The sequence below is a fragment of the Rhinolophus sinicus genome, chromosome 5 (assembly GCF_057876585.1).
Source record: "Rhinolophus sinicus isolate RSI-liver-muscle chromosome 5, RSI-T2T, whole genome shotgun sequence".
Taxonomy (NCBI): domain Eukaryota; kingdom Metazoa; phylum Chordata; class Mammalia; order Chiroptera; family Rhinolophidae; genus Rhinolophus; species Rhinolophus sinicus.
In genome coordinates this window covers 97,867,385-97,932,730 of record NC_142505.1, presented here as the reverse complement: position 1 = coordinate 97,932,730, position 65,346 = coordinate 97,867,385, and the positions used below count along the sequence as shown (strand labels likewise).

General features: G+C 35.7%; 1 protein-coding gene across 1 annotated transcript; it reads right to left on the bottom strand.

Annotated features, from left to right (window-relative positions):
- Positions 1 to 38,997: 38,997 nt before the first annotated feature.
- GABRA6 (gamma-aminobutyric acid type A receptor subunit alpha6) lies at positions 38,998 to 55,466 on the bottom strand. The gene is made up of 9 exons (XM_019740780.3): positions 55,056 to 55,466; positions 54,735 to 54,853; positions 54,066 to 54,133; positions 51,973 to 52,193; positions 51,806 to 51,888; positions 51,370 to 51,513; positions 50,805 to 50,957; positions 49,290 to 49,549; positions 38,998 to 40,558 (listed from the first exon to the last, which is right to left on the bottom strand). Exons 1-9 carry the CDS (start codon positions 55,091 to 55,093, stop codon positions 40,283 to 40,285), a joined length of 1,362 nt encoding a protein of 453 aa, XP_019596339.3. The 5' UTR covers positions 55,094 to 55,466; the 3' UTR covers positions 38,998 to 40,282.
- Between the last annotated feature and the right edge of the window lie 9,880 nt (positions 55,467 to 65,346).

The following is a 65,346-nucleotide window of genomic DNA, read 5'->3' as shown; positions in this document are numbered from 1 at the left end:
GTTCATTTGTTTAGCACTTTAACAGTGTGTAGCAAATCCTTCAACCCTTTTCTTTCCAGTATGGCCATTTCCTGTCATTGTTTTAATGAGATTTATGTATTATGATTCTGTGTTATTGCTTTTCTAAAATCCATTTCATTTAACCAGCTGGCTTTTAAGAGTCTATGTCATTTTTTGTCTTCTTCCACTGTGTTGTGATGTCTGCAGATTGCGTAAGCATGTCTCCCTGCCTTGGATAGTAGTCTTAAAGATGGAAGATCTGTCAGTCCTACCCCAGTCGTTAGCTGCGCGATCTAATTTGTCACTTTCCTTTCTAAGTCTCAGTTTCATCCTGTGTACTAAGTTTCATGAAGATCACAAAATACGTGAGAGTCATTTGCACATACAAGATGTTATTTTTATGTCATCTTATAATACATTTTTTGTATTCATGTTTTGGTTAACGGGAAACTGTTACTAGTTAAGTCTGGCAAGTGAAACAGGAGGTAGTAAAAAGCATAGCGGAACCTTCTATGTTATACCTCTCTGTGCTTTTAGAAATTGTATTATTTTATTCTAAAAAGCATTTTCCAAAAGTATATAAAGAAGTAATACCAAACCAAGCACCGTGATAATATCTGTTTATTTCAAATGACACAAGCCTAAAACCATAATTTAAACAAATGTGGGACTTTCAAGGGCAGGACAAAATATTGATAAAAAATGTTAATAGCCTGTTCAGTTGTTTTCAACTCAAGACTAAAAAGAGCGAGCTAGTGCCATATCCAAAGGGAGTGCTCAAATGTCTGCCAAGGCGTAGTTCTCCTCCTGGTACATCTCTGATGGGGAAAGGTAGTGTCCCCTCCATTTTCTTTTATGGATTTGACAAAAACATTAATCATGGCTTTTGTTTGTACTATAAGAGCATCATTTTTTAAAGGAACCTTTCTCTTGTTTCTCACATTCAGATGCTAATCAATTATGTCCTCCTTTGCCTTTGGATAAAAATCAAACAAAACATCCATTAGCAAATTATCTTCATTAGACTCTGGGGACACTTTTAATAACACTTTCAGAGACATGTGGAGTCCCCAGGGGAGAAAGCTGCTAACGGAGCTGATCATAGAGTTAGTAGTAGTAACAATTTTCTCTTACTGTTGAAGGGTTTATGACAAGTGGTGTTTTAGTTTACTACGAGACATAGTTTTCTTTTCTCAGATTAAAGTAGATTTTTTCTGCATGTCTTAAAAATACTTTTAGAGAACTGTGGAAATAAATCTGGCTTATTGCTTATGTCAAAAAACAAAACTGGGTTATATTTTGTCGATGTCAATAGGAAAAAAATTAACAAATGGATTTTTTTCTCAAAGTATAAGTGTGTGTGTGTGTGTGTGTGTGTGTGTGTGTAGTTGATGGAAATATCTGTAGCTTAGGGCGAACTTCAGTGAATATTCTTTTGCAGCACCAGAATCAGGTCTATCACTAAGTCTACAGTCTTATACTTACTGTATTTCAATAATAGTTGACTTCTCCAAATGCCTTTGACCTTTAACTACCCTCACCTTTGTCATCTCTGAGTTTCACAAGATGTTTGGTATTAAAGTGATGTGAGCTTTATTAGAATTTGGGATGCTGGTTTTTTTTTCCAATATAAATAAAGTTATACTCTTATAAGAGTTTCTCCTTGCTGGGGCCTTCAGAAATCTTGACGTTTCAAAGAAGAGCTATACACTTCTTACCATTTAAAGAAAGTCCTCCCCATCTTAGTTCAGGCTCATTACTGGACAATCACACTATCATTTTTAACAACTGCCTTTAATTTTTGACTTTTCTCTATTTTATCCTCCCTTATTCCCCCTTTTCTGCATCCCAAACCCATTCTGTATCCAATACAAAAGCTTCTTTGCTTATGTCATGAGTATTGCCCCCACATTTTTCATGCTCCACCACCCCCATCCTATTGCTGGGTGAAGCTGAGATTTAAAATTTTTAAGGCTCCTTCAGAGTTTGGCCTTTCTGACCTCATTAGCATTTCCTCCTGTTCCTGCTCTTCTCAAGGATTGTCAGATAAACTTAGACTTTTCTAATTTCATCCGTCTGCTCCCATTTGCCCTTTATCCTGCCCCTTCAATCTCTGCCTTTCCGCATGTGCCCATTGTTTCTGAGCCAGGTCAGTCATTCCTCCTCTGTGAAGGCGTATCCTGACAGACCCTTTACCTTCTTCACTTCCTCAACCAGATCAGTCCTCTTTATTGCCTGTTTTCATAAAACATTGAGGTTTCTTCGTAAAATTTTTCATATTAAGTTCATTAATTATAAATTCAAAATGGATTAAAGAATTAAATGTAAGACCCCAAACCATAAAACTCCTAGGAGAAAATATAGGCAGTCAACTCTCTGACATTGCTGTTAGTAACATTTTTTTTTTTCTGATATGTTTCCTTGGGCAAGGGAAACAAAAGAAAAAATAAACAAATGGGACTACATCAAACTAAAATTTTTTGCACAGCAAAGGAAACAATCAACCAAACAAAACCACAACCTACTGAATGAGAGAAGATATACGCTAATGATACATCTGATAAGAGGTTAATATCCAAAATTTATAAAGAACTCAACACAAGAAAAACAAACAATCCAATTAAAAAATGGGCAGAGGACCGGAATGGACACTTTTCCAAAGAAAACATACAGATGGCCAACAGACATATAGTAAGATTCTCAACCTCACTAATCATCAGAGCAATGCAAATTAAAACCACATTGAGATATCACCTCACCCCTGTTAGAATGGCTATCATCAATAAATCAACAAACAACAAGTACTGGTGAAGATGTGGAGAAAATGGAACCCTTGTGCACTGTCAGTGGTATTGCATATTTGTGCAGCCAATATGGAAAGCAGTTTGGAGGTTCCTCAAAAAATTAAAAATAGAACTACCTTATGACCCAGCAATTCCACTGCTGGGTATTTATCTGAACACTAATTTGAAAAGATATATGTACCCTTATGTTCACTGCAGTGCTATTTGCAATAGCCAAGACATGGAAGCAACTTAAATGCCCATCAATAGATGATTGGCTAAAGAAGATATGGTACATATACACAATGGACTATTACTCAGCCATAAAAAGAATGAAATCTAATCATTTGCAACAACATGAATGGACCTAGAGGGTTTTATGCTAAGTGAAATAAGTCAGACAGAGAAAGACAAATATCATACAATCTCACTTATATGTGGAATCTAAAGAACAAAACAAACAAAATGGAAACCGACTCATAGATATAGAGAACAAACTGATGGCTGCCAGATGGGAGGGGAGTTCCGAGTGGGGGAGAATCGGTGAAAATAGTGAAGGGATTAAGAAGCACAAATTGATAGTTACAAAATAGTCATGGAGATATAGAGTGCAGCATAGGAAATGTAGTCAATAATATTGTAATAATTAAGTGTAGTGGCTGGTGGATACTAGACTAATTGGGGGTATCACATCGTAAGTTAATATAAATGTCTAATTGCCATGCTGCTCACCTGAAACTAATATAAAATAACATTGAATGTCAGCTGTAATTGAAAAAAAATAATAAAGGAACAAAAAGTAAACTGATAATTGTAATGAGAATTTTCTTTCAGTGTCTTCTCTATAGAATGAGTGAATTTTGAGGCTGAAAGGGAACACTAAAACTAATTAAATTATATATGATTTTTAAAGATTTATTTATTTACCCTCAAAGTTTTATTATATCAATGGATACATAAAAACTCATTTTTTAACCGAAAATAAATTGTTCTACAAGTTTACAATAGTTTGTGTCAATGAACATTAAAGCAAAATTAAAACCTTTATAATTGAGACTAACATAGGCAGAATCATAGTTATTACAGATATTTTTGTATGTGAATGAGTATTTTAGCTCTACTGTTTCTAATATTGTGATTCACAAGCCATTGTATGGTAGGACATTGGAAGAAAACATTTGAATTCATGACTGAATTCTTCTCAGACAAACATAAATCAGTTCCATCTGAAATGCATAGCAGTAATTACAGACTTTTAAAAAAAAATAACGGAAAAACTTATTTTAAGGCATTTCCTTGAACAAGAGGGCTTCTGTAAAATGTGAATTTAAAAGACATGTACAGTATAGCACATTTGATAACAAAACAAATTATGACTTTAGCTAGCTACCACAGAAAATTCCCAGGGTTCCTTTTTGAAATTGTAACAAAAAAAAAGGCCTATATTGCAAAATACAGTGAAATGTATCAGGTAGATATAAGTTTAGATAAAATAAATCTGTTAGATAACCTGCATTTTATTGTTGTTTTACTATACAAATGGTATTTGAAAATTCTGTTTCATATATGATACTATAAAATTTTAAGCTTTTTGTCTGACTGCATTAATTATTAGTTATATAAACTGAAGGCATAGTCCGATCTCAAAATTTGATAGACTGTACTAAAGTATTATAGCAATAAACTCTGCTTTAGTCTGACTACCAGTGTAATCTCATCTCTTCCTTTTCCTTTTCCTTACCAAGTGAAAGGAGAAAATTTGTGAGAGATGATGGTGGAGGGCAAGTAGGCACCAGATTATACAGGACATTGTAAGTAATAGTAGAGACTAAACTTCTTATTTAAAACAACGGGGAGCGATTAAAGGGATTTAAATACGTTTACATGGATCAAATTTATGTTTTACACAGACTATTGTAGCTACAGGTTGGGGAATGGATTATAGAAGCACAAGACTGAGTCAAGTAGACCAGTTGGACACATTTATAGCTGGTGGAGAGTTAACAAACTTGGTGATGGAATTGTGTGTTGTAGGGCACAGGGAATGAAAGCACTAAGTTAAGGATGACTCCTATGTTTGGATAACTGACCATATGGAAAGAGGTGCCATGCACTGTTAGGTTATTAGAAGAACAAACAATTAGTAATGCCTCCTTTATCATCTTGATCAATTGATGAATTGTGAATATTGTCTATTACATAACACCCCTTATATCATCATTCTTTATATTATGATGTAAATATTTATGTCACATAAATTATAAGGAAAAGGATATTTAAAATACCTAAAATATGTTTAAATGCCATTCACAGGTCTTACATAATAGAATAAGACTACATTGTATATTGTCATGAAAGTCATGTAAGTTTTGGACATCAGTTTACCAATTGAGTATAGACTCTTCAAGTTCTCTATGCTTTTTTCTCAAATGTCCAAACTATCTTTAATCCCTCTCAGTGAATTTTACACTTTCAATACTGAATGTTTTAGTTTCAGAAATTCCTTTAGGTTTTACATAATTGATGACTTTCACCCATCTCCTCATTCTGTTCATCTTTTATATCTGTAGGTATTAGAAATTCCTTGTTTGCTAGTTCCACAATCTCTGTCACTTCTGAGTCTTTTCTACTGACTACTTTTTTCTTCTGGCTATAGCTCATATCCCCTCCCCCCCTCCCCTCACACACACTTTCTCACATAACAATTTTACAAGCGATTTTGAGTATCACATTGTTGAGAGTTGTATTTGTTTTCTTACATTAATGCACTTTATTCTGTCTGGCAGTAAGTTTCTTGCAGAACATCTGAATCCTTTCAAAACTCATTCTGATGTTTTGTTAGAGCAGACCTATTGTAGCCTTTACACCTCTCTATTTACTTTACACTATGGCAAATTTGGCCTTCCTACAAAGTCATGGTCTTCTGTGCTCTTTGCTTAATGGCCTGAGTGTTCAACAAAGAATTCCTTTCCTGGCTTACTTAGAACTTAAGATCCCCCAGATCCAAGCGAACTATAAGAATGTTTTAGTTCTCAGGACCCCAGTTACATTTTGCCCTGCCTTGTAGAGTTTCATTCAAGGTGTGAATGGTTTAGTATTCAACAACAGACACACGGGGCCCCTTTGTAGATTTATGATGCTTTACCTCTGCATGTCTCTTTTCTCTGGTACTTTGACCAGAAATATCAGTTGCCTCAGGCTCTTCAAAGCCCAGTCTCTTGTCTACTCAACTGAATAATCTGCTGTGTTCTACTTGGTTTTCTTATTCCTGAGCTGTGGTCCATAAGGTGCCTCTAGGAAGCCAAGGTAATTGTAGGGCTCACCTCACTTTTTATTCTCTCTCCTGAGGGCTCATAGTCCTATGTAGTGTATTGATCAATGTCTGCAAGCAGTTGATTCATACATTTCTCTACTTTTTCATTTCCCATTATGGGACATCAAGTCTGGCTCCACTTCATCATGGCTAGAAATATCTCATCTATATTTAAGTAACACACAGAGTCTCAATTACTTATTTGGTTTGGGAAGGTGATATAATTCCTTAATTCTTATTGTATTGATTGATAAATGTGAATATGGCAGAGACTCTTGTGTGTTCATACACACACAAAAAAATGTCACTTTCCTCCTGCTCTACTTGCAGTAAGAAGTGGCCATGTGACTGTCCAGTAGACTGTGAATGAAAGTGATGATGGTGTGTCCACTTTCTGGCTTGTGCATAGAATACCACTCAGTGGTCCACCCTTTCTCTGTCCCGGTTCGTTGAGTGAATGAAGAATGATCCAAGGATGGGTTTGCAAAACAGAAGGCTGACTGTGCAGAGAGCATTTACATTGCATGAGCGCAAATGAACGTTGAGTGTGGAGGCCTCTGAACTCTTAGGGCTGTCACTGTCAGCAGGCAGCATATCTTGACTGAATTAGTTAATGAGAATAATACCTAGATAGCACATTGTTTTATCATGCTAATGAAGTTAAATAAAATTAGAAACATATTTAAATAGATACGCTAGTTAAGTGCCTGTTAATGACAATTCTTGTTGTTACTATTCTTATTAATCCTATCACATGCTTTACTATTTTTAGTAAAAATAATCATTGGTATTTTAAATCAATATTAACATGCTAGATAATATTTTATAGAGTAAATGCAGAAACACTACAATTTTGTATCTCCACATGTGCAACAAATTTATGTAAATTTTAAGGTCTTGAGTTATAACATTTTAAATTGCTTTTGAATGGAAAATTTACTAAATGGAAATTTATCAAAAATAGGAGCTTTCAAGGCTGGCACTGATAGGTTCGTCAAAACCATCCTGTCCTTCGCTGTGCTAATCTAAGATATATTCTGCCTTTAGAAACTTGGTTCTCAAAGCCTCTCAGACGTAATATTGTGTACTCAATATGGCCAGAACAGTCATCTAGAAACCAAAGTAGAGAATTTCATGCTGATGAAGAAACTATTGAAAGTAACTATGAATCAACTCAGATGGTGTGTGAGCAGAGAGGAATAATTATTCCTTCTTGTAACTCCAGGCTTTCTCCTTCAGGTGTATTTTCTATTATTAGCAGTTAAATAGACTTTAGAATGTCACTCGAATTCTCCATCTCAGCACTGTACTTTGATGATTAAGCAGCCACAAGAGGTAGTAATGATCTGAAGTTGCTTTTAATAACAGCTGTGTTTAAGTCAAATCAGGGTGAGGTGGGTGTTTAAGAAGGTGGCAGTTACCTTAACCTGCAGACTAAACAGGTTGCAAAATGTGGTCTGTGCAGGGTGCAGGGGGGTGCCATTGCATATTATGGTATGTTTCCAAGTCCTCTCTGATTCCTGACAGTTACCCCAACAACTGAACATCTCTAACACACTGTAAAAAGCCCAGCTGGTAAAATCACCAGCCGCTTATAATATGGTAAAAACCATACATTTTGCAGCCTTATTGTCAAAGTAATTGGTTGTTAGTGATGTTTCCAATCTTGACACTTTATTTACACTTTATTAAATAAACACTTAATTTAAGCAAAAAAAAATTTAAATTGTCAGAAAAATATTTGTTTGTCTTAGAAAAATCTGTTCATGTTAATAAGTTTGGATAACAAGTTTTTATTCTTCATATCATAAGAGAAAAACAAAGCATTTTGCTTTTGACTGAAAGTTTTCCAACTTTAGTGCCCCCTGGTAAATGGCTGGAAAACCATCATGTCTCTTAGGAACCACTGAAATGGAAATGTGGGAAGAGCAGATCACAGCATAATCACTTTGAGATAACGGTATAACACTTTATTTCACAGGGTGCTTAGAACATACACATAAAAATAATGATGCACTGAAGATAATGTGTCTTTACATTTACATAAAACAATGAAATATGTGTAGCTATGTAATATATGTATATTTTGTATATATATGTAATATATGTATATGTATATTTGTGTGTATGCATAATAGTAAAGTATATGACTGTTACAATGGATCTCTTTTTAAGGGTTCATCAAATTACCTAGCCTAAAATGTCCTGCAGCTGTCCTGAGTCTGACTGTCTGTCTGTCTGTCTCTCAAATGCTCTAAAAACTGAGCAAATTAATGGCATAGCAGCTGGAAGGCCATTGTTGCCCAGGACGTTAAGTGCCATTCTTCTCCACCAGAGAACTATGCCTGTTTTTGTTTTTGTTTTTCTCATAGTCAAGAAGCTTTCAATTTGGTAAGATTTCATTATTCTTTAATAAATATTTAGCAGCTTCCTACCATGTGTAGTCATTCTTCTACGTGCTAGGAAAAGAATGGTGAAGAAAAACAGAGCCCCTGCTCCCATAGAAGATCCAGGCCCCTGGGAAAACTTATCAGTTAAAGAAATTCATACAAATACATAAAACTGCATCTATGATAAGTGTTATGAAGGACTGGTACTTGGTCATGTGAGAATATATAATAAGCAAACTTGGCTGAATAAGGACAGTCAGGAGATACTGTTCCCAGAAACTAATAACTGATTTGAAATCTACATAAAGTAATGAATTAGGCAAAGAGTGGACAAAAAGTTTTCCAAGTCCAGTGAACATACATATGCAGGTTATTTGAATAAGTTGGAAATCTGTGTCCTTCACATGGATTGAAAACTATTTCTATGAAGAGCTACATTTCTGTTGCTCTCATTTATATAGAGCTTAAATAAATCTAATTAGGGAAAGCAAAATGAAAATTAAACCTCAATTTAGCTCCTAACTACATGTTTTTGTTTGTTTTTGAGAAGTCAATGTTGTTTGTTTTAAAGATGAGGTTACATTTTTGGGTGACTTTTTTTTCCCCTGACAATATGCATTTCATTTTTTACATCCATCTGATTTTAATTGCCCTTCTTTATGACAACAATGATAAAAATGCTAGTTCACAAAGGTAGGAAATAAAATAAAAGGTGGAAAAACTTTCATTGTTGGACATTGATACTCATGCATTAATGATTAACAGGATTCTGCCGGACTCGTTGACCGAACTGGACTTGAAGCATTTTCTTTACTCACAAGATTGTTTTTGGCAAATTTCAGGTCATCCGTAATCTGAGAGGTGATAAAGGAAGAGAAGTCCACAGATCAGCTTTAATGTCATTTAAGAACAATGAACCTTCAGAAAAGTTGGATGCTGCTCCCATGTGCCATTTTCACCTGAAGAGAAGTCAACAGGATTCACCACTAAGAAGAACCTCCTTCAGCACAGGTAAGTCCACTTGATGGCCATTGATAATTCATTGTATTGGTTTAGTGGACATGTTAGGTAGTACTCTGAGGTGGCTGAACGGATGCTGTTGAGTAATAACGTTTATTTTATTCATATGGGTTAAGTAGTTTACTAATTAATCCAAGCAATTTATAAAGTCCTTATTGTCAAACTATTCAAGTTGAACATTTTTCTTCTCAAAGAAGTGAAATGTATGTTTGAATTTCATTCAAATATCTCTTAAGATTTTTTGCTATTAAGCTATAGGTTGTATAGTGTATAGTAGAAAATTCTCTTGACAAAACTTTAATCAGTAACTTTCAAGCCAGTGAGCAAGCATTATTTGAGGATTGCTGACAGCATCTTTTATATCAGTCAATGCCCATGGGTTACAATGATAGAAGACTTTCTTATTCCAAGAGTAGCAATCCAGACTTGTTACCAAGCTCCCAGATGGCCCATACTTTTCTTACAGGTAAAACTTTGCTTGGCAAAGATACTTTTGATCATTTCAAAGATCTCAGTTGCCTTTGCAGTTTCTGAAAGTAGTTTACAAAAGAAGCAAAAAACAAAAACAAAAAAACACACACACAAAAACGGATTTATTTTGATGTTGTTAGCATGCATACATAAAAGAAAAATCAAGAGTTGATAGCACTGAGTGAAATCAGTAGTTTCTTTGTTGAATGATGGAAGAAAATGGTGTCACTGCAGTTACACTATGTCCTGTGTCAAAGTCTTAGAATGTCAGCAGACATGTAATGGATGCCATCATTTCTTTTTGCTTTATTTTCTTCCTCTGCTCTAAGCCACACACAAGATTAATTTATACACCTTAGTCCACTAGGGTTCCACCAGTCAGAGGTCCTATTTTAAGAAAGCAATAAGCAGTGAAGTGTAATTAAAGTCAAAGCTTTTTTGTTGGGGCAGACCCAGACTTTAGTATATTTTCAGCAATTGCAGAGACTTTATCTCTTCAGAAATGGTTCACATTATCTAAAGTATGTCTCAGCATGGGACAAGATAAAGTGGTTCTTCAGTTTTCATTACTTCATGCTCCTATTGTCAGTAGGACTTGCAATGGAGTAAGCGCCATATTGTATGTGTTATATTAGTTAGGGTTCTCCAGAAAAGCAGACCCCAAAGGAGATATGTACATATACATGAAATTTATTATAAGGAACCAACTCATGTGACTATGGACGCTGAGGAGCCCCAAGATCTTCCCTCTCAAAGCTGGTTATCCAGGAAAGCTGGTGGTGCAATTCGAAGGCCTCAGAGCCAGAGCCAGTGATATAGATTCCAGTCCATGTCTGAAGCCCTGAGAACAGGGATTGCTGAAGGAAGAAGATTAATGTCTCCACTCAGCAGTCAGGTAGACAGCAAATTCAGTCTTCTTCCACTTTTTTGTTCTATTCAGACTCTCCACGGATTGGATAATGACCACCCACATTCCAGAGAGCGACTCACTTTCCTCAGTCTACCAATTCAAATGCTACTCTCTTTCAAAAGCATCCTCACAGACAAACCCCAAAATAATATTTAACTAGGTATCTGGGCATCCTGTGATCCAGTCAAGTTCACATGTAAAATTAACTGTAACAGCAGCCCTGTACATTCAGAAGGCAAAGTAAAAAGCAAGCATATGCAATTTATCAAACTTTGTCTTCTTAAGAAGACCCAAAGCAAATAATGATAATGATAATAAGAACAAGATATCATAGTCATAATGCCAAACTGTCTCATTTTAAATTCCCATCAAAGTGTAACTGTGTGGGTGCCAATATCATGTAAATAATGACAAGTATGTGTTATGTGAGTCTTCCTTCAATGAGCCTGTCACAGGTTTGGCAAGAAACAAAACCATAATGATGTAAGTTTATATAATAATTAGTTTCTCACAAAGAAGGAGAAAATTGTCCCTGCATCAGTACTCCATAAAATCCATTTATGTTGACATAATTGAGGAGATGCTAAGATCTAACTACCATTCTGGCAGACAAACAGATATCATCAACTTGAAATTAAAATAAGTCCCTGAAGATGAATTAATGAGATAAATGATATTTTCTGGATGTAGTAGTTGTTTCCCCATGGTGTTTATAGCTGTGTCTCCTCCGGACACTGCTGACTTTTCAACCTTAATTGGCTAAACATGTTTGTGAAGTGCCTTATTATCAAACTCATTATTATCGTTGTCAAGAATGTGCCAAACATTGTACTAATTGCTTTGTCAATCTCTCTATATATTTTGTGGCCACATAAGTATTCACCGAGCGAGAGAGAGAATAGATATTACTGTCTTCACTTGGAAGTGTGAGAACTACGGCTCCACCACTCAAAGTCCATAGGGCCTCCTACTCTCAAATAATGTGTATATTATCCGAAAAATGTGTATATTATGATTCATAATTGAATTTATGTTTTCCCACTGACATCATGATTTCAGAGATTATAAATTTTTCTTTCCAAATACTCTTTCATTTCCTAGAGTATCTATTATTTTAAACCTATTTTCATATTTATGCTGGAATCCTTTACATCAGTTCATCAATACTTTGTGACTAAATTAGAAAAAAATATTTATTAAGTAACCTAGATAACCAGAAAATTCACTGACTTTTTTTTATTGATGGAGAATTGTAAAACTTTATTTAGCAGAACAGAAAAACTACTTTAATTTTTAAATTTTTGATAAAATTTCCAATAAACATATTAGCAAATTGAAATGTTTATCACATTAATCGCAGCTACCATTTATTGTTCATCGTGTTCTAATTACCGTACATATATTTTACATATATATGATTTCATTTCGTCTTTTCAACTATACTACAAGGTAAGATGCTCATTTCCATTTTACATGTGAGAGGATAAGAGAATTGAGACTCTCAATAGTTGTATAAATACATATATATGTAATTTACCCAAGATTACAGAGGTAGTGAACAAGTGGGTATTTAAAGCCAAATGAGACTGATTTGAAATAAAATATTTTAATCATAATGCTACACTTTTGTCCATGAAAAATATCTCTATTAATTTAAGCTCGTATTCCCATCATAGAAAGTATAGCCTACTGTTCCTTAATGAACACTACTTCAAAATTTAAGTATTTGATGGTGTCTCATTCTCAACAGACTTAAAGATTAATGCCACCTAAGTGGTCATTATAGCAACTCAATGGATCAAAAGCAATTTTAAAATGAAATAGAATAAAAATAAAAGAAAATATGTGGGTGCAGCAAACATAGTAAAGGCAAATATATATGTTCATGTATATGTATATAAAATACTCGTTTTTATAGTGCACACAATGGAAAATGTGCACCACAATGGATACCTTACAAAATTATTTTGTATGTCTCGCTTGCTTCTAAGTTTTTTATAGTTCTGATAGGGACCTAGGTTATCCTCTGTAGTTTCAAAGTCAAGACAACTTGGAAAATAAAAGAACAAGATGCTGAGATGATCAGCAAACATCTGGGGATACTCTCTTGAATATTCTGAAGTATATGTAACTCAGGAAAATATAAATCCCATAATCCTTCCTTCCTCCTATTTCCTGAAGTAAAGCCTTCTCTGGAAAGCCTCATAAATCTGGTTTAAAATGTACCCCTGTGAGATCAGTATAAGACATCACATTTGATCACTCCTGCACAGTATTGACCTAATGAGAATAATACATTCATCCAAATTCCCAACAAACTCTTTCCCTTGGTTTCTTCAGGGGTATTCACTCTGGGGTCTACCAGCAACCTCTCCTCTTAGAAGGAGGGCCCTGTGAACATAACAGTTTCATTTAAGAATCAGAATGTTGACTTCGTTTGGAAACAAAAACCCTCATTACGGTCATAGGCTGCTTTTCTGCACTTTGAATTTGCCCTTTTCTGGCATTTACTTTTATGTGGAATCTATTTGTAAATTTAGCACAAGTGCTTTATTATGACTTGATGAAGAAATGACATCACCCCACACCAAGTGACACGAGAGTATAGTTGTTCCTACTCTACAGGCCAATATATTTCACGTATCATCACATTTTGGAATGTTAGAGTTTAACACAACACCCGACCCTAGAGCAGTTTCTTCAGAAAGTGGCAAGTGAGGAAGAAAGGGCAAAACCATGACCCTTTCTTACTAAAAGCCTAACTACTAGATTTTCAAATGAAAATAGATAATAGAGCTTGTATACTCACATCAGGATATATGATTACTTTCCCTATGTAGTGGGCATTTCACATACAACAGACCTATATACCCTGGGGTCCTTTGTATTTGTTAGTCCTTTCTCTTGCAAAATCTGATGTCCTAGAGAGACACACTCCATTTGGAAATTTGGATCCAGCAGTAAAAGTCTCTGCTTTTCAGAGTATCACACATCTTATTTTTAGTACGAGAGGCTAATCTGTGTGACTGTTTCCTTCCTCCTTTTTTCCCTCCCTCCTCCCTCATCCGCATTCCCAACCTTGGAATCTCTATCACTTTCCAGTGTGTTAAGATGCTTCTCACATTTGAAGAGCTGTTATGAGCTGCAGAAAGGAAAGAAATAGCAGGTGTAGACTGGGAGAATGCAGTGTGAAGATTCTGTAGCAAAGATGACGCTTACAGAAAACTTAGAAATAATGAAGCTGATGAACTGTACCTGGTTCCCTGTACATAAGTCAGTATTGGGAAAAGTCCAGTGTAGAAAAATCTCATATACACCACATTTTCATACCATGAGCTCCCAGTGAGTAACAGGCTAAAATTAGTCCCCCTCGAAGTGTCTGTTAACTATCTGAGAGGTCTAGGGTTGATGCTGACTTGTCTTCAGGATCAGGTCATTCTCCCGCTTCTGTCCCCATGCTGCTGCTGTGATGACACTCGTGAATGCACGGTTCTGCAGCATTTCGTGACCACCCCACTGTGTCCCTCCATGAGCTCAGTGGAAGAACTCTGTTTCCACTTTTCTATTCCATCCCAAATGTGGAGAAAGACCATACTGCTGAAAAACCTCAAGATTCTCCTTTCTCATGAGAATTGACTGAAAGCTTGAGGTAATGGCAGGGAAATGTAACACAGACTAAGTTATAGCTTCTCTCTGAGAGCTCTGCCTTCCTGAACTGTTTCCCTGAAGCTCCGAGCTGTGTCCACACACCCAGAGGAAGATCACCGCTCTCCCCCTCCATAGGCCATGCTCTGAGATCAGCCCTGCTCTGGAGTGTAACTTAGGTCTCACTCAGAGAGGAGAACATTTTCTTCGCTACGATTGAGGCTTGCCTCCTGGATTGTCATTTTTCTGCCACAAGTCTGACCTCTTCTCAAGATATTTGACAGTGAAACATTTCATTCCTTTCAGGAGAAACTCATTTCTACCCATAATCATTCACATAATTTTATGACATCAATACTTCTAATCAGGTTTAAATAAAATTACTTAGGGAATGTTGTGAGTACAATTTAGGGGGGCCAAAACAAGCCAATGCCAGTTCCTTTCAGTGTCACTTCATCAACCTTGCAAATATTTGGGGGCTCTTGACTTACTGAAGTTCACCCAACAAGTATCCACTAATATAAAATTTATAAGTTTTGCAGGGTTTAGTTAGCCTGGTATTTTCCTTTTATGAAGCCACTAAAAAAGGATTTTTGAATCCAAATATTAGAAATGTGTTGCAAGAGAAGTATAGTCTGATAATTAAAAACTTTTTTATCAGTCCATGTTCAAAGAAACAACTCATACTCCTATTGTATAATATTTTTATCTAGTTGTTCAGGCAGATTTTTAAGGATTGGACTCTTGACAACATTTTTAAATAAGTCTGAGTTTACTTACTGACAAATGTCAAACTTTTAATATTAAATAGTTGTTAATTGAAATAATGTCCAGGCAATATTTCTAAAATGAAATATTCTGGAATCTCATTTTATTTTTCTCAACCCAGTAAATCAGTGAAATAACTCGTAGGATTTACAAAGACCTTGTAGATTTTAATTATCTATGAATTACCTCTGTTGTGAAGAATCAAAGAAATAGCATGGATTAATGGAACCCCCAGGAAATCTAACAGCCACATTTTATCCAATAAATTCATATGAACTGTTAAGATTTAGTTAGAATGATTAATTTCATATTGATTTACTTTACCTTATTCTAAAAAAAGTATAGGAAATGCTTGAGAACATCTAAACAAAAAAGGACTTTCACTGACTGCATTCACATATATGCACACAATGCAACTCACACAATACATACATTATGGGAGAGTGTTTTGGCCTTTAAATTGGCTAGTGTATATAAATTAGTACAAACTAATGAAAATTTGGCAACAGTATGTGAGCGTGTTTCACACTTTTTTCAACCAGGAAATCTATGTCTAGAATATATCTTAAGGAAATCATTGTGGTCATGGACAATAATCTAGCAACAAGAATTACAGCATCTTTAATTTTCCTGAGAACAGAGTATGTATCAGTTTTGTTTGCCATTAAATCTCCAATGCCTCACATGGTACCTAACGCACACTCAGCTGGCAGTCAACATATATTTAATATATGTATAAATGGATAAATAAATGCATGCCCTCAGAGAACTAAGATTTATCTAGAATCAATGGTATTAAGTGTTAAGGATATTAGTGAATAAAAAAGCCAAAGTAAAGAAAATAATGGGCAAAATATAATACGTTTTTCAAATACAAGTGAAATATTGCAATGCATATCTAACAGAATTTCTAAAAGGTGAGAACAGACATAATGAGCTAAATCCAATAACCAAGGAGATAATAGTTATAATTATTAAAAATTGATGAAAACCAAAAAAGAATTAATAGCAATACATCCGTACAAATACACAATATAGTGAAACTTTAGGACCACAAACAACAAATGTATAAGCATCACGCAGAGAAAATATGCATAATTTCATTAGTGTTAAAAAAATGGAAAGAAAGAGATATATACAAAAATCCTATGTAATTTTACATATAATACATTTAAAAACTTTAATAGACAACAAATACTCACCAAAACTCTCTAAAGAAGGGAAAAATCTGAATAAGCTTCTAACTATCAAACAATATGAATCCATAGCTGAAATACAACCTATGATGTTAATAATACCAGATCTAGATAGATTTATAGAAAATTCTTCCAAACTCCAAAAGATAGATAATTTGTATCTCAAAGAAAATATTAAGAGAGTAGAAAATTGGGAAATATTCCCAAATATTCTTATAAGTATAAAATTGATGCCAAAGCAAGGCAAGAATGGTATGAAGAATAAAGTTATAGTCCAATCATACTTGCAAACATAGACCCCAAATTCTTCTAAAATTAAAAAAAAATAGAAAACTCTGATTATCTCATAGATGCAGAAGAAATAATTTTATGAAATTTAAACCAGTCATTATAAGAATTCCTGTAAAACTAGAAATCGATATTTTTAATTTGATAGTGTATCAGATATTTCTTATTTCTACCCCATAACATCTCAGTATCCTTAAATTTTGTCAATTGCTGTGACACCTATGTTTCTGAAGATGTAACCTCATAACAACTCTTCTCATCTTCAATAAATATTTCTCATTTTCTGCCCCAAAGTCTCTCTGATGTAATGGGTTAACCATCTACAGGAACCTACCTGGTACTAACATATACACGTCTAGGATTGCCGAATCATATGGTAGATCAATTTTTAATGTTTTGAAAAAACTTCCTGTTTTCCATATTAGCTGTATACCAATTTACATTCCCTACAGTCATTGAGGCAGAAGACTCATATTTTCAACATTTAGTCACCAGTGGTCATCTTGTGCAAAAACATGACTCCTTCAGAGTTGGTATATTATCTTTAAACTCTATCAGTCCTAGCATAGAGTCCGGTGTTTAGTAGATTCTCAAATAGAATATGTTATCCAAATGAAAGAAAACAAACAGAAAACCCTGTACCTAAAGAGAGACTTTAAAGAGCTCAAATGGCTTAAATGGCTAGACGAGAGATTTCTGCATCTTGTGCAAAAAATTTTTTAAAAATTAAAAAATAATTGGATTTTGGATTGGATTGAGTTAATATTCCCAGAACAGAGAAGGCTTAAAGTATTTAAAAACATCTTAATTAGAAATCCCTGAAAATATCTAAAATGAGATTTTTTTTTTTTTTTTTTTTTGTAATAAACAGTCCTCGTGTAACCTTAGTGACCATACCATCTGTTAAGCATTTTCGTAACATCAGTTAGAGTGAATTGCATTTTCTAAGTTTGGCCCATCACTCATCTGTTCTGTGTGGTAAATGGCATGGCATTTTTAGCATGTTCAAATTGCAAGTAATTTAGCATTTCTGAAAGTCCCTTGGTGATTTGAGTCATATTCAAATGGTAATTATGATTTGTTTGAAAATGGACCATAATGCGTGATTATTGTATCATATACATTGAAATGCATTTATTGACTTTCTAAGTTTTGAATACAGTAATTACTCTGAAATGAAGGAAAGCCAATTCTACTTGTTTTTATCAACTTCAAAATGTGCAAGTTAATGAGATTTATATACTGACAGTCTTTATTGTTTTACTTGCTCTGACTGTTCCAAACGTTAGCAGCCCAAATCAATACGTTATCCCTTTGAACTGGTGAGCATCAGAGGGATAAGTTAGGTTTTGTCTCATTTTTTGCACATAGGTAACACTTAAAATCTTGAGAACTAGTCAGAATGGAAAGGGTTTACCCCCCTGATCATATATTTTACGATTGCTCAGCAGTAGTGCCCTTCCCATACCCACCTCCCATCAGTCCCACGTAGATTAATGGCAGACTTAGAACCAATGGTGCAATGAAACTAGAACATTTACATTCCTAATACCTCACTAAAAATATAACGGGCAGTCTTTAATTTATTCACTTGTTCTTTCATGTGTATGTATTTAGCAATAACATTATAGAGTACACACCATTGCAGGGATGAAAGAATTCTCAATAGAAATGAAAGACGTGCTGTCTGCCCACACAGAGCTTATCATGTATATGGAGGAAATACAAGTAAAATAGATAATAGGCAGTGAAGTAGTTCCTCTTATCCATTTCAGTTACCCACAGTCAACCTTAGTCTGAAAATATCAAATGGAAAATTCCAGAAATAAACAATCGGTGAATTTTAAATCACATGCTGTTCTGAGTAGCACAATGAAATCTTGCGAGCCCACTTCATCTGGCCCAAGATTCACAAATCATTCCTTTGTCCAATGTCTCCACACTGTGTATGTTCCTTGTCCGTTAGTCACTTTAGTGGCCATCAGATAGACGGGTTATCAGATAGACTGTTGTGGCATCACAGTGTTTGTGTTTAAGTAACGTTTATACCATGTTTCCTCGAAAAGAAGACCTAGCCGGACAATCAGCTCTAATGGGTCTTTTGGAGCAAAAGTTAATATAAAACTCGGTCTTGTCTTACTATAATATACGGACAGGTCTTATATAACATAACATAGTAATATAAGACCCAGTCTTATTTTACTATAATATAATACCGGGTCTTATATTAATTTTTGCTCCAAAAAATGCATTAAAGCTGACTGTCCGGCTAGGTCTTATTTTCAGGGAAATACGGTAACATGTAACATGTAGCCTAATGTTACATTATTACACCTGTGTCATTCACCTCACTCCATATTGTCACATGGGCATTGTATCATCTCATCATCACAAGAAGAGTGAGTACTGTACAATAAGATACTTTGAGAGAGAGACCATGTTCACATAACTTTTATTACAGTATATTATAACCATTCTATGATATTATTGTTGTTAATCTTCTTACCATAACTAATTTATAAATTAAGCTTCACATAAGTATGTTTGTATAGGAGACTCCTCAGGGTTTCAGGCATCCGCTACGGGCCTTGGAACCGTATCCCCCACAGATAAGGCAGGACTTTTGTACACCAGTGTGTGCTGTTACCCAGGAAATACAAAAAATATAAGAGAATGTTTAGGAAAGACACAAGACTCAGTTTGGAGAAAAGGACAAACTTCCGGTTTGAAGTGACAACTCAGTTGAGAGCTGAAGGACAAATAGGAGGCACCTCCTCACTTGAGTGATACAAGCAGAGATTGATATTAGGTTGGTGCAAAAGTAATTGCGGTTTTTGCAGTTGTTTTTAACCTTTGAAATTGCAGTTACTTTTGCACCAACCTAGTATTTACAGACTTAATATACTCGTATAAGATCATCCCTGAATCTGAGAGGAGAAGCAGTCTGGATCATGTGGTCCACAGAGGGTCCAAACTGTCATCACTGTTCCTAAACATCACTATGTCCCACCTTCGTTGGAAATTGCTGCATTCATTGTTAAATGAGTCAGGAGCAGGTCTTATCTAGAAGGGATAACCTTGTTGTACTTTGGTTCTCCTTTAAGACAAATGCAGAGTTCTGCAGCCTTTCCCTGTTTAATCATGTGTTGAATCTTAAGAGCTCTTTTTAGGACACTTTCTTTAAATGAGTTCCTTAGCAAATCTAGATGTTAAAAATCACACATCCTCACCTGAGTACACTTCAGAAGGCTTGGTGCTGTGCACGAGTCCTCATTAGGAAAGTGGCAGAATCTTGACTGTTATTTAATTTAGAGAAAATGATGCCTCAAGTCTGGGCATGCCAGCTCGTGGATTTAAAAATAAATGTGAGCTCTCAGATCAGGTGGACTTAGATAGCTTAGGCTGTGGAATTCTGAATAGGGAAAATGATTCTGTGATTAGGACAACTTAGGGGGACTATTTTTATTCATTCTTTAGTTTTGCATTTTTAAAGGAGCTTCATATTATTTGCATATTCACCGCAAGGCATGTTTAGTATATGAGTGAGACTTTTCAAGGCATATATCTTTTTGTATACCAAATTAGAACTGAATATAATTGATCTGTAATTAGAACTGTGTATGATCTTTGGGAGTAAATCTCTTCCGTTCAGAGGGCTTCCGTTTTGTCATCAGTAAAATAAGAGAGTTGATTTAGAGAATAAATGGCAAACACCTGACAGAAACCATAATTTTCACATTTTGCACCCACGGCAGGCAGCACTAGTCCATCACAGTACTCTTCTCTACTGAAGTCAAGTGCAGCTTCAGAATCATTCTTACTACAGTGCCCTAGGCAACTGTGAATCAATTAAAGGTTGACCAGAAGATAAAATATATTTATCATCCTTCAGCCATATCTCTTAGGTATCTGATACCACTAACAGTTGTTAAATAGAATAATTCTATAGAGTACTATATCAGTTTTAGTTTTTAATGTTACTTGTATGCAAGGTATAGATATCCATTAAAAAAAAACACACCCTCAGATATGAGTGAATTCACATGGTTCTTGACCCTTTCAAGAACCATCCATGTTGTTGCAAATTGCAGTATTTCATCTTTCGTTATGGTCGAGTAATATTCCATTGTGTATGTATACCACATCTCCTTTATGCGGTCATCTATTGAAGGACACTTTGGTTGTTTCCATAGCTTAGCCACTGTGAATAATGCTGCAGAGAACATTGTGGTATACATACCTTTACGAATACATGTTTTCAGATTTGTGGGATAGGTACCCAGGAGAGGGATTCCTGGGTTATATAGTAATTCTACTCTGAATTTTTGAGGAACCTCCAAACTGTTTTCCATAGTGGCTGTACCAATTTACATTTCCACCAGCAATATATGAGAGTTCCTTTGTCTCCATAGCTTCTCCAGCAGTTGTTATTATTTGTCTTGTTGATGACAGCCATTCTAACAGGTGGAATATAAAACTGAAGCAACAAAGGAACAAGACAATCAAGTAAAGAAACAAAAACTTATAGACACAGACAACAGGTTAGTGGTTACCAGAAGGTAAAGGTGGAAAGTGGGAGGTAGAAGAGGGAAAAGGGAGTCAAGTATATGGTGATGCTAGAAGAACTGACTCTGGGTGGTGCACATACGATGCAATATATAGAGAATGTATTATAGTAATGTCCACTTGAAACCTATATAATTTTTACTAACCAGTGTCACCCCAATAAATTTAATAAGAAAATAAAACCCTCAGGCCATCTAAGACTAGAAGAATAACAATCACTGCATATCCCATACCTAGCGATAGCTACTATTAATATTTTGAGAATTTTTATGTTTTTAATTTGGATACAGTACTGCCCATATGAGCAAGATTTCTTTATTTTGAACATCAGTAGATTCACATGATACATTCTCAAGTCATTTTGATGATTTTTTTTTTCTTTTCTTTAAATGTGAGTTCTCATTTTTACTGGCCAATTCTTGTTTTTCTTTGGGAAAGTAAATACTAATCTGACCACTTAGGGTCTTAATAACTAGATCCCAAAACGGTTTTGTAATGGGAAGGACCTTTATTGCACTGGCCTTAGAAGGCCTCAGATCCCCGTACAGAGGGTCGGTCTGCTGAATCCTATGGCTAGAAGGTACCTGTGGCATGTTTCACCTTCATGATCCAAACTGTGGTAATCTCTTTGGAACTTAGGCCAAACTTTCTACTCGTTGTTGGTTAGTACCTTCTTTTTTATCTTGCTTACAGCAGGAGAGTAATCTGTCTAAAGCTCTCATTGTATCCTATCACTCTCTGGCATAAAATACCTCTGTGGGCCTCCATTTTTCTCAGAATGAGCTACAAATACTGCAGTGTTACATGCTACATTGTTTTCGATCTTTGGTGACTTCTTTGTCTTTGTCCCTTGCAGGGTCTATCCCTAACCTGCACTGCAGGCCCACGAAACTACTTTCAGTGATCAAAGGGACCATGCCCTCTTTAGACCTTTCAGCATGATGTTCCCTCTTTATCTGGCAAACTCCCAACTTCCAGAAGTTTGTCTTCCAAATGTTATACATCGATCATCCTTTCTTTGGAAAGTTTTACCCTCAGGGACAAATTTGGTGACTCTTGTTTATTCTCCTACATGATTTCAGTAATAATGATTACAACCATTGCAGAGTATAGAAGACATTGTGGGTACTTGGATTCACCTCAAGAACAAAAGGCTTTTTACTGTGAACATAAATAATTCTTCACCTGAAGACTTTTGGGGTAAGATGCAGGTGCAATGAACCCGTGTTTAGGACCAGTCAGAAGAGAATTACTGTCCTGGGAATCTGTTTTCTCCCAATGGCAGCCTGTGAGTTGGATAAATACCATCAGTTTCCTCACCTCATGGAGTAGACTGGGGACAACTCTGAGGCGTGACCTTGTGATGTGTACAATCTCCTTGAGTTTCCCTGCGGGTCTGAGCTCACAGTGGGAATATAAGTGCTGTAGCCTCGGAATGTAAGTGCTGTGGGGTCACCTACTGCATAAACTATTTACTCTCAAATCCTTGTCTTAGAATCTGTTTCTGGAGAACCCAAACCAAGACAAAGACCAATGAGACAGCAATTCCTTGCACTGCCATTTAATGAACATTACCTTACTTCAGGTACTATATGAAGCAGATTTCATGCATTATCTCACTTGATCCTAGCAACCACATCGAGAGACTATTCTTTCAGAACAAATGGAAACTGTTGTTTTTCCTTTGTAGCTTGGATCTTATTTCATCTTATTTTCTGATATTTATTTATTGTCTTTCTACAAGACTGAGCAACTTAAAGGCAGGAGTCATGTCAGTAGATGTCAGCTAACTATGCATGTATTTTGAAAGAATTTTTCTGATTTCTTTAGAAATTTCTTGAAAGCCAAGAATCTTTTGTTTTTTATTTCTGTCTGAGAATAGAAATGTCAGAATAATTAGGCTCATACAAGAAAATGGGTTATTTAAATTGTAATTTTGGCAAGAAGACCTTTTCCTTAATTAAACACTTTTACAGGAAATCTTAATACATTTTTCAAAGATGGTATTGCTTTTGAACAATTTCACTAAGCAAAATCATCTAGGAATGCTCAATTATTTGTTTTTATAACTAAAACCTAGTGTTATAAAGGACATGAAAATAGTCTGAAACACTAAATAAAAGATGTAAAAATAGAAGAATGCTAAAGAGTAGAAAAATTAAGAGGACTGAAAGAAAAGACAATGATAAAAAAAATTGCATCCAAATAAGTTCATTTAGCCCATTTATAACAATAGTGCACTATAGTGAAATAATTTAATCCTGTAATTTGGTCTAATATAGAAATAATTATAATTTATAAATTTTAAAAAGTAAACTCAATTCCTTTTCACTACCTTCTCTCTTGTAAGAAATGCAAGCCTGTAAGTTACATGCCTATATGTTAAGTCAGAGGGAATGTAGTGAAAGGAAATATAGAGAAAAGAGAATCTCTCACTAATATATTTTTAAAATGAAGATACTAGATGATTTGCAGTTTTAAAAACATGATAGTACTTTAAAATGTGCAAATTTTAGGGAAATGAAGTACTCTCTTACAATCTCTCTGTCGAACACCCATGTGATTTACCTCCCAATTAAGTTTCTAGGTTTCTCATAATGTATTTTAGAACATATACATTAGAATATATACATTGTTTTATGTAACAATATGTTATTTTTGTGTGTTATATAATGGTTTGTTTTCTTATTTTTGAGTTTTAAGAGGTCTTTGTATATTTTGAGTAATATTCTTTTATCAGATATGTCTTTTGTAAATATTTCTCCTGTCTGGGACTTGTTTTTTTATTCCCTTGTCAGTGTGTTCACAGACCAGAAATTTTCAATTTTAGTGAAGTCTAGCTTATTTTTTCTTTCTTTTGTTATTGTGTCTTTGGCATTGTATCTAAAAAATTATCGCCAAACCCTAGGCTATCTAGATTTTCTTCTGTGTTAGCTTCTAGTAGTTGTATAGTTCTAATAACTTCTAAGATAGTTCCTTTGGGTTTTATATTCATAAAATCATGTTATGTATTTTTTATCCTCTATTGCTTGTACTTAATATTTTTCCTATATTTGATTGTATTGGCTGATTCTTCCAAAACAACTGTATGCTATTAATGTTGACTTTAGTCCTTTATTTCCTTCCTGTCTTTAATAGGAATGCCTCTGGTGTTTTGACAGTGGTGATGCTGATTTAGCAGTGTTTTTATTATATATATTTTATATTAGATTGGTGCAAAAATAATTGCAGATTTTGCAATTATTTTTAACCTTTTAAACTGCAGTTACTTTTGTAACAATCGAATAGATACTCTAAAGCTAAGTTTTAAATTTGCTCTTTGGTCCAAGAGTTGTTAAGCAGGGAAAAGTTTTCTTTCTCTGCTCAGATATACTTATTTCTATTTTTCCAATTAGTTTCTGACTAGATTCCACTTTGAACAGTGAACGATTTCTATAAAATGTCTACTTTCTAGAATCTACAAAAGTATTTTTTTCGAAGCCTACTGTGTTTCCCCCAAAATAAGACAGGGTCTTATATTAATTTTTGCTCCGAAAGATACATTCGGGCATATTTTCAGGAGACATCTTATTTTTTCATGTACAACAATCTACATTTATTCAAATACAGTCATGTCCTCTTTTTCTGGAACATAATCATAATGTACTAAATGCGTCCGTCTGGCTGACGATCTTAACTGGGGCTTATTTTTGGGTTAGGCCTTATTTTCAGGGAAACATATGCGTAATATGTGGTCAACTTTTGTAAATGGCCCACAGTTCCTTGAAAATAAAGTATACTCACTATTCACATAGTTATTATTTATGTTAACTGACATATTATTTATTTTCTTGTTTTTGTCAGGTTGCAATATCGTGGGCTGAGAGAAATGTTAGTTATACTGCTGATTTATTTCAGTGAATAAGTCTTTGCTTTTCCTATTGATTTTATACTCTGGATTTTGTTCCTATAACTTTTGATCCATAAAGATTCATCACATAGAGATTGTAAATCCCTTAAAATAGGACTCTTGAAAATCATTAGTTATTCTGATTCTTTGAATAGGATATAAGAAAATACTTATTTTTATATCAAATTTCAGTGTGTGTATGTGTGTGTATATGTGTGTGTGTGTGTGTATTTGCACACCTCTATTTTCAGAATAAAGATCATACTTTCTCTTATCCTGTATATGTTAATGTACTTTTGAGGAGTTGGGAAAGAGCTACCCTTGTTTGTAGGTAAAAAATTTTGATTTTTTTCTACAAAGGTGTTATTTGTACAATTATTACCCTAATGATATTGATCTCAGAGCATGAATTGCCATTGTATTTATCGTAGAAGGAATAATTTTACCTTCATACAACCTCGTTCTTTCAACCAAGTCCTTCATTATGAACATGAATTTCAAAATTATAAGATAGCCATCACAGGTTAGAGGTTTAATCTAAAGTCCATGGAAGAGGATGATTTAACACATGGAAGATTGATCTGTACACTCATCTTACAGAAATATAGGTAGCGATTTTCAATAATTTGTGTCTTGTCCCATAAATATTTGAATGTTTTATTGGTAGTTTATATTAAATATTTTAAAGAAAGGAAAACCAAATTTTGGTAAACACTTGATAATCTTTGCCCTTAATTCTTGAAGAGTCTTATGACATATTACAAAATTTTCTTTCCTAATCTGTGTACGAAACAACCCAAAGAGAGTCAAAACGTGCCTCTATGTATCCCACTGAGATGAGCAAATGAGATCCTTTATAGATGACAGCATTGAGGTTCTGTTACCAGTGCAGAAGTTTATACTACACTTATGATAAATTTTGAACTCCTGACACACTAAGTAAATTTATTAAATTTATGAGTTTTATCTTGCCTGCACATATCCCATGTTAAAAAGATTTCACAGATACATTTGGAATAAATAATTCAGCACAGCAAGTGATATTATATATCTTAAGTTCAGGAATAGAACTGTCACTTGTGTTTTATGACAGTAAAACGTAGCTGTATTGCTAGACTGTGTTTTAACTCCAGCACTTGTATCATTCACACACAACCACACTTAAACTCATTAGTAGGTGAATTTGTTGAGGAAAATAACATTTTAGTGATTATAGATACCGGTGACTATAGCAGTGACACAGATTCTGCAGAGGTCATAACTCAAATTACCAAAGAAATTCTGCTGATGGCAGTTACAGAAAACGCCTTTACATAATAGAGATCCTGTTCTATGTTTAAGATCAAAGCAACAAATATTATTGACCATTATATCATTGACCATTATATCTTGTACAGTACTTTGTATAGTAGATTCTTGATTCATGCTTGTTGATTGATGGATATATCAGGTTGCTATATACCCAAGCTATTAAAAAGGCATCTCTTTATTATGGATTATCCATTAGCTACTACTTCAATGTGCTATTCTTGGGGAACTATACACACAAAATTTAATAAAACCCTTTCTCTTGGATAGAAAGTTTGTATGTAGAGGAATAATACTTTTCCCTTCTCACTGCAGCGAAATCCTCCATCGATTTTGAGTAAATGAATAATGACTTAATAAAAGTGCACACACACACACACACACACACACACACACACCACACAATATTTAAAAATGAGGGGTTGGTTTACAATAAGAACACTACAAGTCAACCTTGTCCTATGGCCACCATGTCACCTTAGACTTAATTAATAGGATAAGAAATGAGATAGTAAACCTTTATATTGGATCAAAATTGGTTGACCAGTTATTTTAAATTCTGAGCCCACACTTAAAAAAAATAAATACATAAAGGCACCTGTCAGCTGGAACTAGGTGGAGGGAGCTAGCAAAGGTGCCCATCCCTGGATACCACTCCAGCAGGCTCCCCAAATGTGTGTCAAATCGGATGCCTGCCCCTCAGACAAGCACTGGCCTCTTCCATACAAAATCCCAGAGCCCCTCCATCTTTACTTCCATGCTAGGCCCTGAGAAGCTCTGAGTTTTGAATCCCATCCCGACTGTGAGTTACCATGCCAGGGCTTGGGTTTAGGGAGAGTTTGTGTCCCAGACTGTCATATCAGCATTCATGTGGACTCTCTCTCATTCGTCCACGCTTAGAAGTTGTTCAGCTGATTTTTAGGTATTTTTGAGAGGAAGTTGTTCCATATGTAGCTGTGGATTCAGTGTGTTCCTATGCAAAGTGAGTTCAGGAGTCACCATCTTGAATCAGAACCTGAGTCCATACTTTTTATTTTGTAGTTTATTTTTTTAAACTAAACTTATTGGAGTAACACTGGATAATAATATTTCAGGTGTAAAATTTTATAATATGGCTTCTATACACCCCATTGTGGGCTCACCACCTGAAGTCTAATCTACTTCTGTCACTAGTCACCATATATTTGACCCTCTCTACTCTCTTCGTCCTTCCCCTATCTCACTTCCCCTCTAGTAACCACCATTCTGTTGTCTGTATCAATGAGTTTCTTTGTTTCAAAATTGTAATACTCGATATATACCAATAAAAAAAGGTGAATACCAATCACATTTTACTTCTGCAATTATAAGAGGTGCTCAAAGTGGTTACCATCAGCATAATTTTAATACAGTTTTTTCCTTTCTTAAAATGTGTATACATTTTTTTGGCATCCTCTGTATGTATAAATATATATGCATGCATACCATGGCATATATGTTTTAATGTAATATATGTTTTACACACACACACACACACACACACACACACACACACACACAGTGGGTGCCCAAAACTGTATATACATTTTAAAAAAGGAAAAAAAAAACTGTATTAAAATTGTAATAATATATACCGATAACAAAAGATGAATACAAGTCATTGTATACATTTCACCCCCATTACACCACTCTTTCATAATAATAAACAAAGAAAGAGAAGGTTTTAGAAACATAATGAAGGTAAAAATCAACATTTCAGATATAAATGAAATGTAGCTATTTTCAGACTAACGTCTTGGTGATTATAATGCTTTCATTCTGATTTGTTTTCCAAGCTGTCATGAAAAGCATGTTCAAATGTTATATTATCAAATGACGTTACCTGAATATTAACAATTGAGCTGCCTTTAAGAGATATGAAGCGATAGAAATTCTGAGTGTTCTTTTTTTAACTACACTTTTGCATTTACTTGTAGATTTTGGTCAGTAAAATGTTCGCTCAATTATTAAGGTCAACTCATTAATAAAATGTGAAAAAGTTTTTTCCTTCAGCCCTTTTATAAAAAATTCTAGCCCACTGTGAAAAATTCACCCCAGGAATTGCATTACCTAATAGAGCAAAGAGTGGGTTAATTTAAGTTATTATTTTGAAACAATAGATAGCAATTGAATAAACACTATTAGCCATACTATATGATGAGAAAACTTCTATCAAGCCCTTATATATACAGCCATATCCCCAGAAAAGCAAATAAGAATGTTGAATATGTCTGCAAGATAAATAGAAGAGGAATATTGGAACAACATCTCTATGAATAACCTAACAGGATTTTTTTCCCTCAAATTCCCTTGTTTTTAACTATCCTTTAAACTGCTTCAGCATCTCTTTCAGTATTTGCTGCCATTTTAAGATTTTTTTCTCCAACCTCACGACATATAATCTCAAAAATAAATAAATAAACAGTATAAGCTAGAGGTTTAGGGTTTTTTTGTTTTTTTGTTTGTTTGTTTGTTTGTTTGTTTGTTTTTCCTCTTCTGTAGTGGCTCAAGAAACACATCAAGAAGAGCTTTGGAAAGCAGCGTTCGATCTGCATCATTGTGCCATAAATGGAATTTGATATAGAATTATTGCCTCTCTTAAGATTTACAGAAGGCAGAGAGAAACTGTCTACATTATAAACTTAGCTTTGAATAAATATTCCAAAAGAGTTTTAGAAATGCACAGACATGGGGAAGTAATACATTCCCTTTTCCTTCTTCAAAGATACTTTGAACATTCTTTTCAGTATTTGGGAGCTAGGAAAAATACTTACTATATAAAGGGGAATTTCTGAAGTCTTTGACTTTCCAGAATGCTTCATGTTATGGTCAGCAAAATAGAGATATAAGAATAAAGATTTTCTTCTTATTCAGACAAAACCTATTTCTAGACGAGAGCTTCAATTTGACCTTAAAAAACAGCACACCCCATCATGTACATCTAAAAGGGCTATGAAATGCTGCTTTCGGCTACTGTAGTTTGTCTGAACCGTATTGTCATATTTTATGTATTTGTATTTGCTTTTTCTGTGAGTTTTGCCCAGGTTTTGAATCAGTTAAAATATCATGGGTAGAATGTTGTAAAATGAACGAAACTGAGAGCCCTCAGTTCAGTTCTATACAAATCACGGTAACTGACTCACTATGAGAAATTCGGAAAATCACTTGAGCACCTGTACCCTCTAGTTTCTTATTTACAAAATGAGAATAATGGTACCTGCTCATGCGGATTTCATCATGATTGTAAGAGGGTAAATTCAGAAAATAGATTTCAAGTGCTTTGAAACGTGTAAAACGATCAAGGATAGCAATAAAATATTATTAATAAAAGCATGAGGATAAGTGACATTTTATACAATGAATAAACCCACAAATAGGGAAGAAGAAGAGAGAAGGGACGCTAGGAAACTTTTGGAGGTAATGACTATGTTTATATCCTCGATTGTGGTGATGGTATCACTGAAGTATGCATATGTCCAAACTCATCAAATTGTATATATTAAATATGTGCAGTGTTTTTTATATAAATTTTACCTCAATGAAACTGCAATTTTTAAAAAATAAAACTAGAGTACATGCACAGATACACAGACATAGATACACATACATACACATACACACACACACACACAAATACACTAAAGGATAACTATGGATCTCTTTTTTACTACGTCAAAAATAAGTAGATAATCACTATTACAAATTATTGATGTTGCATTCCAAAACTCCTTTCAAATAATCTCAGAATTGTATTGATTTTTAAAAAGAAGAGTAAAATAAATGAAAACGAAACAACAAAACTTGCAGGAAAATTTGTTTTATTATTTATTTTTTTCCTATGGAAGCAAATAAGTCAAATTAAGTAAATATGACCTTATAGATATGATTGCTTGAAAGAAATCTTCTGTACAGCATTATTTAGGTTCCTTTGCTTTGTCTATTAGTTTAAAATGTTAGTCTTTAAAACTAATTATTTTTAAATTATTTGAACTTTCTGGGCTTATCTTTTTGTAATTGACCTTGTAGATAAATACTTGATTGATTCAGAAAGGAAATCAGGCAGGTGCAATTACCATGTCTCTCAGGAGTCTAGAATGTATACTAAAAGAAAAAAGGAAATACTTTTGCCACTCAACAAATGGAGGGAAATACCCATGCATCTATTGATACTCCTAAAAGCTGTTTAAACATTTATTTTCTAGTGGAGACATCATGGTAAATATGAAATGGGGGCTGTCGTTTCTTAAATCATTTAAAGAAGAAACGATTTGATTCACTAATTTGTTGAGCTCAAGAAGCTGGTAAGCTGCATTAGTTATAACCTGATGACTTTTTATTTTTACCAAATACATATTCGTAGCGGTGGCCTCTTAGCAATTAGTTCTCTTCAGTGAGTCAGGCATTCTCTCTCCCTTTTTATAAGTCTCACCCTATGGATATTTCTAGCTTTCCCCCATATTTCTTCTGCTAGAGCAGTTTCTACTGAGAAAGTAAATGAACAAATTTGGGGAGTGAGCCAGTTTGGCAAAGGTTGCTCTTTTCTTCCTGGGTTACTTACCACCCCTAGCAGAGCATGGCACTCACTTACCCATGTCTTCTTCATTACTGCCCTATTGTGTTCTAAATATCTCCATTAGCACGTCTTTCCTAGATTCTAATTATTTGTTGATGTTTCTCTCTTTTCACTAGACTGAGTTCCTTGAGGGCATAGGGTACCTTTTACTGTTGTTTTTTTTTTTTTTTTTTTAAATTTCAGTGCAGCTCTGGCACATTATAAGTTCTCAGTATGAATGAGTGAAGTTTATGTTTCACATTAATAATGGAAAATAAATTCAGAAAAAGGGAAACTACAGAAAGCCATATGTACACTATGTATTGAAGCAGAAATCAATCTATGCACAATAGAGACTTTGACACATACAATTTATGGTCACCACACTTGCTAAATTTGTTTCTGTTTCTGTATAGTCCTGTCTCTGTAGGCTCTCTCTTCAACTTGATGGCCACACTTGATATGAATTAAATATTTGCACAATATGTGAAGAATGAGTCACACTCCTTTGACGTAGATTATTCTGTGGATATTTTGGTTTAAAAAACTGCAACCTTCATTTCAATTGGTATTCACCATATGCTATGATTTGTTGATCTCCGAATATATGCCAGGCACTGTAGAGGAATCTCTACATTTAAATTTTAATCCTCATGAATATAATGAAGAAAGTTCAGTACCCTTATTTACAAATGAGTATATTGGAGCATGGAAGTGAAAATTACGATACTAAATTTATAGATAATTGTGTGCATATGTTGGTGTTTCTTTCCTTGTCCAAGTGACTTTCAGACAACCTGCTAATGAATTTCAAAATGGCCTAATCTAAATATGTTTTTGCCAATAACAGTGAGAAAAGAGCCAGCAGTTGGACAATTAACAGGAATTACTATAAGAATAATGTATATACTGGATAATTGGCCCACTTGAATTATCTGTATGGCAAAGGCAAGGGCACTCCATCCTCATCTATTCTAGACTAAGTATCATTTTCGTAAGTCTATCTAGAATAGACTTATAAAAAGGGAGAGAGAATGCCTGATTCACTGAAGAGAACTAATTGCTAAGAGGCCACCGCTACGAACTTGTTAGCATATACAAATGCTTTCTACTGGCTTCCTGCTGCTCGGTATTCTAAGCCCTTTCTCATAAACTAGCTCATGATATGTTGGCTAACAGAGAGAAGCAACAGAGTATCCTGGTTCAGACACCAGATAACCTGGATGCAAATTCTGACTGGGCTTTTCTCTGCTGACTGTGAGCAAGTAATATGAGCTCTTTCCTTGTCTGTAACATGTGGAGTAAAGATCTTAATGATACCTTCCTTAACAGACTTTTATAAATTAAATAAGTAAACAAATCAATAAATAAAATCAACTGCTTAGTGTATTATATGACCTGTAATAATCCTTTCAGGTAAGCAAAGCTGGTGTTTTAGGTCCATTAGAGATGGGAAAAAAAATACAGCTTTGGAGAAGTAAATGGGATTCATTCAAGAATTTATGGAGCATCAGTAAGATATCAGGTATTGCAGTAGGCATAGGGAAATAAAAAAAAAGAGCTCCCAAACATAGCTTTCAGGTGTCCCCACTTCTCAGGGGGCTCCTAAGGGGTAGCTCTGAGGCAGGTACTAACAGTTTTTTCAACACTTACCATAGGTCAGATGCTATTTTACATACTATATGTATTTACTCATTTGATCTTCCCAACAACCTTATAAGCTAAGAACTATTATTATTACCAGTTTTTAGATGAGAAAATCAAGATTTGAGATTTTAAGTAACTTGCCTAAGATGCCATATTTAAAAAGTGTTTAACTGTGCCAGGCCGCCTTCACAGTGCATGTTTTCTGCTGTGAGATACACAGAAAAGCACAGATCTTTAAAATAAACAAATCTATAAATAGCTATATTCCAAAAGAAGAGAACCCTCTCCATGTGTCGGTATTCCCTTAGTGGGAAGTTGGTTTTCAATTCATGTGGCGGCATAGCAATGGGAATCATATTTAATCAACTTGAATATTCCTGTGGAAACCTGGGCCACCCGCTAAGCAGCAGAATCTATGGCTGCATATAGCAGGGCAGAGGCTGTGTCACTGATCAATGAGCTGTAGCTGCAATGTCACCAGTTATGTGTCCAGCTTTGCAAACCAGAAACGTGCTGGTTGCCTGTGACCCAGGAGTAAAGCAGAAGCACCTGTACAAGTATGTGGAGCTTTCTGTGCAACTTGGGGAGGTGCTTTAAAGGTTTGCAGATGACAAAAATGGATTCTGGATCTGTCCCACCATGAGATACTTGTAGTTTTAACATCACTTGTGTGAGCCTCAGTTTCCTCTTTTGTACATTGGCCGTAAGTAGAATCTACTTCACTGCATAGTGGTAGAAATGAAATCAAATCATACATGTAAATACTTATAAAAATGCCTGACTCATGTTAAATAACAAGTGTTTACTAAAACCATTTTTACTTACTTTAACTGCTTTTGGTAGTAATTTTAAAAGGTGTCACATACTCTTCTGACATCTTAAATGGAGGTCATTGAAAACATTATAAAATTAATATAAAATAATAGACATTTTGGATGTTAGACGACTTTGGAAATCATCTAATCAAGCCCCCCAGTTATACAATTATAGAAATGGAGGCCCAGAGAAGTAAGTGACCTGCCCGTGGGTCACCTAACGTCGTGCACAGATCTCTTCCAAACACTGATGACGTCAGGGCAGTGCCCCCAGTGCACAATGAGCCTGCAATTTTGTGACTGCTTTTTATATTCTTCTGTCTCTGTCATTTGTACTGTTGGTCTGATTCTAAAGTCTCCTTATTTTTCCACATTTTACTCCTCTTAATCACTTTGAGTTAAGAAACAAATTAATTAGTGTGAACTAGGTTTAAAATACGAGTGAGGAGGCTTTGAATGAGGGTAGAGTGACTCTGCTGTGACTACCTGTGTTTTGGTTTATTTAGACTATTCTGCAGTTGTGTTTGGTGGGGGAGTTGAAGTTTTCTGAAAAATTAAAATCCCTAGAAAAGTGACCTACAGATAAAAGTGAGTCATGTTACATTAACATTTGGATAATGCAAAAATTAGACATTGAGAACAAATTAATAAACTATCACCACCATCAAAAAAAACACACAAGAATAACTAATCCAACAAGTAACTAAATTGTGAGGTTGTAATGTATTCAATTAGAACTAAAATATACACATTAAAGAAGGCAGTCTGTCAGTTAATTTTGTAATATTTGAGAAAAAAGCAAATTAATTGTAGAAATGTAGGGAAAGTCTATTCGCATATTATCTTTCTGACTCTGCACATAAGCATCTATTCTGGAAGAATCCCCATTCAGAGGAACATTATATTATCATAGTGCTGCTCTCCCGTTTCCCCCACTATTTACCCCCATACTCACTATACATGCGGTCAGAAAGATGAATGTGGCTCGGCGCCTGGAGAATTTAACAATAATCGTCATTTATTTTCTGGGACAGAAAGCATTAGACTGCCAGAATCATGAGTTAAGGATATTATTAAACCATAACACATAATCAAATAGCCAAACTTTATGGGAAGGTCTTTGAAAATGTACCCTTTGGGTTACTAACACCGTGCATCATTCAAACTTTCAACAGTGATTTGTGGTTTTCTTTTGTTTTTGGTGTGATAGCACACATTGTATTTTTGTACCTGCTAATGTTTGTTATACACAGATCCATCATTATATATTTCATAGACCTTACAGGGAGTGCTTTTAACCTTAATTTTATCAATGGTATATTAAGGCTTAATACCAGCACATAGGAAGATGACATAATGATGATAGTATTACTATGGCACCTTATGTATGCCTGGCACTGTTGTAAGCAATTTATATATGCAGACTCATTGGACAGTAACTTACAGAAATGGGATTTTACCAGTAAGTGCTTTCTGACAAGTCTCCCACTCTTGCATTCTTCATGGCCCTCCACCAGCTCATTATGGCTCCTGAAATTCAATCATTTAGGAGGCATTTTAAAGAGCTTAAACTGGACACTAGAAGAGTTTAGGTCCCAGTCTGTCTTCCTGTATAAGCTATTGTCTCTTGGGTGTAAATCCACCCTTTTATACTTTATAATACTGGTGCTCAACTACAGTTTTCATTTCTCTGTTTAAGATGCTTCTACTCAGTTCTGAGAATAGGAGGCGCTATGGGGAGATGAGGCAGAAGGTAAAGGAAGGGACGACCTCATTCCATCCTTAGGCTGTTCTTATATGAGAACTGTCCTGATAGTGACCCGACCCTCTCCCTCCCCACTCTGGCAGCAGCACATGTTCAGCCTCTAGGTTCTTATTTCGTTCCCAGAACTAGCTTCATCGTAACTGCACTGTCCCATTCTTAAAGGTACTAGCAGTTTTTTCAACACTTACCAGCTCCTTGGGAATCTTCCCCGAGATAATGACCCCAACCCCTTCATTTTTCTCCCCATCCCGAAGGAGAGTAGTTGTTTCTCTATCTGAACTGTACTTGATACTAGGAGATTCCGAGATTTATTTAGTCATGTTTGTGCTCTTTCATGAAGCACTGATCTCCTTTCCAGTGGAAAACAAGACAGTAGTAATTCATAACATGAAGTTGTACCACGATGAATTAAAATGATCACTTCTTGTTTGTTGTAATGAAATGTCCTGAGAACCAAGTGTCTTTAATTTTCCTAGTAGTTACGATGACTACGAGAATTGTGGGTGGGACGGCCTCTTCTGACTGCCCTAGAGAATCTACAGACAGATAAGTATAAGCTTCTGACTTTTAGTTCTTATTTCAAGTAATAGAGAACAAAAGAACTTTTACAGCAGTCTTAAAAGAATGTCTTATTTCTTGAAGCTGCAGGGCTGGCTTCTCTTAAAGAGTAGATGCATATTTTAATTGTGCTAATTGTAGAATTACATTATAAATCAAAATCTTACAGTTGTCATGGGAAAGTCAGGACAGTATTTGGGAAGGAAAGTGAGGCTAAAACTTGTATGGTGGCATTTGAGTGGACTCGAACAGTGCTGAGAATCTTAGAACTCCAAGGCTTTCTAAGACTTTTTTAGTGGAAGCAGTGAGAAAACTATCCTACTTGTGGATTAAGACTCTTCAGTAATTCAGCCAGCTAAAAAATCTCCAAATTAAAAGCTGAGCTACTGACTGAAAGAAAAGGATAATAGAAGAAGGAACTTATTTATATCAATGAGTCATGTAACTAATTACAGAAATGGGGAATATAGAAGTATGCATATTTTTCTTTGCTTGCTATTATTTTTGTAGACATAAATATAGCTCTCTCTATCCATAAAGATCACATAGATATTTAGACATATTTGTATTTGTTTATATTAAGTACTTTCTTTTGACTTCCCTTCTCCTATTACCGTACTATTTTATACAATGGTGTTTCATCATAAAAAGACTTGCAGTTGAGTCTTGGGAAACAGAATATTCATGTGGGACTGTATTAGAAGATTAAATATCATTACTCAGAAATGAATACTGTGATTGTTGCCTAGAAATGGCTAGAATGGCTATTTGGATTTCTGTATCTCATTTTTGGACAAATGATGATAACATTTCTGTATGAAGGATAATTGCATCTTATTGTTATGAAATAATATAAATATGTACAGAAGTGCATATATGGTACTGAATAACCAAATGGGTGAATTATATTAGTTAATAAGCTTTTATCTGCTAGGTCCAAATACAACCTCTGTACTCTATTTTGCAATACTGGGGCTGAAACCCTTTTCATTTGTTCTCTGCTGCTGGGATTTCTCTCAGGTTCTTTCCATAAGAGTCACTGGAGAGAAATTAGAAAGCTGACGAAAAGGGAAAAAGAGAATCCTCCCTTTTGTTGACTTGCTTTGCCTTTTAATGTTACTATTCGCCTTTGGACAACAGTTGATTTTAGCCTCCAGTGTTTTGCACTCCCAAAACTAGCCTCAATATGCCCTCCCCAAGGTGTCAGTTTCAGGCAAACAGACCGTTCTCTTTGCAAGTCTGATCCCAAATGTGTAAGTGTTGTCCTGTGCCGTCCGGAGATGTTATTAGCACGTGGGCAGAGAGCTCAGAGGCGCTCTGAGGAGCCCCTCCCCGGCTTCCCTGTGATACCAGCATCGCAGGGTGCACCCTGTCCTTGGAGGTCTAATCCCCAGCTCCAGGGTTTTCTTCTCTGAGCTGCTGAGCTTCTGTCACCATCCAGGTGGTGGTCTCTCTTTATATGACTGAGTCAAGCTCTATAATTGCCCAATTTCTACCCTGTCATCTTCCTTTGGTATCTGCCTCCTGAAGTTATTATCTCTGTGTTATTATCTCTGTGTTTCTCCTTTCTTTAACAGTTCCTTCTATGTTAAATTCTTTTAAAACACCTAATCTGGTTTCTGTTTTACACCATTTGAATTTAGTCTCTAATAGCTGTGAGGACTGGTGTAAGTCATATCTCAGTTCTGAGACTCAATCCCTTACTGTTTAATTGGGGGCTGGTTATGGAAGGGATAGTATAAATAATACTATGGTTGTGTTTTCTGGGGAATTCTAATCCCAGCACTTCTTCTGTGCAAATGACACTTATGGCCATGTGAATTTGGAAATGTTAAATACTACAGCAAACTACAGGAGACTCATAATACACATAAGCATAATAAAGGCTCTGAGAAATCCAACAGAAAAGAAACCTATTTCACTTTGATTCAACATCTCTCCCTCCCCAATTTAATTGACTGGCAAAACTGTTTCATTTTCAGTTGACTTCTATTACCAGCCCATGACATACATTGAGAAATATTCTCTAGCATCCTTAATTCTTCAGAAGTTTTATACTTTTATGAATTGTTTCAAGATCCCTTCAGTGAGGAGAAATCTAATTAGTATAATATCTAATGATTTTAGTTGGTTTTATGATTTGTTTCATCTCTAAGCATAAATGTTGACTGAGAATAATGTCCTTTGCAGTAACATGTAGAATGAATGCCAAAGAAAGGCAGGAAGGATGTCAGAACACCAGGGAAGTTATTACAGGAAGTGAAAAAGAAGGTGAGAGAATTGTTGAGAGATTGAAAAATAGAGTCACGTGGGATAAGACAAGGACATGCATGGTTATGGGTAAGTGAACAAGCTGTGGCTTCACGCTGCCCGGCTAGGATTGTCAACTATAGCGCCGGAGAGACACTTGATTTTGAACAAAATTACTTATCCTCTCTGCACCTTGGTTTCTCATCTTTAAATGATATAATAGTAGTATATACTTTACAGATTTGTGAGGAAAATAAAATGTAATATAGCATATAAGATAATTAATGCCTATGTAGCATTTAATTATTTAGTGTACTTCCTAAAACCGAAGCAGGCCCTGTACAATTAGACTAACTTAATGTAGACAGAAAAGGATAGTAATGAAACACATGTAAGTTGTTCAAAACAGAAGGACCTTTAGAGAGCAGCTCATTCACCCCATAATTCTATGGACATAAATTGAACTAAATCTCCCTAAGACCAAGAGATTTGGTCATGAAGTTTATTGATAGGAAAGCTGAAAGGAGATCTCAGTCTCCTCACCCTTAGTAGAGTGCTATTTCTATTAAACTCTACTTTATTTGGGTGTAGAATTTTTGCATTTTCCGGGATAAAATCAAGAGTAGTAATTCCAAAATATTTCTTTCTGGGGTAGAGCTGAAGGTGATCTCACCAATGTTTAAGACCCAGCAACAGCTAACGAGGGGTTTATCAATTTGGACAGACCACACCGCATGCTTTCTCCTAGTCCTAGTTCCTACTTATTTCCCTAAGTCTCTCTGTATGGAAGAAACATGGCTAGAGTTAGCATCAGGAAGAGCTAGAATAGTAGAAAGGGAGAATAGTCTTATTCATTTTTCAGCTTTATTGAGGTACAATTGACAAAATTGCAAGATATTTAAAGTATACACACGATTATTTATATGCATATGCATTGTAAAATGATTTCCCCCACTGAGTTAGTTGACATATCCATCACCTCAAATATTTACTTTTTTTTTTCTTTTTGGTGAGAACATTTAAGTTCTTCTCTCATCAGATTTAAAGTGTACAATTCAGTATTATCAACTATAGTCACCATGCTATACATTTGATCCTCAGACCTTACTCATTTTATAAATGAGTGTGTTGAGTGAGCAGGAGGGAGATGAAGGACTGAATACAAACTCGTCTTTTTTTTAGAGCTGGGTGACTGAGCCTGGCCTTTCCATACCTTCTACCTCTTAGAATCACCAGGGACAGTAACATTGGGTAACTACTTCATTTCTCTTTACCTAAGGAAACTCTTCTCCCCAGCTTTATTAAAGAGATCCAGACAACCACGCTTATTGTTGGTTTATTCAGTGTTATACTCAGAAAGGTAGAAAATGTAAGAATATAACCACGGTCATAATATATAAGGCTTTCTTAAAATCACAGTTGTTTCCCCATGAAATAATGGTGAGCGTATTGTTTTAAAAGGAAAGCTTAACAAGACAAAACAACGCTGTATTGCAGTCTGACTAAAGATCTGTACATATGTATATGTAATTTATGATCTATGTATAATTCATATGTATACAAACCCCACACTTCATTGAGGTAAAATACCACAACAAGGTTAAAAACAAATGGCTAAACTCAATCCAGGCTTTACGATGCGCCGAAAGCCATTTCACTAGCATAAAATCTTCCAACATGCTTATATGAACCTAGTGATAAATATTTAGACTATTTAGGGTTTGCTCTCTTGAAAACTAAGCCAGAATTCACATATTTTAAGGAAATCTTCGGAAGTGTCAGTATTTCTTATTTTATCTGCTTTGTGGTGAATGTTGTTCACAGTGACAATGAAAATATTGACTAACGAAAGATAAGGATTGGCAAATTTACCTTGAATCCATCTTATCCTTTTGTAAAATTTTTCTCTAATATACAGAAAAATCCCATTTTTCAGTAACCTTCAAATTCCAATTTTGAGGAATACGATAATTGCTTTTTGGCTTATATATGCTTACTGAAAGCTATGCATTCCAGATTTTCAATTTCGATTTCATCTTCGGAAATGCATCCACACAAGTCTCGATGCTATTTTTAAAAAATATTTCAGATAATGAGAACCGATATAATACACGGTGTCCTGGCTGCAAGCTATTCAACACTGCTGCTCACTTCCATTGTGTCTTTGGAAAGATAAACTATCCAGTATACAAGGTTGAATCCTGCAAATGCAACTGGGAAGAGAATCCGCGAATACTGGTCTATTTTACTGGTGCCTCCCAAGGCTGGAGAGAGTGGTGGGGGAGTGACAGGTGTTGACGGTAAGATGGGAGTTCTAGTAAGGACTCTGCCGGCCTCAGAGGATGGAACTATTGGCAAGTTCAGGGAGGTGATTCTTTTCTTCAGCTGATACTTGCAGTCAGGATGCTGTGGGGGGAAAAGGCATAAACATTCAGCCGAGGCAAAAGAATAGACATCACTTATTTAGCCATTGACTTTTTTCATCATTAACAGGTATTTATTGACCACTTACTATGTAAGAGAGAGTATCAGCCAATTCTTATAGTATTTGATGGTGCTACTTTTCCAAGACAGTGTTAAAACAAATTTTAAAAAACTGATTTGCTTCCATCCAACATCCTATGATTGACTACGTCAGCAGTTGGTGCCAAACGTGCCCTACATCCCAGAAACTGTGTTGAGCATTGTATTAGGTTGGCACAAAAGTAATTGCAGTTTCAAAGGTTCCAAATAATTGCAAAAACCGCAATTACTTTTACACCAACCAAATACCATTAAGAGGAGATGAGCCAGGTTGCCAAAGTTTATCCATCCCCCGATTATGCATAAGCCTATCGGGCAATGAGTGTGGGTAATGAAAAGGCATTTCAATCTGGAGTATGTGGACAAATAGTTAATACAAGAAAATAACAACTCAGTTAATAGATACCATTCTTCTAGACACATTCCCAGTTTGCGTCCTCATCTTTGCACAGTCATAAATTTGAACCAGCTGAGATCAAAAGGAAAAAAAATAAAAGGTGCTCATGTATGTCCAAAGCCAGGGACAAAGAATAAATGCCCTCAGATTGAGTAGGATGACTGTGCATCCCATGAAATACAACTGCCTCTTCGTGCAGAAGTTCTGCATTGAGAACTGTCTGCTTCCCATTCAGAACTTCTCCACTGTTATCCTGCCATCTGAAGTCACCAAAAAATGATTCATTTACTAACCTCAGAATTGTTATATGTTTTTGCCTATCATGTAATTTTCTGTTCCATGGAAATCGTAAGACAACCAATTTTTGTCTCGAAAGGGATAGCACATTAATTGACAGATGAGAAAGCTCAGGTCTAGAGAGGGGAAATTCCTCAGTCACAGTCGCACAGCTAGTGATAAACCACACTGATCAGTTTCAGTGCTTGTTTCATCTCAAAATCATCTCATCTTGACTCTGAACTACGGGGCCTAGTTCAGAGACTCCAATTCTCTTTGCTTTGGAGCCTTTCCCACTGTTGGATACTGGAAGGCCTTCGTCTCTGATTCTTACCTGCTCTTGTCTACATCCTATAATAGTTACTCTCCTTGTGGCCAGGTTGTCCTTCCTGGGTCCCTGCCTCAAACACTTGCTGTGCATTGTCCTCGCTCTTGTAAAACCACCTTGTTTCCTCCCTGTCAGCAAAATCACCACTTTGCTGCCTGGCAGGGTATGTCCTCACGTGAACAGACTCCTGTGGCTTCAGCCAGCAACCCTGCGGCAACCGGATGAGGCAGCCACCTCTGCTGTGCCGGTGGAGCCGCAGGACCAGAATGACCCACCGATGTGGTGACATTTGGACCGCGGGAAACAACCCCAAGAACCTCTCCTCTCTCTAGATTCCCTGTCCTGAATTTTACTGTTTGATTTATCATGGAAATTACTGAGTATCTAAATAATAATAGTCATCAGAGAGAGTTCAAGCCCTGTATGCTTTTAGGGGCCATGGAAAACCTGTTTCTTCACTAAAAGCAAAAATGGATCTGTATAGTCAGATCTGATTTGATACGACTGTGACAAATTTCAAGCATAGAATACCTTTATTTGTTATCTATGGACCCAGTATTGTGTTAGGCACTCTGGACAGAATTAAATAAATGATAGGTCTTGGAGGTAGAAGAGAATTTAAAATAGAGGGATCAGTCTACTGATCTTGGACAGGAAATCAGTGATACTTTCTATTAAAAATATATGACCGCTGAGGATTATTGTGCCCAGGGTCACCAGACAGCATGGGGACAGGACCAGAGCAGTTGGTGTTTGGGTCTCCATGCACGCTGCCTCTCTTACAGAATAAACATAGCACCATCTTACAAGACCTTTTCCTCATGTTTCTCAGACTACTTTGAATTTTCACCCATCAAATATGTTATTGATACATTCTTCACCCCAAACAGTGAAACACATCACAGTTTCATTCTTCGAAAAGAGGTATCTTGCTTCTAGATACATGGAGCCTTAACATATTTTGTTCTAGTAAAATTTCTAAGGATCATGATGGCGTAGAAAGAGGGCAAGCCTTTAGAGCAGATTTTCTTTCTAAATTCATCTTGACTTTTAGTAGCATACATTGCCTGTCTGAAACCTGTGTTTCTTTCTTTTTTAGGGACAAAGGGGGCAGACATGAAAAAGTTTATTGAGATGAGAAAGTGATTGTAAAACATAATCTACCATAAATGTATAAGTGTTGTTTTATCTTCCCCTCTTTTTTAGACATCTGGGGGTGAAAGTTATTTATCAATCTCCAGGCATTGTCACAATGTCACAAATGACTTAATGAGGATTGCCAAATAACCCTTGTCCAGAGTTAAGCAATATCATTCAGGAACAGACACATTGAAAAATGAAGCACAATGACATTAGCCTCGAATTATAGGTTTTCTACAGTAGGAGTCCCCCTTTTCCTCATCTGCTTCCCCAAGACAATCTCTATGGAAGATTGCATCAGCGTTAGGAGAGCAGGAGAGTCAGGAAGCCCTAAATTGCATGTCCATATAAACTACTTACCTGCTGTATGACTTAGACATTTCATAGAATTCATAGACTCCCCTAAGCTTCAATTTATAATTTATCATCTTTAAAGTTAGGGACAATTATTACTTCCTTTGGGAGTTTTGTTTTTTTCGTTAACAATTTGAGAAAGAAAATGTTATATATAGACACACACTTTGTACACGTTTTTGCCTACTTAAATGCTACAGCTCTTTTAGCTGTGATAACATACTTCCTTTTCAATATTAATTCTACTGTTCCTTATCTCCTTTCCTGACATAAACTCTCCTTCATGGTAGAGGGTATATTATTCTCATGCGTAAGTGTTCCACAGCGCCTAGCCAGTGCATAGAACGTAGTATATGCTTAGTAAGCATGTGCTGACTCAACATCTCATGAAAATATAAACAGTTTTCAAGATTTCTTAAAGTAGTCAGGCAATGAGAAAGGAACAAAAGGTTTTATGAGTATGTTACATTATATTTAGTATACTATTTTACATTATATTGCATTATAGGCACATCTAAATGCTCACCATAGACAAGCACAACCCAGCACTTTACATGTATTCTTTTGCTTATTCCTAGAAAGAAGCTATAATGTAAATCATATTACTTTCATTTTAGAGATGAGCAAATGAAGGCTTAAGTAGGAAGCTCATACAACTAATAATTGGCAGCACCTAAAATCAGTCCCTCTCAGGTGCCAGAGATCACACTCACAGTTTTTAGGTTTCTTCCCATCAGCTTTACAATTTAGGACACAGTTTCCCAACTGCAGTACTATTGACATTTTGAGTAGGATAAATCTTAGTTGTAGGAGACTGTCCTGTGCATTATGGGATGTTGAGTAGCATCCCTGTTCTCTACCCACAAGGTGCCTGGAGCACCTGTTCCCCCATCTGCCTCCCGGGAGTTGTGGCAACCAAACAAATCTCCAGACCTTGCCAAATATCCTCTGGGCAAAATTCACCCACCACTGGTTTAGAGTTACAACTGTCCCACAGCCAAGCAGAAATGGGGGGATTTCTAGCAGGCAGCAAACACAATATGCTCAAGGAAAGGCATAGGCCTGGCTAACCCCCACGCTGGATAATCAGCTCCTGGATAACTGGGGAGTGGCAGTACAGAAGACTGGATTCCAATTTAGAAAGAATCAAATTGAATTTCTGAAATGAAAAGAAAGCCAATTTTGCAAGCCACTCAAGCTACAGGTTTGCATCAGACCCCGCCTGCTATATTGTAAGCCCAGCAGCTTCAGTTGATGGTAAAATAGGCTTTTGTCAGAGTCCAGATGAGGGCTCAGCTTGGGGCTGTCACCGTTTTGAGTGGAACACCTGTGGTTTCGAATTTTTCCAGGGCTCCCCTGCTGCTGAGTGCCATCCTGCTTTGGGTATTTTTAGAACATGGCTTTGTTTTAAGTAACACCATATTGCAAAGGTACTTTGACTCAAACTGGACTTTATGACAATCTATTATTTGATGTAGGAATAAGGCATTTGGGAAGTACTTAGAGCAATTTTGATACAAATTTAGTGAGTCTTAGCATATTACAGAGGAGGGAGCAGAGATTCGCAAGATAGAGATTCTAACCAGGGCTATATTACTCAAGGGACAAACAAAGCATTAGCTTTTAGAACCAGCAAACAGAGGAATCAAAAATAAGAGAAATATTTTTTGAAACTATCTAGGATTTGACTTTTTTTTTTTTTTAAGCTATCGTATCACTATGGAGAAAATAAGAAACCATCAATTTTTTTTTTTTTTTTTTTTTTTTTGCTAATATGCTATAGCTGGTACAGTTGCAAACAGAATTTCTAGAGAGAAGTTGCTTATTGGCAGTGATCTGGTGGGTCAATGGTGAGAGGGGCACGTCCTGAAATGATATTGGAGGGTGAAGAAAGGAATATTGCATGGGGATTTGTTAGAAGGTGTGGACAAAGAGCTAACCACCTAGACCTCTCATCCGATCCATCCCTACCCTACCCTTTCTATATGTCATGTGATGCCACAGACATGGGGAAGGGGCACCGTGATCTTTCTGGTGCTCAGAGTCTCTGATGGTCTTAATTCAACCCTTAATTAGACTGAGTAATGGTAGTACTCAAAGCAATCTTGGCAATATTTGGAACAGCGGAGGTAAATCTTTCAATATACTATATTTTACATCTCTCTGCAGGGCAACATAGTCATGACCCAGCAGATATCCCAGCCTTGAAAAGAAGCACAAAGAGGACATGTCTTATTTTCCTCTCTCTGCCCAATGTTCTAACAACTGACTTAGAGCTTCTAGAGCAGGCTCGTCTTTCTGTTCTCAGCTTAGGCATCACTTCCTGTAGAAGGATGGTCCCGCCAGACTGAGTGAGGTACGCTTGCATGGCTCTCTTTCAACTCACCACGTATCTCACCACAGCCTTTATCACAGCGTATTATCAGTATAATACTGGGCTCACTGATTTGTCTCTCTTCCTATGTGACAAGAAGCTCCATGAGGGAAGAGGCCCTACTGGTGTCACTCGCTATGTATCCTCCTCATTCTACACAGCGCCGGTCTGTCACATAAAAGTACTTAACAAAAATTCAGTGAACGCATAGATACTAAATAAATGGGTGCCAGATGAAAAGAAAAAAAATAAATAAATGAATAAACAATAGAATCAGTATCAGTATAGCTATCGTCCTGACTGATGGCATTTTGGTCAATTTTGTTTGTAGATAATTTACCAAGAGCATCACACTTCCTGTGGGAAGAAAAGACACACTGGATGTGTTGATGGGTCATGGGGATTTGTCTTTAGGAACATAGTGATGAGGGCTTAGACTTTTAAATTACAAGGAAGCTAGCAAAACATCCGAAAAGGGATCAAGGTGCAAACGTGGTCTTACAAGCAGATACTGTGTTTCCGCAAATATAAGACCTAGCTGGACCCTCAGCTCTACTGTGTCTTTTAGAGCAAAAATTAATATAAGACCCGGTATAATATAATATATATAATGTAATGTAATGTAATATAATATAATATATGTAATGTAATATAATATAATATAATACTGGGTCTTATATTAAGTTTTCTCCAAAAGACACATTAGAGCTGATGGTCTGGTTAGGTCTTATTTTCGGGGAAACACGGTAAGTATACTTCAGACACAAGTTCTAAAACACTTGAAGACAGGAATAACTCTCTAATGCCAAGATAGCATACCAGATAAAAATAATGAGGAAAGTTACCATAGAAATAGAAAAGAAACTGTGGACAATTTCTTCTCAAAACCTAAAAAAGTAAAGTCTCCAGTTCCAAATGCCTTAAAAGCAGAAAAATTATTAGTTTATGGAGCACTTCTGAGAGTTCAGTTTTAGGTGTCTCTTACAGGTTGAGTACTAGATTTAAAATAACCTGAATTTTTTTGTTATTATTATATTAAATTTTAAGATCAAAATCAGTGATAAACGTTTCTCCACATTCATTATAAGTAGTTTCTTTTGAAAAGCAATGAGTACATTAAAATATACAACCCAGAATCATATGAAATAGCCAAGCACTTCATTTCAATTTCACTACATTCGTTTGCTATTTCAATGTCCACCTTCCTTAAATAATGTTATTTTGATTACAACCTAACAGGCATTTTTAAATGTCATGGTATTTGAAAGAAAAATATGACCTTGCGATCATAATATACTATTGTGTTGCATAAATTGCAAATGTATAATTTATGTTTATTCCTCTACATTATATAAAGCAAACTGCCAAACTTGGATGTAAGTCAGTAAAATATAAACATTCTGTGTAATCATCTATATTTATTTTTGATACCTACAAGATTTGTCTTGTTAGATTTGTTTATATTTGTTTTTATTTTTACTTTTTGTCCTAGCCTTTCAGAAACAAAATTCTTCTTTTTGTTGCCTTAAAATATTTTAAGTAGAGCCAGGTTTAGAAATATATATTTTTCTCAGAAAAAAAGTCAACTTGCAAGGATAAGTACTTTGACAGGACTTAAATGCAATTTTTTATCCGGCTTCCAATGGACTTGCTCATTACATGTTGCTATTTTAGAAGTGTTACGATAGTTTATATGAAGACCTGAGATCTTAAATTCCATCTTATTAATAAGTTATAACTTTACAATAATAGACTAAGGGAATGATAACTCTATGCTTTCTTCAAGGATTTGGAATCATATTCCTGTCAGTAATACATATTTCAAAAAAGCTGAAGTAACGAAGTTGGTCTTTTTATTTCAATATCAGTTCAATGAGCATATTCAAAGTCATTGGAGTTATTTTCTTTACCCTGTTTCTCATGAATTTGTCTTTTCATTTTTACTGTATTTCTCAAATAACGAACTGTTAAACTGAATTTAGATAAACAGTAGTTCTTCATTTATAAATACATGTTAAGATAATATTTGACCTTTGGATAATATGTCAACTATATAGCTATAAATCTAGATTATAATAACCTTTCAAACATAAAATAATTCTTAAAAATATTCAGAATTTATCTTTTCTGAAAACCATAATTTTCAAGTGTTTTGGACTGAGTCTTCAGACTAACGGTTTTGTTAGAAAATTTGTATTTTTGTGAGCTTTCAAAACACACATATATAAAAAAAATACATTAACTCAAGGGAATAATTTTGGGAATGACCTCACCTACATTCTGAAAATGTTTTATCTGGTAGTACTGTATGCACTCTTATATTTAAGTATTTGAGGAATTCTTGGCGAGGGAAATGCCTCAGCCTCTGTAAAGCTGTGGATATTAGGTTCTGGAATCAATTCCTAAGTTTTCTAGTATTTCTTCTCTGAGTCTCTGTTTTCAATTTGTAAGTTGAAGACTGGATCACTGACGGCAATTTTTTTTCCTTCTTTTTTTTTTTTTTTTTTGTTTTTTTGTTTTTTTGGTTTTTTTTTTGGTGAGGGCTATTTCAAGAAAAAGCAAAAGATATTTGAATTATATATATCCCCTTATCATGGAAATAGCCTTGTCTTATTCCTTGGAGAAAATGTATCTTCTCAAGCAAGATTCTTAGTTTATCAAAGAAAAGGTTTCCAGTAAAAGAATTATAATCTTTTTAGCCAATAAATGCTTAAATATTTGAGTAGTAAAACCCATGTCACTTTATATTTTTTATCATCAGAGTTAACCAAGAATTAGCTGGACTGCATGTGCTTCTGCAATTTGGAGATGTTCATGAGAATTGATGAACTGTGCAGAAATTTACAGAGTAAAGTATCTGCATTACTCAATTTTACAGAGCAAAATTTTACTCTTTTCAAGAGCTACTGTTGGAGTTTGTATTGAAATAAAAAATATATACTTGTCAATCAGTTCTATAATCCATTCTGTAAAGAGTGTGTGCAGCTTAATTGTTGTGAGAATTTAATAACATGTGAAATTGAAATTGGGAGGCACATTTATGACCCTTGAATTATCAATGCTATCATTTGTTTCTTACTCAAGACCAGGGCTTAGCCACAGCAAATCTAAACTTATAAGTTTTTTCAAAGACATTAGTCAGTATTTCTCGTTGACTCTAAGTCTTTGAATAAAACCACATTTATATAAATGCATTTAATGTATGAACATGAACGTGACAGTGTTTTTATATGAATCAAAAACTTGACTTATGACTCAGCATTCATAGAACCTAATACTGACATTTTGCTCTCATGAAATAAACCAGCAAGCAGATTTCTAACAAAGATTGTCCATTGCAAAGGAGTCTGTGTTTGTTTCCTTAAGACTCTGAAGTCTCAAAGCCTCATTAGGAACTTTTATTTTTTTATTTTTATTTTTTTAACTTTATTCTCCCTAGTTGGTATAAGTGAACCTGTTCAAAGGAAACATCTAAAGGCTAAGAAGAATTTTCTTGTCTCTGAGAGCTTGGAATCTGCCAGGACTAGTGAGGGGGATGAAAGAGGAATGCCAAAAGTTTAGAGCAAAGATAAATGAAGGATCGTTGCTTGGCTTTTTTTCTGTGAAGCTTGAAAAAGAGTTGGCCTTGGACCCAGAGTTATATAACTCATGCTCACCTAATATAACTTTTCGACTATTTAGTTGTTTGCAATCACTGGGTTACCTTTTCCTATATCTGGATAACATTAGAAAAGTAAACAATTACCAAAACAATCTCAGCTTCCAAGGGTTCCGTTACTTTTGATATTGTCACTGGGGGTGAGGTTACAATCTGTGCCTTCCTTTTGTCCTTCTGTGTCTGAAGATTGGTAAAGTAGTTGACAGCTGCAAACTCGATGAGAGCAGAAAAGACGAAAGCAAAGCAAACAGCTATGAACCAATCCATGGCAGTAGCATACGACACTTTTGGCAAGGAGTGCCGGGCACTGATGCTTAAGGTGGTCATGGTTAGAACTGTGGTGATCCCTAAAATGGGAGAGAATGAGAAATGCAGTATTAGTGTTTGGAATCCAGTAACAACCCTGAATGAGAACATGTTGGAGGAGGGGAGTAAACACTCTCCAAACATAATTATTGTTACTATTTATAATTGTTCACAATTATTAATCATTGGTATTATCAGTTTTGTATCTTTCAATACCTAGTGTGGTGACGTGTACACTGTAGTTGCTCAAAAAATATTTTTTGAATTGATTTAGTTTGACTACTGCAAAATTTAAGTCATGAAAAATTCTAGTTGCCTACTTCTTTAGAAAACTTAAAGCAAATTATTATCTCTGAAGTCATAAAACCTTGAACTTCTGATCAATTTTAATAGCTGATAATATCTTTCATCATATTTAAGAAGTCTATTTGATATGAATAATAATCATAAAATGAGTTTCCTCTTTTTTTTTTTCTTAATAATTTCTAGCTTGGTTTTAAGGTAAAATATTTGCTCATGAGTAAATAATGTCATCATTCATCTGCCAGCACTTTTCTGTCTTGCTTATGACTTGGGAAACTTATATAATTTTATTGTGGTTAACATCATTATATAGATACTATTTTATAATTTGCAAAAAGTGATCTATTTTAATACAGTAAATTAAAAAGTGAAAATTCATCTGAGATTTCAGTTCCACTCAAGTCTTCCTTATGAACTATTAAATTTATAATCATGAGTAGTCAGAAAAAATTGGATTTTGTTACTGATGATATTTTCTGTTACAGCTTTTTTTCTTACTTTGTTTCATCAAAATTAGCAGTGATTCTATACGTCATAAATGGAAGTAAATATTTAGGTTGAACTATGGGAAATTGGGAATATTTAAGTATTTTTAGAGCCAGAAAAATAGCAATTTTTTTATGGTTCAACCTAATAAAAATGTGATGCAATTTATATGTTACTGGGTTCAACATCTTAGCTTTTGCCTTTACAGATTTTCATGTCACTTTTTACATGTATGCTTTTCCTTCTTTATGAAAAAGCAAATTGAGATTTAAAACAAAAAAAACAAGGAAAGAAAATAAACCCTCCTAAATAGGTCACATGAAAGTCACAGGAAACCAGCCAGAATTCTTGAGTAGGGTCATTTTACATGGTATGTGTGTCTGAATGAGATACGAGTCTATTTCCTTTGTGGACTGAAAAAGTGCACTGCAGTGAATATTTCCGTAACTACACATGCCCTGAGAGCTGGAGGATGAATGGAACTAGAGCCCAAAAAGTGAAGCATACCAAAGACAGTCCTGGCTGGGACAGACTCTTTATTAATCCAGAAAGACACTTGGGAAAGAATGACGGTCATAATACAAGGTGTATATATCTGTATCATGAAGTAGCCCATCTTCCTTTGCAAGTGGAAATAAACTGTCATTATTACATATTCACCTGTTGGAAGACAAGTATATCAGTATTATTGTTGTTGACAGTGTGTAAAAAGAATGCAACTGGAAATAAATCTTGCAGATCTTTAAATTAACATGGGCTGGAAGAAAACAAGCAAAGGTATAGTTCAATGTATGACAAAGTCACTTGATCAGCAGATGACAGATATATCATCTCATTGTTTTCAGTGGGGTTATTTGTGTCATATACATATAAAACTACTTATTCCAAGGATAGACAAATCTTTATGTGCACATGGTTGCAAAATCAATTTAAAGAGAGCTACTCATCATCACTTTAAAACATCAAACTTATCTGAGGATGGCTAATGCAGAGGAAAAAGAAACAGATATTTTGAAAATGTACTCTGGAGCCACCTTGCAGGATTACATCCATGCATTAGTGAAATTCCTACCTGTGTTAGATTTAATCGTCTCACTAGATACTGTTTGTCCAATCAGATCGTACTGGAGGAGGCTTGAAGATTCTTCTGGGACTTCGACTGAGTAAAGTGGTCCTTTTTTCCATGTATATATGATTTCACTTTTGGGGTAAGCATCTGAAGTTTTAAACAAACATAGTGGTGAATCTGACTAGTTATGCTTTTTCTTTTTCAAAGCAAATTTTGTCCATAAAAAATGGAAATACAAACATAAATTATCTTTAATGTTTTTCTTTAATCTGAGTGACCAAAACCTATGACCACGGCAGATATGATTAAGTACGTAGATTCCTGGAATCACACAGAGTGTTACAGTAATTTCTCTTTTGCTTTCCAGTCTCTGATCAAAACCAAATAATTACATATTTTGAATGTCTTATGTGACTCTCAGAAGCTTTTTGTAACTTACAACTCCCAAACTTGAGTGGACAAGCGTGCCCATCCATTGGAAAGTTCACCAGCCTCATAGGACAGTCAGCATTGATGGTAAGCCTAGGGACATTGAAATGAATGATTCTGCATTCGTACAATGGACAAATCAATCGGGTAGAGGAAGTAGAATTGTGGAGACCTTACCTCATGGTGTATAGAATGGTTCCATTCTGCATTATTCTGAAAAGTTTATTAGGAGTTGTCATATTGTGGGCAATTGATTTTTTGCCATTCCTGAAAAAAGTGTCAGGTGTCCAGATTTTACTGACCATCAAGTTATTCAAACTCAGAATCTCAGTTGGCCCCCCAAACTTCAACCTCTCATCAGTCCACGTCTGGCGGAAGAAAACATCCATGGTGTACTCCTAAGAGAGAATAAGTTATTCATGCAGGCTGAGGAGATGGTCTGTTAATAATAGTTTATTCACTAGCTTATATACCCAATCGTAAAGCCGAAGGAATAAAGGAACTTTTTATGGAAATAACCTATTAAGAAAGCCATAATGTCAGTGAATTGTCATTTTTATCAAACTCAAAGTTTGTAATATTATCTAAGATAGCTCTGTGGTGTGCCAACCTCCCTCCTTAGCCTTGACCCGCCACAACATTCTTCCTCTGTTTCTGTCATCCATCTCTCCATCTATTGACCTCTCAATTCCCCCATCCTGAATTTAGAAGAAAAATATGAAAAGATTTCCATTCTAGGTTTAGTACTGGCCTCTTTAGCATCAGTTAGTCTAACCATTCCCCTTAGCAGTTTGTTTACCTTCAGGGGTGTCTCTGAGCCTCATGGGACCATTTAGCAAAGTTCCAAGGGTAGATAAACTTTACCAGATAAGCTGCACATTCATAATTATTCTCTATTATTCTCAGAGAACAGAAAAACAAATGTTACCATCATTATTACTCAGAGCATTATTTAAGTATGCATAATCATAATTGTTAGTTTTCATTTGTGGCTTTTATGAAATAACATTAAAAATACTAACAGTTATAATAAGGACTATTGCAAAAGTCAATAATAAATAACAACTTGTAATTATATGAAAATATTGTCAACACTTGCTTTGCCTACTTTATATGTTCCTTTATAAGGCCTATTACTGCAAGTGGTAATTATATTTTTAAAAGTACAATTTGATATACAATGCATCCATATAATAATGGCCCTTCCTATAACAAGGCTCTATTGTAGAAATGTACTTTAGAAATGAGACAAATGTACAAAACAAAGTTCTAAGTACCCCTAGACATATTAAACAGTAGAATATGGTTGTGGTTATTTATACGTGGATGACTCAGGATTCAAATAAAAATATGATAGTAAAGTAGTTGAAGATTCTGGATAATGATGACTCTCCTTTCTCTCAAGACTTAGACATTTATGTGTTAAAGTCTCCCTCCCTCTCTCCTCCTTTATTTTCTTTCTTCCTTCATTTCTCTCTCTCTTCCTCTTTTTTCCTTTCCTTTCTTGTCAACTCAAAAAGCAGAATGAAAAAGTCTCCAAAATCTATATATCCAGAATTACATTTTCCTAATAAAATGTATTGAGGCACCTCTTTAAAGGGTTCTGTTTCAGTTTTAGTATTTATATTTTACCTTTAGGGGGAAATGCTACCTAACAACTAAGCAAGCATATCATAATGCACTTTGTTTTAGAAGACTAGTTCGGGTTTTCATTACCACTTACTACAAATACCCTTTTTATGAATCCTACAGCCATCTGTACCTGGAACAGTCCCCAGAACACCTACTGGTCTATTCACAACATAAAAGGGGGAATGCATTAGTCTTTCCAAATGACCCCCTTTACTATTTTAATTAAATATACTGAGAATGATGTACTGCAAAAAACAGCTATGTTGCAAGTTCCATATTCTCAATATATTCTTACATGGCATAGCATGTTAGTTGGTTTTTCCACTTCAGACATTTACTAGGACTTCAAAAAGATGGGGAAAAGTTCCTCTTTGTAGGGAAAAATCAGTGCATGATATGTGGGCAAAGAGGATATCATTTTAAAAAATGCCTCAGATTAAAGTGTTCAAGCAGAGACCATAGTGAAGGAGGCTGAACCAGTAATCTGCTCTAATGGCCATGCCCTCACAGCGTGAGTTTCCAGGTTGCATTAGGGGTCTGGAGCCAAGCTTGGTAACAATGCTTATTATCGTTAGTTTTGGGACTCAGCCCAGTCTCCCCCTGAGTAAAGTTCGCCTCCTTACTCAGAGCTCACTCACCATCTCCACATCTGACACAGGCCCAAAACTGGTCACGTAAATGTCTGTTTTGACCTCCGTGACAGCACCTGAAATTAGCCCAGAAGGATAGGATCAATTATCACCAGTGATGTTAAGGAAACTGAACGAATTCACTCTACCGCAGAGCCCCTTCTCACAGCCAGAATCTGCAACCTCTCCTAAGGTAACCCCGGTACAGAGAGAGTCCTTAAGTTTTTTAGCTCTGAAAACTCACACCAGTTGTCTTATTTTGAATTTATTCTGGCCGATTTGGGGAATTTAAGAAAAAGAAGAGAACTAGGTTAGTATTACAATAAAAATGATCACAGTAACTAACATATTGATACCTTTAAGGCTTAGAAGATACATGCCTAGAAAAGAGTTTTACATGGAGAATCTCATTCAACACTCACACAGCCCTAGGAGGCAAATACTGTTCATACACTCACACTTCAGGTGAGGAAATTGAGGCTCAAAGAGTCCAAATAACTCACATATAAGGTCACTAATAGAGGAGGGGCAGAGACTGGATTGGAAAACACGCGTGGGCTCTCTCCAGCACCCTTGGACCATACCACACTGCTACCCTTCTGCGGCCCCTGCGCCTTGAAATGGCAGGAAGGGGGAAGGAGTACAGATGGTTGGTCCAGTAACGACATTGCCTCTCACCTCCAAATCCTGGCCGTAGCCGATTGTCATAGCCTTCAAGCAAGTTGTCCAGGATCCGACTGATGTTCTCTGAGTAGATGTTTCCTTCATCTTCAAGTTTCCCTAGGGCATTTTCTACCCTGTGAGTAGACAGTCGGTGACCCTCTCTCCCCGCCACAGAGAAAATGTGCTGTTCAATCCGTCCTAGCCTTCCCCCCCACAAATACACACCACGGCACCCAGGCTTCTTCCACGATTTGGTGTAGAAGCTTCCCACTGGGTGCTTTCCCTTTCCTCTGAGCTAAAAGGAAAAACCAGAAAGAAGAAAAACAAACAACTTACCATAAAATAATGTACAGCCAGGGCAGAGGTGAGGCCATCCTGCAGTACACTGAAGTGCCCACTTCACCTTCTCCTGGTTTATCCTCCCCACCAACCAGCTCCCCTTTGCCAGTCAACTAGAGCGACCTTCTGGACCCCTCATATCCTGTTTCCTTTTTTTGGGTCCTGCCGGTAGTCTAGTAGATGGTGAGGTTGCCAGCAAAACTTGGAGGGTCCCCCTTACTCTTTGTGTATCTGTTTCCGTCTTTTCACACGGAACAGGATGGCTTGTGGTCTTAGACTATGTCCTGATGGACACTCAGCCGCCTCTGACTGATTCATTTGGGAAATGAGAGTCTGAAGGGACAGTGCATGGTTGGAGAGCAGTGACAATAATCGAATAAGGCATTAGGGGAGATTAGAAGGAAGACATCCACAGCTAGTTTTGGCATGGAATTAGCAGAGCCCTGTGAGAAAATCTGGAAAGCAGTGGCATCTTGCTGATTGAGATTATGTTGCAATGGGCTTAGCATTTATTATTTCTATGGTTCACAGAAGGATTCCTACACAGTTCATCCTGCTTAAAAAGTCTAATAATATCGGGATCCTCTTGGGTTCTCTTTCTGGTTTCATCAGCTTTATTGCCTCAGACATACCTTTCCTCTGTGTTTAAACATTACCCCTTATTACTTATTGAAAAACAATTATAATACTGGCCATCTCCTAATTGGGTTAGTGTATTCTTCAAGTACTCTGCTGTTCCTTCCTGTCAAAGGTGTGTCGTCTCAAAGAAAGATATAAATGGATCCTACCACTGTCTTTAGAAACCTGGCCAGTATCGTAAATGTTGCCTGTCAGAGGTAATGTCTGGAAATAGCTGGTTAAGGTTCCCCATGTTGAAATGCTATAATAACAAAGTACCCATAGACATGGTTCATGTTGATGTTGCTGATGCTATCTTACTAGGCTCACCACAGGTCAAAACAAAATTGTTGAACCCAAGAAACAGCATTCTTGACCCGGTCTGGTAGGAGGAAATTGGAGTAAAAGAAGTGTCTTAAAGTGTTAAAATTGTAATCTTTAAAAATTAAGCAATTTACATATATATAAAATTCAGAACCAGAAGAACAAGGAGCGAGTGTCTCATTTTATCATCGTCCTGCCAAATCAAAGCCATTCACTACCCGCCGAATTCACCTAAGTCTGTATCTTTGGAACCCCCCAATTCTACAAAGGCAATGGCAACTATTTCAGACACAGGGCAGGCTTAAGAGTCATTTCTGAAGACGTAACATAAGTCATTTGAGGAGCATTTCAAGAAATTAGCTGTATCCAAAGAAAAAATGGAAACAGGAAGAGTGCAAGATTTCCTATGAAATGTGTATATATTTGTATGTGTGTGTGTTTATATATATATATATGATTATTATATATATATGATTATATATATGATTATTATGTATATATGATTATATATATATGATTATATATATATATATATATATATATATATATACATGATTATTGAATTGAATGGTTTTATGGAATTTTCTGGTTACTCATCAAAAAACTTGAATTTCCTCCAGCATTCCTGGAAAGTGGTATTCAACATCTGTTTTCTCACATGTTTTTTCTTGTGCTGAGTTGAAACTTGCACTCTAGTCCTAGTTCTCGCTTTTGGAGTCATTCATAGTAATTTCTCAGGGAAAGACCACATGGCAGCCATTTAAACAAAGATACCTATCACGCCCTCTCTCATTTTACAAACACTTATAAAATCCTTTCCTATTCATTATAAGACCTGGTTTCCTATCTCTTCTGATTCTTTTCTCTCTACTTGAAACTTACTCCACCTGATGACCACAGCATATTTTCAACTTGCTCATGTCCCAGAGCTAGCTAGTGTCTCTAATTCCAAACGATGCACTTTTACACACTGTGCTTTATATATGACAGATCCAATTCTGTTTTCTAAAGTTAGAGCTCTTAAACTCTCTTGACCAGCATTATTTTTTATATTGTTGTTAAGGGAAGCATGACCTCTCAGTGGACATGGTAGAAAATCCCCGTGCAATCCCTTTTAGGAATCCAGTGCAATAAGGATAAAATTGCTCAGGGAAGCAAAGGATAATAAAGGGACAGTCTTCTGGACAGCAGCTTCAAATTGTTCTGGCTTGGTTAGGGATAGTATGTTGAACAGATTATAGTGCTCTTTGGTGGCCCCCAAAAGTATAGCAGACAATATTGATCTCCTACCTCAAAACACAAATCGCATAAGGTCAACAAGTCATGTGTAAAAGAACATAAGTATATGAATCCATGGTTTATACCTGTTCAACTGGTATCAGTTTAATTTAATCTTTATCAAGTGCTTGTCATGTGCTGAGAATGTAGGAATTTAAAATAAAATAATGTTCACACACAATGTGATATATAGAGGATGGATTACAGAATTGTACCCTTGAAACCTATGTAACTTTACTAACCACTGTCACCCCAATAAACTTTAATTAAAAAATAATGTTCACACTCAGGAAGCTCACGTTTTAGACATTTATAATCAACATAATAGAAATAACAAGATGCCGAGTGCAAAAAATATGGCTTATGAACCCTGTGCTGTGGAAACGCAGAGTGAGGAGGCATCTATATGGGAACGGAGGGTAGTGACTATTTTATGAAAAAGATGACATTTGGACTGAGTTTCAGCAGCTGAATAAACTTTTAACCGATTAGAAAAGGCCATTCCAGGCTGCATGATGAGCTCAGAGGTATGGCAATCCATGTTCTGTTTATGAACAAATAACTCTGAGAAACTGGAATATCAGAAATAAAGAGGAATGTAATGAATAAAAAGACTGGAAGAGAAAACTGAGTCCAGTAGAGAGAGATTTGAATGTGCCTCTCTGAAGGATTTGCAAGAAGGCATGGACGTGTGTAGCGGAGCACAGGGGGGTCCCTAAGAGCACTTTGTTCCATGAGAATCGCCCTGCTACTTCATGGGGCGGGGCCTGACCTGTTGCACTTGTGCTACTTGATCCTGTCTCAGTTTTCTGTTGATTAGACCACTTTGGAATCGAGTAACTAAGGTTCATTAGCAGGCAAGTTTCTGAGGCAAATAATTGATCATTTCTAGGCTTTATCTTCATCACCTACAAAATGGGATTATAGAATCTTGGTGAGGAGTCAATGAAAAACGCATGACGGGGTTTATCACATGGAATTTCCCATAGTAAGCAAGAAATAGAAACATCCATCAGCACTACTGCCGTCATCATCACCATCATTATCATCTCCATCATCATCCTCATCATCACCATCATCATCATCACCATCACCACCATAACCATCATCATCATCATCATTGTTCTTGGCCAAATCAAATCTTTTCTCGCCAGCATTTAGTAATGGGGTGGAAAAATTAGAGTTTGGTCTGTCATTTACCAAGGTTGCCTGTGTTGGGGAGGGCCTGGTCGGCCAAGTTCATACAACATGAGAAATAGCTGTGGAGAGAGAGAGAGAAACAAAAATGCAGTTGTACAGAAAGAAGCAGACGCATGTCATTGAAACAGCCCTCCCCCCAAAACAAACAAAAAACCAGAAAACTGATTCAACAACTGCTTAGATTTCTTACAGCCTTCATAATCTGGGTGTCATTTCTGCCCTTGAGTTCCTCCCGAAAGCACTGTATCTTTATTATAAATTCCTCTTTTTTGCTCCAGGAAAGTGGGTTAGTGTCACTAGTTTCTAAAAAGAGCCTTTTAATTCAGAAGACTGCATCCCAAACTTGAAAGCAAAATTTCACATTATGAAGATGCAATATGACACTTGGAAGGACCGCCTGACCTGCTGGAGAGCAAACCTAGGCAAAGTTGAATCCTGACCGCCTTTCCTGGGTCTTCTGGAAGGGAACATGCTCGTTGGCAGCTACTTGATCTTGCTGCTGAATGAATCTCTCTCACATCCATGGAGGAGACTAAACATTTCAGTAGACTGCACGAACTCTTTCAGGCCACTAGGGGACCACTGAGCATCGTCTTCTGGCAGGGCAACCCATGCCCCAGAATCTGCTTGCCTGTTGATCAGGTGCTTGGAGTCCAGGAGAGAGGACAGAATTTTGGGTTCAAGCCCAGTGATGAGCTCTGGGGAAATGTTATAGAAGAGCAAGCAGAATGGAAGTCTATTAATGTAGATTCTGTTGGTCTTGGATAAGATGTAAATTCCAAACCTACTGCCATGTAAAGGGATCTTCTCAAAGCAAGTGATAAAAATAAACATTAGAAACTGCCATGAAAATGTCAGAGACCTTCATGGGAATAATTTTGTCCATTATGTTGTTACATTAAATGACTTAATGTTTCTTCTTAGGATAAAATATATTTGCCATTTATACAGGAGTGATTTAATCTGAGAGAGGAAAAATAAATGATGGGGGAGATTTTCAGAGAAGAGGCTAAGAGGTGTTTGATGCACAATTTGGAGCTAATGACTCATCAGTGACTAATGATGTTGCACAAAAGAAACAGACAAACAAAAAAAATATGTAAAAGCTCTCTAACAAATCCTGACCATCAAAGAAACAAATTAATTATTTTAAGATAAGACTTTTAACAGGCTTTGGAGAGAGTATGCCAGGGGTAGAGTATCGAAAAAAAATGTCAGAATTAAAAGAACTGTATAGCTCTGTGGACTCACTGAGAGATTGTTGCCATCGCCTGTTTTGTTATTATGGCACTATATCAATAAGGAATGTGTTAGACATAAAAACAGAAAACCCAACTTGTTCTGGTATAAACAAACAGCTTATTTTTCTTACAGTAGAGATAGGGATGGAGGTAGGCAGCTCCTAGCTTTGGTAGTGAAGCAACAACAGCTGACATGGCTGAATTTCATGTTGTCGTCCTTTGTGGTTGGAAAATGGCTACCTCAGTGTCAGTCATCGTATGTGATTCAACAGAGGAAGTAGAAGAACTGAGTCACATGGCCTTCCCTAGCTACAGAGGAAGTTTAGAAAGTTGTAAGATATTCCATGCTTTCTGAAATGTGACTGTATAAATTAAATGCTCAGATGAATCCTACAAAAAGCTTTTGATACTTCCAATGGAAATCTAGGAAATTGGGCTTATTTTAATAGCAAGGGATATTCCTTTCTTTTGGTTTTGTCAACCTTTATAATGTAGGTGGCCAAGGAAGGTGAAGATTAGGACTGAATGTTAAATTAGCCATAAATGGTCTGTTACAGGAAGGGAACTCCCTTTAGGTAGATGAATTACAAGATACCCCTTCCTCTGGGCTGAAGGCTTAAGAGAGTAGAGTACATGCTACATTTCCGTTGCCACTGGCACGCACACCTTTTAGGCCCATCAAAAGCTACACAAATACAAGTATGTGCAGAAGCCTGGTGAGACGCTTATGAGGAGTTTGAGAAATATTTTCTCAGTATTTTTCTATTATCATAATATATTTCTTAATATTTTAAAGATAATCTGCTGATTGCATTATCTCCTAATATGGGTAACCCAGCCTCTGTATAAGGGCTGATAGAAAGAGCGACCTGACATTCGATTAAAGCCCTCAGGCCATCAAAAGGCCTAAATAGTTGAACCACATTAGTTTAGTTCCTCTCAGGATTACCCTTTCTGGGTTGCATTTCTAAGCTACAAACTAATTAAACTAATTATATATATTAATTATATATATATATATATATATATACATATGTATAATAACTAATTATATATATATGTATATATATATATATATATATATATATATATATATATATATATATATATATATGTATATATGAAACGTTTCTTACAGGAAAGAATAACAATAACTTAGTATCCATTGTATTACGTCCTACCTGGGAAATTTCTTATAAAATTAAGCGATAGGGAAATCATTGTTTTCATTAGAAATTGACATATTTTTCTTTCCACAAACTATGTAACTGAACATGTTTCCCCTTTTGATTTTGCTGCCTGGAAACTCAGAAGTCAAAACTGAATTATATTTGACTTTTTGTTTTTGTTATTCTTATTCCTATTTTTATGTTATTCTTATTCCTGTTTTCCTATTTCTATTCTACACTTTGGATTTGTCTTTTTTCTATGAGGCTCCTCCATACTTTTGGCAAAGTATATAGGATATAAATAAATTTTAGTAAATGCAATAGTTATTGGTGATTTCTGGGGCCACCCACTCATTTGGATCAACTTTATACATATTATCTACTGATTACTTTATCTGGAGTAGTGTTTAAACTAAAACCCAAGTAAAATGGAAGAACACGGAATGGAGAAGACATTAACCATAAGAGGAGAGTTGGATCCTGAAGATTCTAGAAAAATCAGACATTAAACTGGAGACTGTTTTAGAAAAAAGAGGCCGTTAGTATGAAGCTCCAGCCAATTTATACTTTGTAACTAAATTAGTAAAATGTCATATATCTTCTCATTTTTAATGTAAAAAAGGAATATTGTTTTATTCATGTCGTTTAAAAATATTACCCTTTTTCTTTATTTTTTAAATAGAATTTTATATTGGCTTCTTTCACTTAGCCATATGCGTATAAGTTTCCTCCATGTCGTTTCATGGCTGGATAGCTAATTTCTCTTAACATTGAATGCTCTTGTATTGTTATATTTGGATGTGCCACAGTATATTTATGTATCACTACTGAAGGACCTCTTGGTTGCTCCCAAGTTTTGACAATTATGAATAAAGCTGCTGTAAACACCCATGTGCAAATTTTTGTGTCAAAATAAGTTTTCATCTCCTTGGGATAATTACCAGGGAGCACAATTTTTGCATCATATGGTAAGAGTAAGTTTAGTTTAGTAAGAAACTGTTTTCCGAAGTGGCTGTACCATTTTGAATTCCCACTAGCCGTGAATGAGGGTTCCTGTTGCTCCACACCCTCACCAGCATGTGGTAGTGTTCGTGTTCTGGATTCAAGTGGATGTGTAGTGATATCTCACTGTTGCTTTACCTCGATTTCTCTAATAACATATGTATGATATGGAGCATTTTTCCATATGCTTATTTTCCATCCATATATCTTCGTTGGCGAGGTGTCTTGTTAAGGTCTTTGGCCCACTTTTTAATAGAGTTATTTGTTTTCTTGAGTTTCAAAAGGTTTTTATGCATTTTGGATAACAGTCTGTTTTCAGATGTGTCTTTTGCAAATATTTTCTCCCCAACTCTGGATTATCTTTTCATTCTCTTGACATTGTCTTTTTCAGTGCAGAAGTTTTTAATTTTAATGAAGTCCAGTTTCCCAATTATTTCTTTCATGGATTGTGTTTTTAGTGTTGTATCTAAAAAGGTATTACCATCCCCAAGGTTATCTGGTTTTCTCCTATATTATCTTTTAGCAGTTTCATAGTTTTGCATTTTACATGTAGATTTGTGATTCTATTTTGAGCTAATTTTCGAGAATGGTACGAGGTCTCTGTCTAGATGATGATGATGATGATGATGATGATGGTGATGGTGATGGTGATCATTATTGCATATGGATGTCCACTTGTTCCAGTACCATTCATTGACAAGGTGTCTTTGCTCCATTGCATTACCTTTGCTCCTTTGTCAAATACCAGTTGATATATTTATAGGGGTCTATTCTGTGCTCTGTATTCTGTTCTTTTAATCTGTCTTTTCTTTCACCAGCACACTGTCTTGATTTTAGCTTAATAGCAAGGCTTGAGTCGGGTATCATCATCCTCCAACTTTGTTCTCCTTCAATATTGTATTGGATAGTAGGGATTTTTGACTTTTTATACAAACTTTAGAATCAGTTTGTCAATACCCATGAATAACATTATGGGATTTTTATTGGGATTGCACTGAATCTGTAGATCAAGTTATGAAGAACTGACATCTTGACAATAGTTATTTTATTTTGAAGAGCTTTTTCAAATACAGAAATGTATAGAGAGCAGTTACCACACAATAGGGAATAAGTATATATACGTAAAATTTCAAATGTTTCTCTAAATCATGTTTTGAAAGAATCTATTATGAAAACATATACACTGCATTTTTTTTTTCAAAATGTCAACAAGCATTTAGATCTAATATGTACTAGACCTTACATGAGATTCTACAGCTTCAATGAAAAAGGCTTGGTTCTGTCATCATGAAGCTTTATTACCTATCTTTTGGTTTATCTTTTAACTACTATGCTAATATTTCTTTTGATCTTCATCTATTTGAAATGGTGTGGTTAAAATGTTCCTCTTTTTTTGTATTCCGTAATTTGATTAGCAAATAGGCAGCGGCCAGATACTGAAGTGTTTTTTAAAGGGGAGACAACAAGAAAAGCACGACACTGCATCTGCCTCCAGAGAAAACATCTCAAGTACGCAATTACCATGTCGCAAACAGGTGATTAACTGGGAGATGCAGAGGTGCAGAGACAGTGGGAATGCGGTTTATGGAGACCTCACATGACGGCTCACTTTTATTCCAGTTATCAATGGGTTATCTGTTTTTGTTTCATTTGTAAAATCACCTATTCTAGACCACTCTTAGTCTACTTTTCTTTGGAAAATAATTTGAAATCTTAAGTTTTGTTTTATTTCTTCCTCTTCATTTTACCTTTGTGTTTCCTCCTTCAAGCAGGTGGCAAATTCTGTCCTTCTTTGTCTCAGGAGAGTTTGTGGCAGGGGCAGAAAGCCATGAATACACTTCAGCTTCTAGATTTTGTTTCCAGAAAGCCCTATAGTGATCGGCATCAACAAGGTGGTTTGAAAAAAAAGACAGATTACACTCAGACTACAAGTAGATTCCCCAGGCTAGGGGAGTAGAGAAACATGGAAGTATATGTTGGTCTGGAAAGAACAAGGTTGCTGTGCCGTGCTTCCCACCTACACCACCTGGGAGGCAAAGCGCCAGGATGGAAATGGTGGCCTGGTAGATCAGGCAAATAGGACTGCAAGCATATGTCTGTCCCCCAGGAATAGCTCAGGAGACACAGAGAACCACTAGATTTCACAGGGCCAGGCAGGCAGAGACCATGGAAGTTCACTGTCAACTCTCTGCACTGATGCTTGAGAACAGATGCCCTGTCCTCAATCCAGGCCTTGGCACTGAATAAGACCCAGTTGCTGTAGCATCAGGGAGGAAGAAGTTTCATTTTTTTTGCATGCCAGAATTTGTCAAGAGAGATTTATGTCTACAACTAATGTCTAATATTCTGGCCTCCTGTTTCTTATTTGCCTTTTGTTTGAATACTGCTTCTTTCACTATTTCATATTCCTTTTTCAGGGCTCTGTTTTGGGTCAAACTAGGAAAAGGATTTGTGGAGAAAACAGGAGCTGTAACAAGAAATAGAAGCAATAATCAGTTTTCTTCTCAAAAACCTCTTTTGGTCTCAGTCTTTAGTTGCAAAATAATACTTCATTTTTTTATTGGTTGTTGGGAGTATTGCGAATTATGCTGAGGCTTGATGCCTAGCTTTTTTTCATGATGCAGTCTGTTACACTGAGGCACATCCCTCAAAGATTTCTGAATATATAATACAAGGAGTGGATCTGTTATGATGACTATCACTTTTGAATCCTCTTTACCTTTCAACTCATACTCCATTGCAACTTAAATGTCAGTTTCACAGCTAAATCTACCTATTCTTAGTATCTTCCCTCATATAACTAGTTTTGATTCTTCAAGTACATACTTATGCAGCACATGTTACTTGTATTGTGCTCTTATAATGGTAGTTAAATATCGTTTATATAAATCTTTGGTTAAGGGTCTCCCTGCTCCTACTTAGAATGTAAACTGATGTATAAAGAGTTATTTCCATAGCACTTAGTACAATGTTTAACACATAAGTATTTAATAAATATTTCTTGAGTGAGTGTGTGAACGAATGAACTTTGTTTCCTTTCTTCCGAATTATACATGTATACCTGATGTGTGCATACATATATACACATACATATTTCCATCAAAAGACGACATTTTAATAACTGCCATTTTACATCGGATAGAAAAAAACTCAGGTAGTAACATTTCACATGAGAATAAAGTAGATTGGAAAACTGCCAGTTAAGTGAAGGATTTTTTTTTTTTTTTTCCCTTTCTGCAGCCTCTGCTCTTTCCAAGCATGCAGAATATTCCAGGAATGCTTATTCAGGGACATTTACACGACCAGGTAAGACCATGGTATGCTATACAATTCAAGGTTGTTATTCAGTTATGCTTCTCTCCTGGAGTGCTCTTTATGTATTTGCACATCTGAGGGAGATTTACGGGGCTTCATATTAGCTTTTTATGCAAAAAAAAAGTCATTGAGAAAAATTTA

What these genes read in the sequence shown, in the direction of transcription:
- GABRA6 (XM_019740780.3), bottom strand. Translation starts at nt 55,093, where the DNA reads ATGGCCTCACCTCTGCCCTGGCTGTACATTATTTTATG. An exon ending in CCCAGCCAGGACTGTCTTTG is followed by an intron (nt 49,550 to 50,804) that starts GTATGCTTCACT and finishes CTCCCATTTTAG; the next exon opens with GGATCACCACAGTTCTAACC. An exon ending in TGGAAGCTGAGATTGTTTTG is followed by an intron (nt 40,559 to 49,289) that starts GTAATTGTTTAC and finishes TTCCCCCCACAG; the next exon opens with CATCCTGACTGCAAGTATCA.